Source organism: Mustela nigripes, chromosome 14 (assembly GCF_022355385.1).
Source record: "Mustela nigripes isolate SB6536 chromosome 14, MUSNIG.SB6536, whole genome shotgun sequence".
Classification (NCBI taxonomy): domain Eukaryota; kingdom Metazoa; phylum Chordata; class Mammalia; order Carnivora; family Mustelidae; genus Mustela; species Mustela nigripes.
In genome coordinates this window covers 3,950,230-4,016,043 of record NC_081570.1, presented here as the reverse complement: position 1 = coordinate 4,016,043, position 65,814 = coordinate 3,950,230, and the positions used below count along the sequence as shown (strand labels likewise).

Genomic DNA, 65,814 nt, shown 5'->3' with positions numbered 1-65,814 from the left:
GTCACTTGGGTGACCTCTGGTGCCCCAAACCCCTGGCACAGGCCTGGCACTCAGCTGTCAGTGCTGTGGGGCCATGAGGACAGAGATCTGTGGTAGCAACTGTGCTGGCCAGGCCGTCAGGCCCAAGGTCACAGATGCTAGGAGGCAGAAGAGAACCTGTGGTTAGATGGTTAGGACGGCTTCGTTGACCATCAGCAGCAGGAAGGGACATCCAGGCCGAGACCTTCCCTGCCCCCATGGCCCACTCTGGCATGAAGACCCTTCCTCTGCCTTCCTCCGTCTTTTCTCATCTAGTCTCACTGAGCGCCTGCCATGGGCCAGACCTATTCTCAGTGTGAACGATGAGTGTGGCCCAGACAGCTAAGGCCCCTGACCTCTGGAGAGGACATTCTAGCATGGAGGAGTGATAATCGAGAAGTGACCAAAGAAGTAAAACAAGTTCAGGTAGTTTTGGATGCTTAGGAGGAAATAATTCTTTAGAGGATTGAGAACGAGGGATGCAGGGGCTACTCATTCTGAGAGGAGGTACAGGCCTCACTGACGAGGCGGCATTGAAGTGGGGGGTCTGGTGCCAGCCGTTACAAGATCGGGGGTCAGAGAAGGCCAAGGTACAGGCGCTGAGCTTGGTGAGTCGCAGCCGTGGAGACAAGGCCAGCTTGGAGACCACTGCAAGGGACCTTGCAGGGGGCAGGTGGGAGTCAGGCATGGTAGGATTTTATTCTAAACCTTTGGAGAGTTTTCAGTGGGGAGTGACATGATCAGGTTTTAGTGTTCAGAAGACTTGCCTGTGGTGTGGACAGGGATGGCTTGGGCTTTGGGAGTGGAGGCGGCCCTTGAAACCGGCGGGCTGGAGTGAAACGCTTGCTGCCTACAGAGACTGCGCCTCGGTTCCCCACCGCACCAGAAGAAGGAGCTGTCTAGGGGTTGGGCGGGGGTGGGGGTGGGGGTCTGATGATATCATCCCCACCCCCACCCCCGCCCCAGCCTCACAGGTACTGAGACGGGGTCAGAAGTCTGGGTTTCAGTCCTGCCTGTGGCCTTTTACGTCCCTTTGCCCCCAGCAGTGAGTGGGGATAGTAGCGCCTGCCCCCACCTCTTGGGAATGAGTGGAAAAACTCGTTGACAAACTACAGTGGGGACCCCACCCTCACCTTACCCCACCCTACAGCGGGGACACCCATTCCCTAATCCTCCCCTCTCAGGTTTCCATGAGTGCGCCCCCCACCCCGGGGGGGTGGGGCAGGCGGTAGGGACCCAGCCTGGAGCTGCTAAGATTCGCAATCGGGGAGAAAGCCCAGTTGGGCTTCGGGGTTTTCCTGAGGCTCCTTCTCACTCAACTCCGGGGGCTCCCAAAGGACTACCCTCTCCGCCCTTTCCACCAACACGCCTGCCTATCGCCTGCTGCCTCATCCTGTCGTCCCCGGTGGCCGGGCGCCCCCCGTTCCTGGGCACCACCGCAGGGCAGTAGGAGCAGGGTGTCGCAGGCTCAGGACTCAGGACTGCGGGCGGGCGCTCTGGTGGCCCTCAGGAGGGCCTCTGAGCGCCGGAGGGGCGGTCCGCACAGCTGGAGGTCAGAGCAGAGACAGGCGTCCCTGGGACAGGACACAGAGCGGGGTCGAGGACACGGGTGGGATGTGCCCCAGGCCTGCCCCCCCTCCTTATGCCGCAGCGTTCGGGAGCTCCCCTGGGTGAGGGAGTGGGGCGGGGGGCCGGGACCTGAGGCTCAGAGGAGGGGTCTCCGGGACTGCAGGGAGGGGTCTTTGCGCCCCAGACGTTGGCGTTGGGGGTGGGGAGGAGGGCAGGGCAGGGCCCGACGCCCGCGGGGCTGGGCTGGGGTCTGGGCTTCGCAGTGGAGGCGGGGGACAGCGAGGGGTTGCGGGGAGCGCCCCGGGGGCGGGGCTGGGGGCGCCGCGGAGCCGCCCCGGCGTGGCGCAGGCGGGCGGGGACCAGGCAGGCGGGGGCCCCGGGGTCCCGGCGCGCTCGGCCCCGGGGGCGGGCGCGGCCGCACAATGGCAGGAAGCGGAGCCCCGCGCTTTGTCCGGCGGGCGGCGCAGACCGCCGCTTCCTCCGGCCGCTATGGGGACGGGCCCCGGCGTCTCCGGGCGCCGCGCGGCCTCCAGGCCGGGCCCCGAGCTGCCCTGCCGGGCGGGGGGTCACGCCCGCGACGGTGAAGGCCAGGTACGGGGCGCCGGGGCGCGGGGCGGGGGGGCGCGCGGCTGCCCGCCCCACGGGATGCTTCCCCACCCCGCGCCGAGGGGCCCGGGCGGCGGCGGGGCCGGCCAGCGCTGAGCCTTTTGTGTCTGGGGCTGCGTCCGGACACACCTGCGGGTCCCAGGCCCTGCGCTGGAGCCCCCCCCTTCCCTTCCTCTGTCCGGGCCCTGCCCACAGACCCCTGCTCCCGCCTCTGGCCCCAGCCCTAGTGTGTGTGGGGAATTCTGACTTCTGGTCAGAATTCTGACCCCATCCCCATTGGGGGGCAGCCTTGACCATGCTCCCGGAAGGGCCCCTTCTGTTATTTGTAAAGTTGGGGTCCATCTTCTGCCTTTGGAGGTCCTGAGTGATCTGGCCTGTTGGTCCAGGGGGCTCTTCTCTTTGGGTTGAGCCCTGGGAACCCCCCCCCCATGCCCCTCCCCCATGGGCAGAGGTGCTGCTGCCCTCAGAGGGCAGCCAAGGTGGAGAGTAGGCACCTTGGTCTGAGAGAAGGTCCAAGAGTCTGGCTTTGGGAAAGGACTGCCCTGCTTTAGACCCTGGTTCTTGAAGGGAGCTGTGGAGACCCCGCCGTCTGGGGATGGAGGTATGAGAAGGGGTGGGGACGAGACTCAGGAGCAAGAGGGCTGTGCCCAGCCCAGCCTGAGCTCCCAGGTAGGCTCGTGATTCTTGGGGTGGGGGTTCCTGGAAGTTTATTGTCAACAGATCTGTTGAGTTAAGTGAAGAAACACCTACCTGGTTCAGATCCGGCTCCTCCCCTCACATGTCCTGCTGTCCCTGAGTGCAGGGGCTGCTGGGAGGCTGGGAGCAGAGGCCGTCAGCCACAGGCCGGCACAGGCTCCCATCATCACCACCATCAGTAGTAGCGATGGTAACAATATTATGTTAGTAGTAATAGGAGCTGTGGTGAGACTCCCCAGCGCCCGCCGGAGTGGCTGTCAGGAGTGAATTCTCGTGTGAAAATCGGTGGTCTATATATTAGATTGGTTTAAAGATAGGCTTGTGGCAGGGAACCAGGGACTTGGGCTGGAAGGTCCCAGAGGCCCACTGCGGGACCCTTCCAACCTAGCATGGGTCCTGGCATGTCACCCCCTACTGTGCGACTAGGGCCTGGGTGACCTGAAGGTCAGCAGCCCCACTGTTCTGTTCCAAGTCTGGTACCAGCAAAATGAAGCTGTCAGGGAAATCACTAGAGGCCTGGAAGTGGGGGGTACCTGTGCCAGGCTGCCTGCAAGGCTGGGGGACGGCTGTCTAGCTGGCAGACTGGGGCTTCTGCGAAGAAGGGGCTGAAGTGGGGTTGACGCTTTCCCTAGATTCATTGTCAAGAGGAGAAGCTTGCAGCTTTTGGAGGGGGGGTTCCAGAAGCCGCACAGCCAGTGCTCACTCTGTCCGCAGCGCCCCAGGGACGCACGGTGCGGGCAGGCAGAGCTGTGGCTGAGCATAGCAGTTTTCATGCTCTTTTGGAGTAGATAAAATGAGAATAGAAACAATGGCTCTGGCTGAAGGGCACAACTCACCGGCTGCCCAAAGCCCCAGGAACACACTGGAAGACCATTTGAGGAGGATGTGGCAGTGGGGGGGCATCTGGCGCTCAGGCTGCCATCAGGAATCTGGGCCATCGTGTCCACAGCCACCTGCCCAGGGCCCAGTCAGTCCCCTGCTTGTTGTCATTTCCGTGCCCATGGTTTTGGGGGTTTGGATTTTTATGTTTCGGTCTAATGGATGATTGAGGGGCCACAGGAGCCAAACAGTGAGCCTCAAACTATGCTTGCTTCCCTCTGATCTCTATAGCCGCTGCCCCCTCTCCCCAGGCTGCCCCCGGGCCAGCCTCCCCTGCTCCTGTCTCCCTTCTCAGCTACGCATTACCGTGCTGGGTATCTAGGAGCTGGAGCTTCACGGCACTGGCTTCGGGTCCCGGCTCCACTGGCTGGGGACCTTCAACAAGTTACTTGAAAACCTCCCGAGTCTCACTTTCCTCTTCTGTAAGATAGGGGCTGTCACAGCTTCTACCTTCTGGGGCGAGGGGCCTTTAGCCCAGCCCCCAGGCACATGGTGATCAGGTTGTAAGTGTAGATCAGACTTTTCAGCCCCCTTCTTCTTTCTCTTGGACTCCTTCCTCTGCTGTCTCGAGGCCATCTGTCCTCATCCTGTCACCTTGGAAATCTCTGATCGGGTTCTCCCCAGCCCAGAGCCCTCCCACGACCCTCCATCGCCCTACTTACTGAATTAAGCAAGTATTCTCTGAGCAGCGAGGACTGGAGATAGGGCAGTGAGTGGGGCAGACTAACATCGCCGTCCTCGGGGCCGGCGAGGTGTGGAGGGAGCAGAGAGAGACAGGCAGGCTGCTCCCTGGCAGACAGTGATTTTAGAGTAAAGGTCTGTCACTTCCGTGTCCGGGGAAGAGCATTCCAGGCCGAGGGAGCAGCAGATGTGGGGCTTCCGAAGCACAGGGGCACGACGGGGGTGGCGGGTGGCGCGGAGCGAGCCTGGATGGCAGGACAGGGCACGAGGCCCCCACGGTCACCGCACAGGACTCTGGCTTTTCCTGCAGGGAGACGGGAAGCCGCCGAGGGGGCGGAGGGGCTGCTTGGGCAGCTCGTGGCGAGCAAATGATTGAGGGCAAGGGTGGAAACAGGGAGACCAGTGATGAGGTCATTGTTGTGGGTGGGGTGAGCGGTGACCCTGATGGAGACCAGGGGGCAGCAGTGGGCCAGGGGGCGTGGGCGGCTGGGAGGGAGGGCCGCCAGCATTCTGGCCCAGGCTGAGGTGACAGAGATCAGAGTGACCCCAAGGATTTTAGCCTAATGGATCTGTTTCCCCGGGGGCCGCCATAACACGGAGCACTCCCCGGGTGGGCGGAAGCTGAGCCTCACACAGAGACCCACACAATGTAGCGGCGGCGTCATCATCTGCCCGTGTGTCCTTGTCTCTCCCTCCTCATCTGGTAGGGACCCTGCTCGGAGGGTTGTTAGAGCCCAGCATGACCTCGTCTTCACTGCTCACATCTGCCGGGACCCTGTTTCCAAATAAAGCCATCCTCTGAAGTCCTGGCCGTGAGGACTTGACCCGTCTTTCTGGGGGGCTGCTGCTCAGCCCCATGCCCCCCCAAAGCAGGAAGTGGACAAGGGGGTGCTGAGAGCTGCGGGGGGACAGCAGAGCGTGGGGCTTGGGGAACCACGGAGGACGAGATGGTGGGAGAGAGACCCCCCTGTGCCAAGGGCTGCGTCCCGTGGGTGGACTTAGAAGTGCGCGGCGGCTGGGGGCCCAGAGGAGGGTGTTGGGGATGGACGGGGAAACGAGGGGAGAGGGTCTGAGAGAGAAGAGAAGATTTTCTAAGGTGGAAAAATCTTCTTTGCAACCATTGTAGTCCTGTTCGGTTTAGGTGGACATCACCAGTGGGTGTGAGGACCCTGGAGTGGCTGGGGCTCCGGTATCTCAGAGTACCCCCCACGGGCTACTTACTCATCCCAAAGAGAAAAAGGATCTTTACACAGCACAGGGGGTCCCCGGGTGACCCGGCAGCCGGCCGCATGGAGGGGGTTGCTGTCCACTCTCTCATGTCCCTGCCCAGATGCTCGGCCTGAAACCACCTGAGGTCTTCTGGAAGGATCCCCACGGAGGGGCTTTCTGCCAGACCACTGGCTTGAATGCTTCAAAAGTATCGATGTCCTGAAAGAAAACAACAGACACATGTGGAAAACTCGTCCTTGAGGGAATAAACAGACGCGGCTGAGAGTGTGTGTGAATCTTGAACAGGCTCCTGTGTGGGAAAACACATCCGTAAAGGCCGTGGTTCAGATAGATGGGCGGATGCAAACTTAGACCACGGACCGGGTCATATATCCGTGATCAGTTTCCCGACCGTGACAGTTGTACTGGGGTTTTGTAGGAGAATGGCCGTGCTCTTCCACACCTGGGGAGGGGGGAATGGGAGGGGAGCACAGCGCGACAAATGCTCACGACTGGGGAAGCTAGAGGGGCGTGTGGAGGTCACTGTGTTGTTCTTACAATTCTCTGTAAGTCTGAAATACTTAAAAATGGAAAGTCAGGGAAGACACGTTAATGAGTACTGGGAGGGAAAACGGGGAAGTGGTCAGGATGGAGACCTGTTTCATGGGGTCTCACTGAAAGGGTCTTCACTGAAAGGCGGAGAACAGGGCCTGTGAGCCAAAGGATAGGGAGCCTGAGGGTGTAGGGGAGGGAGGGCGCCGCGCAGCTCCACACCCGGCAGCTGGGCGGCTCTCCCTGGCGGGCCGCTGGATTGGAGCAGGGTGAAGCCCCCCCACAGTGTGGGGCAGGTGGGTGGACCTGGTGGGGAATAAGGAGAGTGGGAAGCAGAGTGAGCTGGAGGTGAGCTGTGGGGCCAGAGGGCAGAGGACGAGGCATGGCAGTCCTCCCCAGGGATGGGGGAGAACATAGGGTGACAGAGTAAATACGGTAAATACCCGGAGGGGTTGGGGGGGAAGCACTGCCTTAGCACCGGATGCCAGTGCCTTTCTGGACTCCAGCATCGCCCCCTTCACCCCATGCGAGGTTGCATGCAGGGGCCAGGCACCTCACAGAACTTAGGGCAGAGGGGCTGGTGGTGGGGGGCGGACGGGAAGGGCTTTGCCGGTTCTGACACAGAGCTGGCCGAAGCAGATGTCACCCCTGAGCATTTTGGGGTGCCCTTCCTTCCTGAACCCCAGGAAGAGGCCCTGGTAGCAACGGCCTCGTGGTTCCTCCCTGGAAGTTTCCCCTCCACACTTTGTTCTTCGAGGGCAGGGATCTGCTTTTCCCGGCGGATTCCTCACAGTGGACACATAGTGGGGCTGGGGGACTGTCCACAGAGTGAATTAAGGAGCACGAGGCCCCCCTTGCGGAATGGATGGCTGAGAAACGAGCAGCCTTGGGAGTGACCAGGAGCCTGGGCCTGTGGCCTGCAGTGGTCCGGGCCGCCGCGGTGCCCGCTGCCGCTGTGCCCGCTGGGGGCCCTTCCTGCCACCATCCCCCCTTCCCCAAAAGGTATGCCACCACGCTGAGTGCCAGCAGCTGCACCGCCGGGGACCCCTCAACCTCTGTGAGGCCTGTGACAGCAAGTTCCACAGCATCATGCATTATGATGGGCACGTCCGCTTTGACCTGCCCCCGCAAGGTGAGCGTGGGGAGGGGCCCCAGCCTGTCCCTTCGAGTTCCCAGAGCAGCAGCAAACTCCCTGTCTAGGGCATGGCGTCTTGGTAACTGTCAGCGCGGCAACAGGGCCGTCACAAGGACTGGAGCTGTGACCGAAAACAGTGAAACCCAAGAATGTTACGTCCCCTTTTGTGCTCCCAGTGTTTTAATAAGAGAAGTCCGGGGACAGTGCCCCATCACAAGAGCAGGCTTGTCTCTATCAGGTTGTGGGTCTGCAGGTTGTGGGTCTCCAGGAGTTCCTCCTCCAGCTTGCCCCCGGGCCGTCCTGGAAGAGTCTCCTTTCTTCTTGTCCTTAGGGCTGGGGACTGCGAGCAGAGTGGTGGAGGGTGGGGCTGGCAGGTCACAGGAACAAGAAACCCCTCCTGCTGCGTAGGGACCTGGCCCGAGCCCTGCTGGCCACCGGCTGCCTGGCCAAAAATGCCAGACCTGTCTCCCCTTATAGGAGGTCAGAGGGATGAAAAGACTCTCTGCCGAGCCCCCGGGACCTTGGGTGTCGTCACGGTGGTGGGGACAGCTGTAGATGTTAGTCCCTTCCTGCAACAATCCCAGAGGCAGGATTTCCTCATCCCTATTTTATCCTATTTTATAGAAGGGTAAACTGAGGCCACAGGTGGGTTTGTACTGAAGGCGGGGCATCGCCTGGGGTGTCATCCCTGTGTCTTTTTGAGTCTAGCAATGGAGAGATAAGAAGCAATGACAGAGCCCCTTCCCGTCCTCACAGACCTGCAGGGCGCTCGCTCCTCCGGGGAAGGGGGAGCCCAGGGCTGGTAGCGGGATGAAAACGGGGCCAGAGAGGGAGGAGGCATGACCTTTCCTCTCACTTTACTCCAAAGGCTCTGTCCTGGCCCGGAATGTGTCTACCCGGTCATGCCCCCCGCGCACCAGCCCTGCGGTGGACTTGGAGGAGGAAGAGGAAAGCTCTGTGGACGGCAAAGGGTAGGTGGGCAGAGCAGACACTCTGATCTAAGATCCAAGACCAGAGGCTTCCGAAGGCCTGACTGGAGACCCCTCCCTGCCTCCATGGACGCCCTGATTCCTGGAGGAGGCTGTCCAGCCTGGGCCCGCCTCCAGCTCCAGGGCTAGGACTCAGCGGGACTGGGTACCACTGGGTGTGGCTCCTGTGTTTGGCCACAAGAGGGCGTACAGACCCTGTGGGCCTTGGGCTGCCTGAGCACACCTGAGTTATCTGTCACCCCTGGGGTGAGCAAGGAGTGCCCGGCCAGCTAGGGCCCATTCACATCCCACCTTGGTGAGGGCCTGGCCATGCCCTCTGACCTCTGCCCCCTGTTCTGCAGTGACCGGAAGAGCACAGGCCTGAAACTCTCCAAGAAGGCAAGAAGGAGACACACAGATGTAAGGGGTCCCCAGGCTGTCAAGGGGGCTTCTGCCAGCCCCTGCCCTTCCTGGGCCCGTCCCTTTCCATCCCCAAGGCTGGGCTTGTCTGCTCTGACCTCCAGGACCGGGGATGGGGTCTGGAGTGAGTAGGTCCCCCTCCCCCACCACTGTGCCCTGCAGCCCAGTACTGCCCACCTTAGCCAGGAGCCAGATGCTACAGGAACTCCTCCCTTGGGCGAGAGGGATACAGGGGACCTCCCTGGGACCAAGGCAGGCTGGGGAGATCCTTGCATTCACTCCCATGCTGGGGTTTCCATCCTGGACCCTGGGAGGAGGTTCAGAGACAAGGGGCACCGAAGTGAAGGGACCCGTGCCCTTTCAGGACCCAAGCAAGGAGTGCTTCACCCTGAAATTTGACCTGAATGTGGACATTGAGACAGAGATCGTTCCAGCCATGAAGAAGAAGTCGCTGGGGTAGGTCTTGGTGGGGCCAAGGCAGAGGGAGTGGGGCAGGGGAGGGTAGGTATGGCTTCGCAAAGGCCTAATGGTGTATGTGTGTGTGGTGGCCTGTGAGTGAGCAGGGCTCCCACCTCTGGGCAGAGCCCCCCGTGTATCCCAACACATGTGCGCGTGGCCCAGTTCCTGGATATGGCCCGGCACGTGACAGCATCTGCCCTGGTGTGCAGACCCGCAAGTGTGAGGGCGTGGGCATGCTGGCTTGTGTGGAGACACTTGGAGGAGTGTGTGACCCTCTGTTGGCAGTTGTGTGCGTGTGTGTGTGTGTGTGTGCGTGCATGCAAACCTGTATGTCTTGGTGCCTCTGTATGATCCTGTGGGTGTCTCCCTTCATCATCGGTAAGGTGGGGTGGAGCTGGAGCTGTGCCCAGGGTAGGGGGTCCTTCTGCCTGCCCCCTAACCCGTACCCCTCCCATCCTGGGGCAGGGAGGTGCTGCTGCCGGTGTTTGAAAGGAAGGGCGTAGCCCTGGGTAAAGTGGATATCTACCTGGACCAGTCCAACACACCCCTGTCCCTCACCTTTGAGGCCTACCGGTTCGGGGGACACTACCTGCGGGTCAAAGGTGAGTGGTGACCCTGGCAGGCAGGGTGGCTGGGCCCAGGCTGGGGCCCCCTGGAGACGGCTGCTTCTTCCCAGGCTCAGATTCCCACTGGCCACGGCCCTGAGCAGGCTCATTACCATACAGGTGTCTCTGCCGGGCCCTGGCTCTAGGTGGTGGGGGGGCGGGGCCCCAGGCGAGGGCAGCCAGGTCTTGGTTTGGATCCTCAGGAGAGAGAGGTCCGTGGTCCCCTTCACCACTGGGGCTGAGGATCTCTCCTTCCCCCCCGATGCTGCCCCAGCCAAGCCAGGGGACGAGGGGAAGGTGGAGCAGGGAGTGAAGGACTCCAAGTCCCTGAGTCTGCCGGTCCTGCGGCCGGCCAGGGCCGGGACCCCCTCCTTGGAGCGTGCGGACCCCCAGAGCCGCCGGGAGAGCCTGGACATCCTGGTGAGGCACTGTCGGGACTGGGGGTGGGGAGCGGCTCAGCGGGAGGTCACCTGGGCCCCTCACCCCTCTCTTGGGTTTTAATTTCCCCCTCTGGAAGACAAGGCTGGCTCTGAGGACAGGGGACCCCAAGATAATGGGTCTTGTCTTTGAGTGTCTGCTGGTGCCCCAGAGTGTGTGTGTGTGTTGTGGATCCGCTTGGGGCTGTGCTTATACGTGCATGAAATATGCATGTGACTGTGTGTGCTTGGGGCTGCGGGGGGTGGCCCAGGTGCGTTTGTGCCTGGCTTTTCCAGCCCCAGAGCAGGTACGGATCTCAGAAGAGGTGGCCTTCCGGGGTGGGCGGTGTGCAGAAACCCTCCCACATCTCAAGCTTGCCGGAGGTCTAGGGAACCCGCTGTGGGGCGGGACTGTGGGAGCCGGGGTGGGCCTGGCCTTGATCCCCCTCCCTGGCCAGGCCCCTGGGCGCCGCCGAAAGAACATGTCAGAGTTCCTGGGGGAGACGAGCATCCCTGGCCAGGAGGCCCCCGCGTCTTCCAGCTGCTCTCTGCCCAGTGGCAGCAGTGGTGGTGGTGACAGCTGGAAGAACAGGGCTGCCAGTCGCTTCAGTGGCTTCTTCAGCTCAGGCCCCAGCACCAGCACCTTTGGCCGGGTAGGTGGTCCCAGGGGCCCGGGGCGGGGCAGCTGGCTGGCCCTGTCCCCTGCCCCCAACCATGGGTGTCCTTCCAGGAGGTGGACAAGATGGAGCAGCTGGAGGGCAAACTGCACGCGTATGGCCTCTTCGGGCTGCCCCGGCTGGCCCGGCGGCTGCGCTTCGACCACGACTCGTGGGAGGAGGAGGGGGATGAGGAGGAAGAGGAGGACGACGCCTGCCTACAGCTGGAGGACAGCTGGCGGGAGCTCATTGACGGGCATGAGGTTGGTACCACCGCAGTGACAGGACTTTCTGTGGGGCAGCCCTGCCAGGCTGCTGACATCATTAACTCACCGTGGGGAAACCGAGGCAAGGAAAGCGCAGCGCCACTTGGCTGACTCAATGGGAGAGGAGGGCCCAGGACTCGGGGGACCTCCATGTTCCCGCCGGGAAAAGGACGTGGCCTGCAAGGTTGCGTGTCTCCTCCCTGGACCTCTTGGCCGACCCGCTGCCCTTCCTGCAGAAGCTGACGCGGAGGCAGTGCCACCAGCAGGAGGCGGTGTGGGAGCTCCTGCACACGGAGGCCTCCTACATTAAGAAACTGCGGGTGATCACCAACGTGAGTGTGGGACCACACCTGGCCCAGAGCCAGCCTTCCCTCCTGCCCCAGCCCCGCAGCCTCCCACGGGGGGCCCTTGAGCAGAGTTAGGGGCTTTGCAGAAGGAACATGGGAAGGAGAGGGAGAAGGGCTGCTCCCCAGGGAGGAGGAGACGAGTCCCACAGGCCAGGCACCTGCCGGGGACTTTGGGCAAGTGTGTGGCATCGGCTGGGTGGACACTGGGCACATTGACTCAGTGATTAGTCCCGAGCACTTGCTGTGTACGAGCTGTCCAGCAGCCACGCCCTGGACCCCTGGACGTGGAGATGGAGAAAGAGAGAGAGAGTGTGTGTGTGTGTGTGTGTGTGTGTGAGTGAGTGTACTTCAGCCAGGGGAGCGCACCTATCCTGAGCTTGGGGTTCATGGAAAACGTCCTCGTTAAAACTCGGAGGCTGAGTCAGGGCAGAGAGGGAGGAAAGAGCTCCAGGTGTGACTGCAAGGCCCGGTCTCCCAGAGATGTCCCTGCAGGTGGGGGCGGGGCAGGCTCACCCCCCGCTGGGCTGTGGAGGCTGGGCCTTTTCTGATGGGGTGGACCGGCTCTGTCCCGGGCCGCTTCAGGGTTTCCTGGGAGGGGGAAGGGGTACAGGGGAGTCTGAGTCTGGGTGGGGCGTCGGGACCGGGACGCCCCCCAGCTACCTCGCTCCCTGCCCCCACAGCTGTTCCTCTGCTGCCTCCTGAACCTGCAAGAGTCGGGGCTGCTGTGCGAGGTGAGGCGAGGCCTGGGCCCCGGTGCCGATGGAAGGGGCGGGGCTGGGGCGGGGCTTGTCGTCGGGGCGGGGCCGAGCGCACCTCCCGCCCCGCTCAGGTGGAGGCCGAGCGCCTGTTCAGCAACATCCCCGAGATCGCGCGGCTGCACCGCGGACTGTGGGCCAGCGTGATGGCGCCGGTGCTGGAGAAGGCGCGGCGCACGCGGGCGCCGCTGCAGCCCGGGGACTTCCTCAGAGGCTTCAAGATGGTACGGGCCGGGCCGGACCCCGGCGGGGGCACTGCGTCAGGGCCGGAGCGCCAATCCGGTCTGTCCATCACCCCAGCCCCTCCCCCCCACCCACCAGTGGCCCCAGAGGACCCCTAGTGTTCCGGGACAAAGAACTCCGAGTCGGTCGCCGGGTTTGAACCCCACCAGGCCACCCGCCTTTCCTCCCTGGGGAGGGCGGTCACTTCCGCGGAAGTTGGGTGTGGACACTGGGGTGATAACACTTGCCACACCTTGGGGTGGTCCCGAAAGTGCCTGAAGAGGGGCTGGCGCAGGGCCCGGCCGCGGAGAGCGCGCGGTGACCGGGCCTGTTCCGCCCCGGGCCAGTTCGGCTCCCTGTTCAAGCCCTACGTCCGGTACTGCCTGGAGGAGGAGGGCTGCATGGAGTACATGCGCGGCCTGCTGCGCGACAACGACCTCTTCCGGGCCTATGTCACGGTGAGCGCAGTGGGGGGGGGGGGGGGCCCGGGGGGGGGGGGGGGCCCGGGGGGGGGCCAGGAGCACGGGGGCGGAGCTTACCTGAGCCCCGCCCGCGCCGCAGTGGGCCGAGAAGCACCCGCAGTGCCAGCGGCTGAAGCTGAGCGACATGCTGGCCAAGCCCCACCAGCGGCTCACCAAGTACCCGCTGCTGCTCAAGTCGGTGCTGAGGAGGACGGACGAGCCGCGCGCCAAGGAGGCCGTCGTCACCATGGTAACCGGGGCGGCGGGCGGGTCCCCCCTCTGCCGCTCGGGGCCCTCCCCAGACCTGACCCCCGCATCGCCCGCTGCGCAGATCGACTCCGCCGAGCGCTTCATCCACCACGTGAACGCGTGCATGCGGCAGCGGCAGGAGCGACAGCGGCTGGCGGCCGTGGTGAGCCGCATCGACGCCTACGAGGTGGTGGAGGGCGGCAACGACGAGGTGGACAAGGTGGGGGACCCCTGGCCCTGCTGGAACGGACGGAGGCCAGACTGGCAGCCCGGGGCTGTGCTGGGAATCTCGCTTGAGGATGCCGGGGCGAGAGCGGGCGTCGGACCCTGACCTGTCTACACCCCCCCCCACCCATCACCAGCTCCTGAAGGAGTTTCTGCACCTCGACCTGACAGCACCCATCCCTGGCGCCTCCCCTGAGGAGACGCGACAGCTGCTGCTGGAGGGGAGCCTGCGGATGAAGGAGGGGAAGGACAGCAAGGTGACTGGGTCCCTCCACCCGCAGGGCCCCTTCCCCACCTCCTGCTCTGTGGGTTTGGACCACCCTTTCATGGGAACCTTCTGGGCCCTAGTTAATGGTTCTTCGCTGCTGTGTCAGTTGGGGCAGCAGTTCAAGAAGGAATGGCTTTGTGGTCACTTGAGGGCTCAATGATCTCCTGTAGTGTATTCTGTACAGGTGTGGCGGCATGGGCACAGCCGGTGGGGCGCTGGGCTTGCCCCCCTGCTGGTGCCATAAGGGTTCTTGGTTGGGGGGGGTGCGTTCCAAGAGCAGGTCACGAACAGCCCAGAGCGTGGCTTCTGAGCTACTAATCCCAGGTGCATAACCCAGAGCCTGCAAATTGTGGTTTTAAAGATTTATTTATTTATTTGAGAGAGAGTAAAAGAGTGCATGCAAGCAGGGAGAGAGGGAGAGGGCGAGACACAGACTCCCCACTGAGAGCGGAGGCCGGTGGGGGACTGATCTCAGGACCCCGAGGTCATGACCTCAGCTGCAACCAAGAGTTGGATGCTTAACCAGCTGAGCCACCCAGGAACCCCCAAATTGTGGTTTTCAAAATCACAGATCATAAATTCCCTTTTTCTCTTTAATGTGAACTTTTTACTGAAATAAATTATACCTATATAGCTCCATGAAAGAATAAAATCTTGCTCTCTTCATTTTAGTTTTTTAGAAGACTTTATTTATTTATTTATTTATTTTTATTTTATTTTTATTTTTTAAAGATTTTATTTATTTATTTGTCAGAGAGAGAGCGAGCAAGAGCGAGCACAGGCAGACAGAGTGGAAGGCAGAGTCAGAGGGAGAAGCAGGCTCCCTGCGGAGCAAGGAGCCCGATGTGGGACTCGATCCCAGGACCCTGGGATCATGACCTGAGCCGAAGGCAGCTGCTTAACCAACTGAGCCACCCAGGCATCCTGAAGATTTTATTTATTTATTTGAGAAAAAGAGAGAGCATGAGTGGTGGAGGGGCAGAGGGAAAAGCAGACTCCGCACTGAGTAGGGAGCCTGATGTGGGGCTGGATCCCGGGACCCCGACATCGTGACCTGAGCCGAAGGCAGACGCTGAACTGACTAAGCTACCCAGGCACCCCTCTTTTCATTTTAATTTTATTCTCAGGGTCATGGGAGGCAGGGAGCAGGGAAGGTGTTTGACAAAATCTGAGTGCCCCCAGCGACATCACCAAAGTGCAGTAAGGAAGGGCTGGTGCAGGACCCAGCCCAAGAGAGGGTGTCCCAGCAGACAGGCTGCGGTCCCAGGACCCTGGCCCTGATCCCCGGCCTCGCCCGCTCCCCTTGCTGCCCCCACCCCTGCAGATGGACGTGTACTGCTTCCTCTTTACGGACCTTCTCTTGGTGACCAAGGCAGTGAAGAAGGCTGAGAGGACCAAGGTCATCCGCCCCCCACTGCTGGTGGACAAGATTGTGTGCCGAGAGCTACGAGACCCTGGTGAGGAGCCCGGCCTATCGCAGGCCAGGAGCTGGCGGGCAGGGGCTCTGGGTCCTCGCTGATGCTGATTTGAGCGCCTCCTCACCAGGCTCTTTTCTGCTCATCTATCTGAACGAGTTCCACAGTGCCGTGGGCGCCTACACGTTCCAGGCCAGCGGCCAGGCTCTGTGCCGTGGCTGGGTGGACGCCATTTACAACGCCCAGGTGGGGACCGGGTGGTGGGTGTACGGGTGCAGGGGGGCGCGGGCAGGGTGTCGGGGGGCGGGGGGACGGCTGTTCACAACCCCCGCCCCCACCTGCAGAACCAGCTGCAGCAGCTGCGTGCCCAGGAGCACCCAGGCAGCCAGCAGCACCTGCAGAGCCTGGAGGAGGAGGAGGATGAGCAGGAGGAGGAAGACGACGAGGAAGAGGAGGAGGAGGAAGGCGGGGAGAGTAGCACCTCTGCTGCCAGCTCCCCCACCATCCTGCGCAAAAGCAGCAACAGTCTCAACTCCCAGCACTGGTATGCGCCCCCCAGCCCCTGCCAGCAGAGCAGACCCGGCCCCAAGGCACCTGACCCTGCACAGGGCCCAGGCACGGCCCCTTCCTCCGAATGGTTCCGTGTGGGGGAGAGGGCTGTGCCACCCACCTGAGTCCAGGTGGGCTTGGCAAAGGGTTTTTAGTTGGAGTTGCCAACTCTGATGGTCTGGTGTTAGCCGGGCGGAGAGCCAAGCCAAGGGTTCTCAAACTGTGTCCGACTAGAAGGAGTCTTGTGGTGGTGCCAGGTGCCATTCCCGGGGTCCGCGTTACGGGTGTAGGAGTTGGGAGATCCGGCTGGTGGCCACACGCTTGCTCTGGAGAGGCCAGAGGCTGTAGACCTGTGGGTGCCCAAGCAGGGGCTGTACCAGGCCACCCGGGCAGCTGGCCTGAGCATCTCCTCCTGGCTCCGCAGTGCTTCCGATGGCTCCACCGAGACCCTGGCCATGGTTGTGGTGGAGCCTGGGGAGACGCCATCCTCTCCGGAGTTCGAGGGCGGCCCCTTCAGCTCCCAGTCGGACGAGACCTCCCTGAGCACCACGGCCTCCTCTGTCACGCCCACCAGCGAGCTGCTGCCCCTGGGCCCCGTGGATGGCCGCTCCTGCTCCATGGACTCCGCCTACGGCACCCTCTCCCCAACCTCCCTGCAAGACTTTGCGGCCCCCACCCCTGCGGGGGAGCCAGTGCCCCGGCCCCCAGAATTGCCACAAGCCCCCTCACCTCCACCCTCACCCCGCCTCCGCCGCCGCACACCCGTTCAGCTGCTGCCCCGTCTACCCCACCTGCTCAAGTCCAAATCTGAGGCCAGCCTCCTCCAGCTGCTGTCAGGGGCCACCACGTGCAGAGCACCCCCCTCGCCTAGCCGCAGTCTGTCAGAACTCTGCTTGGCCGTCACAGTCCCCGGCACGAGGACTCAGGGTTTCCCTCGGGAAGCTGGGTCCAGCGGGGCTCGCCGGGGGACACAAAACCCTGGCCATAGCTCTGAGCCATCAGAGCTGGAGGGCAGAACCAGCTGCCTGGTGGGGGAGCCTGAAAGACCCGCCAGGAGAAGCAAAGAACTGCCCAGGGTCCAGCCCGAGCCCCCCCCAGGGATCTCTGCCCAGCACCGGAAGCTGACGCTCGCCCAGCTCTACCGAATCAGGACCACCCTGCTGCTTAACTCGACGCTTACTGCCTCGTGAGTGGCCTGGGGTCGAAGGCTGGTGGCCCCGTGTGCTGGCAGTGGGGGGCACTGAGCCTCAGGAATGGGTAGGGGCACTCTTAAAGCTGGGAGCAGGTGGCATTAGGGGATGGGGACGGGAGCCTGCTCCAGAGCCTACACGATGGTATCTGCAGAGGGCAATGGGGAAGGGGCCTAAGAGTTCCAGTGGGGCAGGAGGGCGGCCAGGGCCCCTCCGAGGGGCATCAACCAGAGAAGGACTATCTTTCCCTTCCCCTCTCTTGCAGGGAGGTCTGAGCAGAGGGAGGCCCCCAAGGGAGCCCCTGACCGAGCGACGGCAGACAGCGTGCCTCCTGGGGCATCCCGCCCCCAGCTCTGGCTGCTGCCTGTGCCCGCAGCAGCCAGACTGCCAGGCAGGACCCCCGATTTGCACTTTGCCGGACTGGATGGAAGTGGAGGAGCGTTGAGCTGAGTGCCAGGCCCAGGCTGCAGTACTTCCTCAGGACCCCCAACAAGGCCACCTTCACTAACCTGTCCACCCCCCCCCCCACCAAGTCCTCCCCAACCCCACAGAGTCCCTTGCTCGCTGCTCCTGGATCACCCACTCCAGTCTTCTGGGCTGGGCTCCGGGGTGGCCCTTCCCCTCCAGCCTCATCTGGCCCCAACTGGGATGTTTGTTCCCCTGGTCTGGCCTTCCTCCCTCCCAGTCCCACAGGCCACCCCAGGCTTGGGTTCGGCGCTGTGTAAGTTTCCATATTTATTGAGCTTTTGATTCTTTTATAAAGACTTGTATGTACTACTGGAAGGAGTCCTTTGGTTTTGGAACCCACCCCTTTCCTGACTCAGGTGCGCTGGAGCCCTGGCGCAGGTACCTGTCACTCCTGTCCCCCTCCACGTGTGGTAGGGCACCACTGGAGGAGACCGTGGACGAGCATTAGTGCATTAACACAGCAGCAAAGAAATCAGCCCCACCCCTGCCTCAACCACAAGGTCCACCCTAGAGCCCCCATGAAGTGCTCCCTCCCAGGAGGTGCCCTGGAGGGCCCCACCCTGGTGGTCCCCGTAAGTTTATGGCAGGGTGGGCGATGTGTCTAAGGCTTCATGAAGAATGCCCCCTAGGATCCCCCCTCCAGGGGCGGGTCCCTGAACCCACAGCCCGGCAGGATCTGGGGAGGCTGGATCTCCGTCCTGCGTCCTGCGTAGTTCTGGCCCAGCCCCTCGTGGCTGAGGGAGGGGTGAGGCCGAAGAAGGGAAGTCACTGTACCTGGAAGTGGTAGTGTCGGGGTTGAGGCTAGAACCCAGGCTTGGGGACCACGATGCAGCCCTGACCTGTGTACACCTTGCTGCCCCCAGGCCGCCTCAGGTGAGCGCAGGTGCCCAGGGGCAGGCCGCGTGGGCTGGGGGCCCCGCCCTGACCCCCACCCCCGAGGCGGGCTTCTCTGGGCGGCTTGGGGCAGAGCAGGCAGGCAGAACGGGCAGAGCGGGGAAGCCCCCGGGCTGGCGCATGCCTGTCGCCTGCTGCCGGAGGGCCCAGCAAGGTGCCAAGAGCCATGGAGTTGCGGCTGGGGGGCTACATGGCAGCGGTGGCTGCGGTGAGTGGGGGAGCATGGCGGGGGCGGGGTGGACAGCCTGGAGCCTGACCTCAGGCTCGGTCCCTGCGCTGTGAATGAAGGGGCCCAACTTCCTTGGGAAGTGTGGCAGCCCCACCCCCCACCTTTCAACTTACTTAGAGACTCAGCTAGTTAGAGGCTCAGCCGGGCGGGGCCCTTCCGCTGAGAGGAAACCCGCGCCCCGGGGCCAGAGGGGTCTAGGGGCCCTAGGTGGGGAAAGATCTGGGTCCCCCACCTTAAAGAGAGCATCAGGGGATGGGGCGGCCCGCCGATGCCGGCGCCCTAGCGGAGGCAGTACGCGCCAGAGGAGCTGGCTGGGGACGTCTGCTCTGCTTCCCCCAAGTCTGGTCCTCGCAGGGTGGGAAGGGGAGCTCGTGACCCCACAGCCAGGGGCACCTCTTCTACTCAAGAACCCGAGAAGTGGGCTGCTCTGAGGGCAAGCGGGGGTGCCCCCCCGAAGTAGACCAGTTGGAGCAGGGAGGGGCCGGTGTGGCGAGCCCCGCTGGAGCCAGCAGCGCCCGTCCTCCAGGTCCTACTCCTTGTGCTGCCGGGCGCCCGGGGCCAGCACAGCACTCCCGGTCCTCCGTGTGACTGTGCCTACAATGTCCAGAAGAGGAGCGGTCGGTTCTGTTGCAAGGGCTGTCCAGCAGGTGAGCCGCTGAAGGGGTGGGAGGGCTTGGGGGAAACTGAGGGCAGGCAGGGTCAGGGAGACGGGAGGTGGGGGGAGTAGGGAGCCAGAGAGAGGAAGGAAGAGAGGGAAACGTGGGAACCCCTGTGACTGTCTGACCCAGGTTTGATGTCCACAGGGCACTACCTGAAGGCCCCTTGCCCAAAGCCTTGCGGAACCGCCACCTGCCTTCCGTGCCCCCGGGGCACCTTCCTGGCCAGGGAGAACCACCATGAGACCCGCTGTACCCGCTGCCGGGCCTGTGATGAGGAGGGTGAGGGGCCTAGTGCTCAGTGGGGGGCTCGAGCAGTCCATGGCCAGGTATTTCTGAAGGAGGGGCTGGCTTGGGCTTAACCTCTGGGTGTGACAGGCCTGTGTCCGCCCGTGCCGGGCCTCCACCCTGATCCTGCCCTGAGATGCCTTTGCCCCTTTCTCCCTGATGCCCCTCCTCTCGCTGCGTGTGCCTCAGCCTGGGACCTGTGGCCATCTCCATGCTTCTCTCCCTTTGGGGGTGGCGCTGTCTCTGGTCTGTCCCTGTCCCCGTCTCCATTTTCCAGGGGATCTGCCCCCAGGCCCCGGGGGAGGGGGCTCTGGCCCTGATGGCCTCCATTTCCCCCATCTCCTGAACACTCCGGCCAGTCTCCCAGGTGGCTGTGACGAACTGCTCAACGGTGGCGGACACCCACTGTGGCTGTGAGCCAGGCCGGTTCCCAGAGTGCTTGGTCAAGCCCTGCAAGGTCGGCTCGCCCTTCCGCTGCCACCCATGCTCAGACTGCAGGGCCCTGCACCGCCACACACGGGTGCCCTGTGAGTACCCCCATTCCGGGCTACCTCCCCCGCCCCCCAACTCCCTCTCTCCCTTCCTGACCCACAAGCTGTCTCCTGGACTGCAGGTTCTGCCAGCGATTCGGACTGCGGGACCTGCCTGCCTGGCTTCTATGAAGAGGGCAACAGCTGCGCGCCCTGCCCCACGTAACTTCCTGGCTGCCCCGGGGCAGGGAAAGGGAGACTGGGAGCCAAGTGCCGATCTCAGGGAAGGGGAGGGAGCTTGGTCCTTGGATGCTAGAGGGAAATCTGCGTTCCCCTTAGGACGGATAAACAGGGGGCGTATCTTCACCCTTCGTCAGGCTTTCCTGTGGTCTTTCCAGCTGCGCATTAAAGAAGTATAGGCTTTGTCAGTTTATAGAGAGAGCCACGTTGATACGCTTTCAAAACTTGGGCTGAGATTCAAGATCTGCCGCTTGTCCTCTGGGAGATCTTGGGCAAGTTACTTCGCCTCTCTGATCTATGGCTTCCCCGTGTGCAGGTTCTCCCCAGGGCTGAGAGTAAGGGGTAAAGCACTTTGTCCGAGCATCTCCTGAGCCCCGGCTGTATTAAGCACCTGCCATCTTCCAGAGATGCTCTAGGTGTTGGGGACACGACAGGGAACAAAGGAGGCAAATCCGGTGCTCACGGGGCTGACATTCTTGTGACCCTCAATCTAGTGTACAAGAAGCTTCTTAAGCAGTGGCTGTCGTTGTTCCTGGGGACACTACTTTGGGAACATTCCTGGTAGTGTGGCTCCCAGGGAAGAGGCCTAGGGAGGAAAGGGCCGCTGGGATGGAGAAGCAGCCCCCCTTGGGTGTGTTCTCCCTCACTCCCACCCCCTCCCCTCTCCTTGCAGGAGCACCCTCGGGAGCTGTCCTGAGCCCTGCGTGACTGTTTGTGGCTGGAGGCAGAGTACGTGGGTGCTGGGAATTGGAGCAGGACGGCTGGGATGGGCCCGGGGAGACTGGGGGAGACTGGGGGAGGCCGCGACCCCACCGCTCACCAGCTCTTCTCGCAGTGTTCTGGGTCCAGGTGCTCCTGGCTGGCCTGGTGGTCCCGCTCCTGCTTGGTGCTATGCTGACCTACACCTACCACCGCTGCCAGCCTTGCAAGCCCGGAGTTGCCAGTAAGTCCGGGGCGCGTGCGTGCACACGTTTCTAGGGGCATGTGGTCAGCATGGGTCGCCCCGAGCCCACTCAGCCCTGATGCGGAGAGCTGGGGCGGGGGTGTACCGGGGAACACAAGAGGACTTGGGCCAGCACCCAGGTCTAGGAGTCTTGCCTGGTTGCTGATGAGATTCTCTTTGTCCCTCGGCAGATGAAGCTGGGACAGAGGCCCTGACTCCCCTACAGGTAAGCACAGAAGGAGTATTCTGGGAAGAGGGCGAGCCGGCACCCAGGCCGCAACGTTCTGGAGCTGAGAGGTTGGGCCTTATGATAGCCCGTGATCCCCAGGGTCTGGCATGGGGCCTGGCACAGAGTAGACCTAATGAACGCCTGTGAGTTCACTGAGTTCTGAGCGACTGAGAGCAGCATAGCACCTGTTCCTAAGTGGCTCTCAAAGGGCTGGGCTCCAGACAGGTTCTGTGGGATGAGTGCCCCAGGCCCCGCCTCAGACTGGGCTGGGGGAACAAGAGCAGGCCAGCAAGGGCAGGGTATTCCAGGCCGAGGAAATAGTCGTTCTGGGCCACAGCGCAAGGTTATGGCCAACTGCGGGAGGCAGCCTTGGGGAATGTTTGCTGACCCAGCCAGGGACTGGCCGCTCTGGGCAGGGACCGCAGACAAGGGGCCTTATTTAGTCAAGTTGGGTTGACCTGGGGCTTCTCTTGGCTTCCAGGCCACCCACCTCTCACCCAGGGACAGCACCCACGCCCTCCTAATGCCACTCGGCAGTAGTGAGAAGGTCCACACCGTCCAGCTGGTTGGCAACGGCTGGAGCCCTGGCTCCCCCCAGACCCAGGAGGCGCCCTGCCCGCAGGTGGCATGGTCCTGGAACACGCTGACCAGCGGAGCTCCTGGTAAGGGACCTCGCTGGCCTGAGGCCTAGACCCCACCCTCCCGAGACGCGGACTCCGTTCCTGGGGCACCACCTGGCCCCTTCCCATCCCGAGCCGATCAGGGGGTCGTCCCTGGCCCGCCCTAACCGCGGTTCCCGCCCTTGCCCTCCCCTGCCGCCATCCCTGCCCCACCTCCGGCGCGGGTTCGCCCTCCCCACTGGCCCTCTCCGCCCCGCCCTCAGACCCTCCGCTGCCGCCCCCGCCGCCGCCCCCGACGCTCTCGCCAGCGCCCCCTGCAGGCTCGGCGGCCGCCACGCTCCAGCCCGGCCCGCAGCTCTACGACGTGATGGACGCGGTGCCCGTGCGGCGCTGGAAGGAGTTCGTGCGCACCCTGGGGCTGCGCGAGGCGGAGATCGAGGCCGTGGAGGTGGAGGTCGGCCGCTTCCGCGACCAGCAGTACGAGATGCTCAAGCGCTGGCGCCAGCAGCAGCCCGCGGGCTTGGGCGCCGTCTACGCGGCGCTGGAGCGCATGGGGCTGGACGGCTGCGCCGAGGAGCTGCGCAGCCGCCTGCAGCGCGGCCCCTGACCCAGGGCGTGCCCCCCCAACCCCGCCGCCCCGGAGCTCGGCGGCCCTAACAGAGCCCTAAGTACGGTTACTTATGCGTGTAGACATCTTATGTCACTTACGGAGCCCGACCCCGCCCGCGCCCGGCTCCTGCCCGCGGCCCAGACGCGTGGACGGGCGCGGCCGGCGGCGGCTCGCACTGTCCGCGCCCGAGCGCGGGAGGCCCCGCTATTAAATCTGTGAACACATCTACTGCGTGGCGTTTCCGCGGGGCTGGGGCGCTACGTGGCCCTGGCCTGGCTTCCTGGGGGCGTCGAAAGGGAGCCGGAAGTCTCGTCACCCCGGGGTCGGGGACCCACGTAGGAGGCCGGTGCGGCCCTCGGCTCCCAGGCCGCACCCCGCCCCCTCGGCCGTGCCCCAGTTACCCCGAAAGGCAGAGGAAGTCGCGGCGACGGCGCGAGAAAGTGAACGGCAGCCCCGGCGGCTGAGAGAGCTTTAATAGGGGAGCGGGGCGGCAGGCAGCTGGGGGGGGGGACACGAGTGCGGGGCCCCCGCCCCCCACCCCCACCCGCGCCGCGGGAGGGCCCGGGAGCGCGGGGCGTGGGTGCGCAGACTTCACGGCGGGGGCGGGCGGGCAGGGGCCGGGCCCGAGCGGCAGCTCCGTCCCGACGGCAGGTTGCTGTTACCGCTTCTGGTAAACAAGTGACTGAGAGGAAGGCCTCGCGCGGATGGGAAATGCGGCCCCGGGCGGGCAGGGCGCGGATCTGGGTCAGGACTGGAGGAAAACCCCTTCCCCGAGCGCGGGGCCTGCCTCCGCCCAGGATGCGCCAGCCACGCGGGTTCCGGGCTACGGGGGAGGGGGCTGCGGCCGGTCGCGCGCGCCCCGCGGGGAAACAAAGTCGCCACCCACGGGGCCGGGGAGATCTCTGCGCGACCTTCCACGCGCATGCAAATGTATGTAAATAGGCATGCAAATAAGCAGCATCTTTTTGCGTCAGCAGCTTGCTTGGGCACTTTTTCTGGGCGGCTGCGGCGGCGGGCGCGCTCCAGCGTCGCCCCGAGCTGGGGGTGCGGAGGCCGGAGAGGGGGCAGGGAGGGGTTCCAGCGCGGGAGGGGGAAAGCAGCGCGGCTCCCAGCCCTTCCGCCCGGGGCCGGGCAGGCAGGGGCTGAGGCTGGGGCCCCTCGAGCTCACGCGGCTGCGAGCAGGAGGGCGGCATCTAGTACTTATTGATGTCCCCCTTCTTCAGGATGATCTGTCGCTGCCAGGGCGCCAGCTTGGTCTCGTCGTAGCCCAGCGTCCGCAGCTTCTCCGACTGCTCTTTCTCTCGCTGCATCCTCTCCTGCTTCTGTCGCTCCTCTTCTTTCCTAGGCGTGGTGTGGGGGCAGAAGGGCGGGCAGGGGTGAAGGGGGGCCAGGCACCGTGAGGGGCTCACGGAGGGTGGGGGCTGAGTTGCTAAGGACAGAGGGGCTAGTTGTTGGTGGCCAGGGCAATGAGTTCCAGGAGCAGAAGGGCTAGGGGATGGGGATTGCGTGGGGAGGCACAGGGCAGGGTTGGTGGGCACAGGGGGGCTTGGTTGAGGGCAGACTGGAGTCACCCGGGCACACCCACGAGCTGGGGGGTTAGTGAGAGGCTATGGCTGAATTACTGCTGGCTGGGGTATTACTGGCAACAGTGGTGCTGGGTCAGGGGTGTGGCGGAGGGTAAGGGGGAATGAGTTCTGGGGTACTGGGGTTGGGCCGCTGGACAGCAGAAGGACCACATTACTGAGAGGCAGTGGTGGGTACTTAGGGACAGTTATTATAAAACGGGCTAGGGGCACCTGAGTGACTCAGTCATTAAGCATCTGCCTTTGGCCCAGGTCATGATCCCAGGGTCCTGGGATAGAGCCCCACATCTGGCTCCCTGCTCAACAGGAAGCCTGCTTCTCCCTCTCCCACTCCCCCTGCTTGTATTTCCTCTCTCACTGTATCTCTTTGTCAAATAAATAAATAAAATCTTTTTAAAAATAAAATAAGGGCTAGGTACACACTGTTCACAAGATAGCCACTAAATAGATGCGGCCATTGACCGTATGAAATGTCAGAATGAGACACACTGTAGGGGTAAAATGCACATGGCATCTCAAAGACTTTGTGAGGGGTGCCTGGGTGGCTCAGGGGGTTAAAGCCTCTGTCTTCGGCTCAGGTCATGATCCCAGGGTCCTGGGATCGAGCCCCAAGTTGGGCTCTCTGCTCGGCGGGGAGCCTGCTTCCCTTCCTCTCCACCTGCCTCTCTGCCTACTTGTGATTTCTGTCTGTCAAATAAATAAAATCTTTTTTAAAAAAAAGTGTAAAAGATCTCATTAATAACTTTTACACTGAGTATGTATTGAAATAGTATTTTTTATATGGGGTTAAATAAAATATATATGTTAAGTTCACCTATATCTTTTTATTTTTTCAAGGTGGCTACTAGAGATTTTGACATTACAGAGTGGCTCACATTATACTTCCATCAGCACTGGGCTAGATTACTGGGGTGGAAACTATGTTCTGAGGGACAGAGATCAAGGTTATTGACAGTGAGACTGTGTTAACTGAAGGCCGGGTTAATGGGAGACAGGGCCTGGGTAATTGGGAACTAGGCCGGTAGGGCATAAGATGTAGACTTTGGGGCAGGGGCTCAGTTACTGGGGGAGAGGAGTCTGGTAGCATCACTAGGAGCAGAAAGGTGGCGCTACAGACCAGAGTGAAAAGGGGGTGTGCTCAAGATGAGGCTGGACAAGGGGGCAAAAGCATGGTGCCCAGACTGGGGATGGGTGGCAGGCTGGGCCCAGTCCCACACTCACCGCTTCTGTTCCCTAGAAGGAAAAAGAGACAGCATCATTTGGTGCCACCATGTCAGGGACGTGATCAGGACATCCTACCAAGCCCTGATGCTTCCGGTTCCCCAGCTCACCTCTCCTCTTCTAGCTTCTTCCGCAGGAGGTCTCGCCTCCAGGCAGGCATGCTGGCCAGCCGGGCCTCCTCCTCTTCCTCCTGAAACACAAGCACAGAGCTTTAGGACCAGCATGGGCGAGGAGGTAGGGGATCAGAGGGGGGTGCGCGCCCAACCCGGGGGCATGTGCACCAGTCAGGGACAGTGGGCTAGAGGTGCCCTCCTACAGGGCACATTGATGAAGGTGCCTGGCCACAATCCCCTTAAAGGGAATCTCCTAGGCTCTGCCTCCTTGTAACTCAGGTCCCGGATCCTAAAGGTGGCACCAGAGAGGTCAGAGCTAAGGTGTGGGAGAGGAGCAGAGAATGAGCTTCCTCCCCACTGGGGCAGGCTGACAGCTGACCCCAGGCCCCTGACCCGACTCTCTGGGCAGACCCCAAGTTGGGCCCCCACAGATCCAGCCAGCTCAGAGAGGCTCAGGCTGGCCTCCAGCGTGAAAAACCTTCTGCCCCACATGTATCCTATTCCCAAGTGAGCAGACACTACTCCATAACTGTGTGGTTGTAGTGACCTGGCAGGAGTGGGGGCGGGCATCCAACACAGGCGGCTCACAGCAAAGAGTTTTATTACTTGGGTGTTTACACAGGAGAACATGTCACACGGAACACTACACACGTCGCTCCATGACCTCAAAGAAGTAGCTGTGAATTCAGTGGAAAACCAGAGAGAGGAGAGCCCCACTGCCCCAAGGGGGACCCACGGTCCCTCAGGGGGCGGCTTCTTCCACCTGGCTCCAACACAGAGCCAGGCAAGACTGTAGGGCCAGAGGGGAACACCGGGTTTGCCCTGTGCCCCGCCCTGCCCGTTCTGGCCACCGCCCCACATCTGGCCATGCTGGGGTTTCAAAGGCTGCGGCAGCCTGGTCCTCCTGGGCACTCTGGGTTCTCCAAAGCCATCATGCTGGCTTCTGGGTTCTTCCTGCGGACTTTTGGCCTCCAGAGGGCATCAGACAGGCATCCAGGCCCTGGTTAAGGTGCTTGAGGGGAAATTCCAAATTCTGCTCAGATATCAAAGAGCTCTGCCTCCTTCTCTTTCCAGAAGGAGAAGCTGCGATCGATGTAGCGGCAGATGTCCTCGTTGCTGAACTCGCCCATCTCAGACACCAGCTCCAGGGGATCTTCCGCGGGGGCTTCGGAACCAGGAGGGTCCCATGTGGGGGGCGGTGCAGCCGGCGGGGGTGGGGTGGGGGGCTGCGGCGCAGGAGCTGGGGCTTCCGACTGCCCCTCTGGCCAGTCCACCGTCTGAGCCGAAGCCATCTTTTCCACCGGCTCCCTCTCCTCCTCCTCTTTTTTTTCCTCTTCTTGCTCCTTCTGGGCCTCCTCATCTTCCTGGGCTGGCTCGGCCTCTGGGCTGTCTCCAAAGAACTGGCGCCTGAGGTCCTCAAAGCCGTCGCTCCAGCTGCGCCGACCAGCCTCCACCTCCTCGAGCACCACGCGGTGGAAGAGGCGGATGAGCTCCCACGGGTGGCTGCCCAGCCGGTCAAACATCTCGTAGCACAGCAGGTGGCGGAACTTGCGCTCCTCACGGCTCAGGCCCATCTCGAGCAGCTGGAAGTAGCCGAGCATGAAGAGGTCGAGCGTGAGGCTGTCGTAGCGCCGGGGCGCGCCGCCGTCGAGGGGCGGCAGGAAGTGCTCAGGCCAGTACAGGCCGTGCGCCAGGCCCGAGCCCGGCGGGCGGGCGGGCACCTGCCGCAGCAGGCTCCGCCAGTGGCCCAGCAGCTTGCCCACCACCTGCCGCTGCTTGAGCAGGCGCAGCAGCCGTCCGTCGGGGCCGTCGGCGGCCGGTGGCTGGGGGGCGTCGGCGGCGTCCGGGGCCGGGCGCGCGCCGGCGGCCACCACGCGGGGCAGCAGTCTGCGTAGGCGCGCCTGGGCGTGACGCCCGGGGCCGCGGAAGGTCCACTTGCGCCAGTGCTCCAGGAAGAGGTAGACGATGCGCTCCTTGCGCATATCTATGTAGTCCTGGACGCCGCGCAGCTCGGGGGCCAGCGGCGGCCGGCGCGCGGGCGGCTCGGGCTCGGGCTCGGGCATCGCTGCCTGGTGGCCGGGAGCGTCCGGCGGGCCCAGGGCGCCCAGGGAGTCCCCGGCGGCCGGCAAGCCGTTGGCGGCGGGGGGGTCCGGCTCCCCGGCGCTGGCCGCCACGTAGTCCTCCTCGAGGATGGGCTCTCGGCCGGAGGCGCCGGCGGGGAGCGAGGGCTTGTGGCGCGAGTCGCGCGCGGGCGCCGAGCCCTGGGCGCGCAGCTCGTAGACGGCGCGGAGGTGCTGCACCGAGACGCCGCACTCCAAGATCTCGCGCGCCACGGCCTCGCGGCACCAGCTCAGCGAGTGCGAGCGGCCCAGGCAGAGCGGGCCCGGCCGCCAGGGTGCGTCGGGCAGCGGGGCCAGCGGCTGGCCAGTGTCGGCGGCCAGCAGCTCGGCCAAGTGCGCGGGCCGGCCGCCCAGCGCGGCCAGCAGCGTGGCCATGCTCTTGAGCAGCGTGGAGATCTTGCTGCACCAGGCGGGCAGGCTGGCGGCGCGGCCGTGCATGCGGCGCGGGTCGACGGTGAAGCGCGGCGCCGAAAGGGCGGCCGAGATGGGCAGCAGCTGCTCCAGCTCCAGCTCCAGCTGCTCCAGGCGCGCCTCCAGCTTCTGCGCCTTGTGCAGCACCTGCAGGTTCTCGATTTGCTGCTCGATGCGGAGGATGTCGGCTTCGGTCATGAGCTCGCCGAAGGGCCCGAGGATGGCGTTGTGCGCGCTGGAGTACCTCCAGCCCTCGCGGGGGTAGCAGCACGAGCTGGCGGCGGTCAGCTAAGGCGGGGAAGACAAGAGAGGGGAGGGAGGCGCGTCTCCCTCTGGCCCGGTTCCCGCAGCGGCCGCCGGGGGCGCCATTTGCATGTCCCGGGTGGTGTAATGGCTCCGCGGGGCTGTGCTGGCGGGGATGGGCCGAGCCCGGCCGGCCGGCAGGTCACTACACTGGGACGAGGCTTCGGCCCAGGCCGCTACTCCGGGCGCCGGGCAGTGTCCTCTTTGGTCGCTGGCGGGGTCGTCGGGCGCTGCTGCAGAGACAGGGCGCGGACGGCGTCTCCACACTCGGCTGGGTTGCTCATTACACCACCGAAGGAACATGCAAAAGGCGTTGAAGCCGCGACGCCCGGTGGCCCTCCCCCACCCCGCCTCAGGTCTGCGACCCGGCGAGGCCTCACCCAAACGGAGGACCCCTTCTCAGCGCCCTCTGTAGCCCAAGCCCTCCCTGTGCGCTCCGCCGGCGTGTTTGCAGAGCCCGCGGCCAGGCTGTGGCTTCAGCCCCTAGTCCCCGCAACAGGAATAATAATAAATTGATGGGGTCAGGCGCGCCAGGAGCTTCCAACAGTTTTGTTCATTCCTCACTTGAGTGAGGGCTTCTCCAGCCCTGGGGGCGGGGAGGGGGGGTGCTGTCTTCCTGGTGGTTCATCCTGACTCACTACAATCCCTTCCCCACAGACAAATAGGATGAGGCCACTTCCCCCAGGTAACCCCTCTCCCAGGTTGCCGACTGCTGCAGGAGAAAGTCCATTTTCTTCAAGGCCAGGCCTTGGTGATCTGATCCGCACTGGCCTCTCCAGTTCCAGCCCTCTCCTAGACAGGCTCAGAGCCTGCTTGCTTTTTGGCCCGCTCTGTTCCCAGTCAACCTCGTGCTCATCTCCCAAGTCCACCATGGACATCACTTCCTTCTTCCCTAACGCTGCCTCCAGCCCAAAGAGGATGGTGGGTTTAGGGCCGTCTCAGTCCTCTGCATGCCCCGTCACAGTGCGCTGCAACAGCCCAGCCACTGGCCTCCCTGCCCACTCAGGCTCTCACGTGACTTTGTTTTTTATTCTTGGGGGCACTTACGGCTCTATTAAGGTGCTGTGTTTGCTTGCTGGTTGACCCCCTGGCACCCCTGCTGCCCTCGCGGCCACCTCGAAAAGGCCCTGATATGTTCGTCGTGAACCCCTAGAGGCTTCCACAGTGTGTGTCATATACACAGCACTCAGGAAACGTGTGTTGAGCAGGTCGATGGCAAACCATCCTACCAACCAGTCATGATCAATCATCTGACAGAGAAGAAAATATCCTGGGCTAGATGAGGCTCAGAACTGGTGCCTAGAAAGTGGCAGTGCAGGGAAAGGGCCCAGGCCAGGCTGACGGCAACCAAAAGTCCCTGCGGGCTCCTCTGAGTGTGGTCCCTGGACCAGGATGCACAACTTCTCCCAGGAGCTTCCCAGAAAAACAGAAGCTCAGCCCCGCCCAGAGTTCCTGAGCCAGAATCAGAGTTTTTAGGAGATTCCAGGCAGCCTGAAGCACATTAGAGTCTGATGAACTTTGCCATCTCACTAGAAGGGCTGCTGGAGGTGGGGGTAGGGGTGGAAACTGGGGACAGCCCCAGGTCAGGGAGGTCGTCCAACCCTGCTTTTCCCCCCCAAAGGTAGTGGGAGCCGCCCGGGGTGGAAGGGACCCGCCTGCCGTGGGCGGATGTGGGGGATGGGCGGAGGCCCAGGGGCAGACCCTCGGGACTTCAGGCAGCCCCGCCCCGCCCACCTTCCGTCTCTGCTCCTCCTCCTCCTGCATCTTCAGCTGCAGTTTCCGCACCATCACCTGCCGCTTCCACTCCGGGATGGGCCGGCCCTGCTCGTCGTGCGTGGGGATGAGCGCCTCCACGTCGAGCTGCACGCCGGGCGCCGGGGTGGCGGGCGGTGCCGGCGCCACGCTGCCGTTGAGCAGAGGCTGGGGCCCCGCGGCGGGCGGGGTGGGGCTGCGGGCCCGTAAAGGCGCCGGCGACGCGGGAGGCAGCGGCGAGTCGGACTGCAGGGAGAAGCGGCGACACTGAGGGCCTGGCGGGCAGGGACGAGGGGAGCCGGGACGGGAGGGCCGGGCACGCCGTCTACCTGGGAGATCGGCTGCCCGCTGCCCGAGAACACCGTGGTCAGTCCCTTGCTCTGCGGCGTTGGCTTCAGACTCTTGCCCGCCTTGATCTCAGCCAGTAGCTCGGAGTTGTCACCCGTCGGGGACATCATGTTGAAAGACTTGGTGCCTACACGAAGGCAGGAGAGGAGGTGCTGGCTGGGGCTGGGGCTTGCATCGCTAAGGCCCCACATCTGCCCCTCTGCTGCCCCCTTCCCTAATCAGGAAGGGCGGGGCCCCTGGGAGGCTCCCGCAGACCCCCAGAGGGAGGTTCCTGCTCCCAGCTCAGGGGGCCCCACCATCCTCCCGGCCCTACTCACAGGGCATGGGGGCCCCGCCTGGAGGCCCCCGGGAGTACATGCTGGCTCTTGGACTGCCCCGGGGACTCCAGTGAATGTCTCCGCCCAGGACACTGACTGACCAGCTTCAAGACACTACCTGGGGGCAAAGCCACCCGACCTTTGTCCTGGGTTCCCTGGCTCGGCCCTGCTGGGGTGGAGTCTCCCTCCAGCCCTCTCTGAATCAGCGAAGCTCAGTGACCCTTGGACTGAATCACCCAGGGCCTCCATGGCCATATAGACTCGGAACTCTGAATGTCGGAACCCAACCGGTCCCTCCCCCCCACCATTACCCATAGACAGACACACACGGACACGCTGGTTGCAAGCCCGTAGCGCACTTATGGCAAAGTGCTGCTCAGCTCGGGGAGACCTAGTAGAGAGGAGCTCTTACTAAGGATATGGGGTGAAAACACCCAGGAAAAAGAGCCAGGTGAAAAACATGCAAATATCCAGCGCACGGAGTTTGCATTTTCTGACAAGGCCAGCGGAGGTGACTGGGGTTTGGGAAGGGCTGTCTTTAGAGACCGAGGAGGGGTGAGGGCTGGGTGAGGGCAACAAAGCAAGCCAGCAGGGGACTCTTTGGTTCCCCCAGGGCGGGGGATCCCTGACCGAGTAGCAGGAGGGGTAAAAGGAAAAGGTGCCAGGTGGGCACTGGCAACAGGCCCATTTATTTAGGCAAAACTGAAAGCCCCGGACAGAACTCGTGGGTGTGCACGCGGGTGAGGTGCAGGTAGGAGAGTGGTTGTAGTGCAGAAGACCCCCGGCCTGCTGGCCCCTGGCCCTGCCCTGTCCTTCGGCCTTGATTTCCCTGAGCATGCCTCGTTCCCCGCCCCACACCTCAGCCAGGAGCCACACATGCAACACAGCTACTCACTCTTCCTGAGCCTCAGGATTCTCACTTCTAGGGACCGAGAGGAGAGGAGAGAAGTGACAGCGAAGTTAGGAGAGGGAAGGGGAAGGGGCCGGGTGAGGCTAGGACAGTGGGGGCGGGGGGGGGCGGGGGGGCGAAGACAGCAAGAGAGGGGAGGGCAGAAACATGGGAGGGAGATGCACAGAGGAGGGGAGAGGACAGAAGGAATTTTCCAGCTCATCTGACTTGGCTCAGGCTGCTCTGGGGCTCCACGAGGGTGGTCCACCCAGTTCTGGCTCTTACTGGTCCCTGGGGATTGGGTAGAGCTGCCACTGGCCCTGACCCCCCGCCCCCCAGCCAGGGCCTCAATCTTGGCATTGGGTTGGGATAGGGCACCCAGCCCAGGTTCTTCCGTGAGAAGCGTTGTCTCGAGAAGCCCAGAGTCTGTTTTGCTTCTGTTCCTAGCCTCAGCCTTGCTCCAGATGGAACAAGCTCACCCCAGAGCTGGGGGTCCATTCTGGAGGCCCTGGTGGGGGTGACCATGCTACCATGGGCTCTGGGCTGCAGGGGCTGAGGCTCCACAGGTGCCCTAGGGAGCCCAAGCTCCTCTTACTCTGCACTCCGTCATACCCTTGCACTTTTAGTTAAGGAGATGAAACTTTGGTTGGTGTCACTAAACATGGTCCCTGCAGTGCGTGGCTGGGCAAACCCCTCCCCTCAGGCTCAGGTGGGAGCGTAGGTCCCCCGGGCACCACCTCCTGGGCCTTACACGAGCCTTGGCAGGCAGGAGTCTGGCCCATGTTACAGAAGAGAAGCTCAGGAATCCTGGTCACCAGCCTACACCTTACAAAGGATGTGGGGCTGCCAAGTGGGGGAGTGGTCATCAGGAGGGAAAGGGCAGGGCGTGATGGGTCACTGGCCTTGTCCCCAGAGCAGGTCCTAGCTGGCTTGGGGCCTCTGGGGGGGTCTGACTGGGAAGTGTCCCTGAAGCATCTGGGGAGAGCTCCGCCATAGCTAGCTCGGAAGAGCAAGACAAAGGCAAGCAGAAGAGGGATGAGGATAGATGTGGGGCAGGAAGAGGCTTGGCCCTCAGCCCGGCCTCCCTGAAACTAGCTCTTCTCCCAGTTTCCCATTAACACCTGCTCCTTGGAAACACCAGCCACCAGAGCTGGAGGCCTTCGCTGCTAGATGGGACGTGGGCCCAGAGAGGGAAGGGGACTTGGCTGGGCTCACACTAATGCCGCTCAGAGCCTTCCCTCGGGGTCCTCCTTGGGCCAGGGGCTGCGGCAGGCAGAACCAGCAGGAAGGGAGTAAGCGCTAGGGCAGTGGCAGCCGGGACCGGACCGTGGCAGCCGGACCGGACGGGAGCGACGTCTAGGCTTCCCTCCCCTTCAGGGCTAGCGCCGCCCCCCACCCCTCAACCCGCCCCTACTCACTGCCAGTGGACGAGGAGGAGCGACGCTGCCCGCAACCAGGGCCAGCGCCCTCGAAGGGCAGAGGTGGAGCCGGCGGCAGCGAGCTCAGGGCGTCCGGCAGGGGCGGCGGCGGCGGCGGCGGCGGGGGTGGCGGGGGCAGCTCCCTGGACGCCTTGGGGTCCGCGGCGCAGCCGTTGTGCACGTGGTTCCCGGGGAGCAGCGCCGCCTGCGGGGGAGCGGAGGGGCTCGCGAGTGAGGAGCGGGAGGCCGGGCCGGGGCCCGGGCGGCCGGCGGGCGCGGGCGGGCAGGCACGCACCTCCTCGCTGTGCGCCATGCCCGGGCCCGCGGCCGGCGGCTCCCCGGGGCAGCGGCCCAGCTGCCGGTAGTAGTCCCCCGTGCTGGGCTGCTTGCTGAAGGCGCGGGGCTTGCGGCCGGAGTCCTGCCTCCTCAGCCCGTTGTGGCCGTCGCGGGAGCCCAGCTGCGGGAAGACAGCGGTGCGGGGGCTTCAGGCTCGGGTCCCCGCGGCCTCCCACGCCCCGCCCCCCCAGCTCTTCCCATTCCCGAGGCTCCCGGCCAGCGGCCGTCCAAGGGTGCCGCCAGCCGGCTCCCCAGACCCGCCTGTTCTCAGAGCGGAGATGGGGCGAGGGTCCCGGGGAAGGGCAGGCTCGGTCGGCCCTAGAGGGAGGGGTTCTGGGCGCGGGCCAAGGGCCACCAGGGCCCCCACGGAGGCTAGAAGGGGCGGGACCAGGGGCGGGTTGACCCAGCCCAGTCGCCAGGGGGAGCCGGAGAAGGGGCAGCTCGCCGTTTAGCCAGCGCTAAGGCCTCAGCCTCACCCGACTCCCGGCCACCCGACCGTCCCGCGCGTCCCCACGGCTCTGCCGAACGCTCTTTCGGGGACCCCGGCGAGGGAGCCCGCCTCAGATCCCTTGTCCTGTTAGGCTCCTGCTTGCCCAGGGCTCTCAGCCGCCCGGCCCCGGGGCTGCTCCTACCTGCGCCTGTGCCGGTGGCCCCCGCTGTGCACCTGGCGGCGGGGGCGGCATGGACCCGACACCTGCGCTACCTGATCCTTCCTCTCGGGTTACAGCCCAGCCCTTGCCCGCCCGCGCCTAAGAGCGCCTATGAGCGCCGCCGGCCTGACATCACCCAGGGCCCGCCAATCCCGGGCCTACCCACTCCCAGAAATAGGGGACGCCCCGGGGGCTCCAGCTGCATCGCAGCAACCCGCCCCTGCTTCTTACGGGTCCCGCGAGCCAGATGTGGCCCCGCCCCCTGTGCCTTTCTCCCTCCGCGAGGTGCTGGGCGACCCGGCCTCCATCTCCTCTCCCAACCGATCCCTTCCAAACCCCGTGGGCAGAACGCAGGCCTGACCACGAGCAGCGGAGCCCCCCACGTTTGGTACCCCTGGGTCCTGGGTCACGCCCCCGCCCTTCCCCTCCCGCATCTGGAAACCATCGACATCCGCGTAAGCGACACCGACACCCGCGCCTAAGCCTCGGGTTTCAGGGGCGGCAGGCGGGCTCAGATGACCGCGCGGTGGCCCGCCCCGTCGCAGCTGGCCCCCCACTAAGCCCAGCCCAGGGAAAAGGACATGAGCCGGCAGGGCCAAAGGCCGAGTCACCGTGCGGGGGGGTGTCCCCTGTTCCCCCCCCCCCCCCCCCCGTGCGTCCCCGTCGTGGCCCGGACCTCCACACCCCACCCAAACCGGCTCTTGTTGCAGGAAACCCGACACCACAGGATTTGTTTTCTGGGCCAGTCCGCCCCCCTCGGCGCCCCCTGCAGCCCAAGGCCCGGATGCCACGACCCCGCTCTGGACGCGGTCAGGCAACGGCCAGGCCCAGGGGGCGGAGGCGGGGGGCGAGGAGCAGCGGACACACAAAGGGCTCTTTGTGGAGCTGCTGGTCGCCTGCAGCCCCGCACGCACACACCGGGTAGGAACACGGGACCTCGAAATCCTGTTGCTCAAGGGAGTGGAGGGGGCGCAGGCTGGGCCACCTGTCCTGTGGCTTTGGGCAGGGCTCACAAAGCCGCCAGCAGGGACAGTCGGCTGGCCCTGAGGCCCCTGCAGTCCTCTCCTGGGCTCTCTCCACCTCACAGAGATGAAAGGGGACCCGACTGGGAACTTAGTCCAGGATGGCAGTGAGGGCAGGGTGGAGTCTCTGTGGAGGCTGTCCTTCCCCTCCCCAACCCAGTGGCCTTGTGACCTGGGTCACCTGTGGGCAAATTGGTTCCTCGTCTTGCCTCTGGAATGGCTTGCCTTGGGCTTGAGTGAGAACTGCAGGTCAGGGCTCCCACGGGACCCGCAGGGTCCTCTACCCCATATTCAGCCACCTGGAGTCTCAGTTGTCCCCCACCTCCCAGACTAGCCAGGACCCCAGGACTCCCTATGGGGCTCCCAGGCCGGGACTCTCAGTTACCCAGACCAGCCCTCTGGCTCCAGAGCCTCAGCCAGGGCCCCAGAGGCCCTAACATCCAGGACAGCTCACATTCAGTGTGCCCGCACTGGACATGCCCCCATGGCCCCCATCCCAGGACTGGCCTTCCCACCAACCTGGGCACTCCAAGCCCCAAACTAGGGAGCCAACTGCAGTTTCACCCTCCCTCAGCCCCCTGTGAGGGCGGAGTCCTGCTAGTGCTCTCTGTCCCTGCCTCTGGGGCCCTTCACAGCCATGCCACTGGTGTCTCTCCCCACTCTCCGCCAGACACCCCCTTGGGAGCCATTCTCCACCTGAGCATGGGGCTATGGGCATGGGTAGGGCTGTGAGGAGGCAGTCTGTCCATAGTCTCTGCCAATTCTCTGCGCTCTGCACTCCAGTTCCCTGAGAGGCCCAACTGTCTGATGATACGTTCCTTCACCCAGTCCCAGCTCCTGAGAGGGTAGTGGCTCTGTCTTACTCATCTGCCTGTCCCCAGGACCCAGCCCTAGTGCCCCATGGGGCTGGCCAGGAGCTTTGACTCTTGAATCTGCCACACTGGCCCAAGGCCCCCCGACCCTGTGCTGGTCCCCTGGCCTCGGGGGCGGCCTATCCGCCCAGTCCCTGGGCTAGGAGGCAGGCAGGTGGGGGAAGGTTCACTACCTCCTTCTTGAGGGCCTCTGTCTCCACGTGGCGGAGTTTGCTCTTGGTCTGCAGGTAGATGTCAGCAGCCTGTGGTCCCGCGGGGGGCTGGGGAGCTGGGTAGCCTGGTGGGGGTGGGGGCAGTTGGGTGTTCGGGGGCGGGGGCGGCGGAGGGAAGCTGGGCGGTGGTGGCAGCGGTGTGGTTCTCTCCGTCTTGCCCCTGGGCCGGCCCAGCTGTGGGCTCAGCTTGTCTATGTACTTTTGTATGTCTGCAGCTCTTGAGCTGGGAAGCCCTGGGGAGGGAGGGAAGACTGGGTGTGGGAGATTGCAGGGAGGCTGTCCCCCAGGACTGAGACCCTCTTCCACCCAGAAGCGACTCACCAAGGGACCAGGTGGGCTTAGGGACGCAGCCCGGTACGGCTCCGCTGTGGGCCCAGGCAGGGCACGGCCCATCTTGCCCTCCCCTCCCCTCCCCTGCTCTGGCGATGCATGTGTTGGGGCAAGACCATGCACTCAAGTTTGGAGGGGAGGCCCTAGAGGGCTTTTGATGCCAGAGCAGGCCAGGGGGGCTCAGCCACCTGGAGGCTGAAGGGACAGCTCCTGGGGTCAGACCCGGCAGGGTGGGGTGACGGCAGCATGGATGGCCACGGCCCAGATTACCAGGCACCCCACCAGCTCTGCAGGCTGCCACCCGGTGGCTTGGGGCAGCTCTCACCGGCAGGTGGCCACCCAGGCTCAGGGTGTGGTCCCTGTTTGTGAGTCCACGCAGTTTCCTCGTCGTACAAAGGGGTTTGCAACGGGCTGTGGACGTGGGGTGTGTCTGCGTGTGTTTGCATGGGTGCGCACGTCTGGAGTATGGAGATGGAGGCCATGTGTCTGGGCCATAGCACAGGTGTGCACATGCATCTGCATGGGGCTGTTACATGTGCGCATGTGTTCCCATCTGTATATTGTGCATACACACGTACAAGTGTGCACACTTGAGTGTGACCAGGTGTGCATAAAGTCTGGGGAACACTGTGCATGTGAGTGAGGATAATGAAGCTTTTGTGGGGTGTATGGGGGTTCCGTCTGGGGAACAGTCCTTGTGGAGATACAGGTGTGTTTGTGATGGGCACACACAAGCACAGCTGTCCCCTCACCACAAGCAGGAGCCCCCCCCTCCCAGAGACCTGGGCAGCCTCCAGCGCTGGAGGCAGAGTGGGCCGAGGCCGGCCCTCAGTGCCCAGAGGCCAGTCCCAGTCCTCGCTCCCTCCTCCCTCGTCCCAAGCCGGCCCACTCACGGCGTGGCGGGCGCTGGTCCTTGATGCTGGAGTGGCTAGAGGAGCAGGAGTCGTAGTTGGAGAGGGTGCTGGTGGGCGAGCTGAGGTCAGGGTTCAGCGGCTGGACGGACATGGTGGTATTGGGCGAAGACATGCCAGAGTCGGGCTGCTTGGCCTCCAGCTCAGCAGACGGATCCCGGGACAGGACACGGTGCTCCACACTCTGAATGGGAAGGGAGCCAGGAAGGACAGCCTGACCTGGAGACCAGGGCGCTCCAGGCCAGGGTCCTGCTGGGGCTAGTCCTTGTGGTGCGACCTGGGCCCGGCCGCTTCCCTTTCTGGGCTTCCTCCCCTTTCTGAGAATGTCTCTTGGGTTCTTCCCAGGGGAAGATTCAGGCCCAAGCCTGGCCCCCTGGCAGCAGGACCACAGGTTTCTGGGAAACGCCCACCCCAGCCATTCCTTGCTCAGGGGGGTTGAGAGACTGTCAGAAGAGGGGGCCTTGGCCTGGACCCCAAGGGGAAGACTACCATGGCACCAGCCTTCTCCTTCCTCATTAGAGGAACTGGGCTCCAGTGTATCTGTGGGAAGGGCTCAGGTGTCACAGCTGCCAGGGGGCAGGGGAGGCATGCAGGGCCCCCACAATTTGCAGGAAAGACTAATTTCCCATTACCTGGCCAGCAGCCCTTGTCTTTCCTTGTTCTACTGGGGCAAATCCCAACACCAGCCCAGCCTGGATCCCCCGGTGGAGCTGTTGAAAGCCGGGGGGTGTCTGGGGCAGCCCAGCTGAGTCTGGTGGGCAGCCCAGGCTCAGACTGGAAGCCTGCTGTCCCCACCACTGCCTGTGTCCCTGACCACAGGCTTGACCCTCCCTGCATGGGAGCGGGATGGGGGAGGGGTCCTGCTTACGTTGCCCATGCTGGCCTTGCTGCCGGCAAGCCTGCTCGCTGGCTCCGTTGGCTGCCTCCTGCCCAAGTATGCTCCTCCCTGCCTGGGGCCCCCTCCCTGCCCGAGAAGTGTCACAGGCCCCCCGGGAATGGGAGGCAAGCCTAGCACCAGGTAACAGCTCGGCAGCCATGCTCATTGGCCCTGTAATTAGGGGCTCTGTGGGAGTGTTTGCCTTTTCTGGGCCAACATCCTGCACAGTTTGGATCCTCCACTGCTGTAGCTGGGCCTGTCTGCGTGAGGGGACCAAGGGCTCCCATCCCCCACCCAGGTCAGAGGGGCGGGGCAGGCCCTGCTGTCCATTCCAGGAGCCAAGGGAAAGCACAGGGGCTGGGCTGGACGGGGTGGGGGTGGGCAGCTGAAAAGCCTCTCTTTGTGACTGACAGCTGACAGCAGTGGGCACTGGGGGTACCCAGCCCTGACCCCATGGATAGCAGAGGTTAGGGGCACAGGCTCTGCGGCCTGGAATGTCGGCTTCAAATTTCACTTCTCCCACTTACTAGCTACATGACCTTGGGCAAGTCACTTATCCTTGCTGTACCTAAAGAGAGAGAGCCTGTGGGGGTGTGGGATGGGGGTGGGGCAGAAGGAGAGGGAGAATTTCAAGAAGCTCCACACCCAGTGCAGAGCCCCATGAGGGGCTCGATCTCATGACCCTGAGATCATGACCTGAGCCGAAATCAAGAGTCAGATGCTTCACTAACTGAGCTGCTCAGGCGCCCCTGAGTTTCCCTGAGTTTCTTTATCTGTAAATGGGGATAACAGTACTTTTTTTGTTTTTTTTAAGATTTAATTTATTTATTTGGCAGACAGAAATCACAAGTAGGCAGAGAGGCACACAGAGAGAGGAGGAAGCAGGCTCCCCACGGAGCAGAGAGCCCGACGTGGGGCTCGATCCCAGGATCCTGGGATCATGACCTGAGCAGAAGGCAGAGGCTTTAACCCACAGAGCCACCCAGGCGCCCTGATATCAGTACTTTTTGCCTTGTGAGGGTATAAACAAAGATTTTCAAAGTTAGTGAAGTGCCAGGGTATGGTAGCCAGTAAATGTGAACTAGTAGTATTAATTTCCAGCAGAGACTGAGATCAGACCATAGAGCACTGGGCAGGGTGCCTGCCAGAGTCAGAATTCAGGCAGTCATGTTTCTCTCGGCTGGAGCTGCTGTTAAGAGGGGCTGGAAGAGGGACGCCTGGGTGGCTCAGTGGGTTAAGCAGCTGCCTTCGGCTCAGGTCATGATCCCAGCGTCCTGGGATCGAGTCCCACATCGGGCTCCTTGCTCAGCAGGGAGCCTGCTTCTCCCTCTGCCTCTGTCTGCCATTCTGTCTGCCTGTGCTCGCTCTCTCCCTCTCTCTCTGATAAATAAATAAAATCTTTAAAAAAAAAAAAAAAGAGGGGCTGGAAGAGGGGGTGCCTGCCTGGGTGGCTCAGTGGGTTAAAGCCTCTGCCTTCGGCTCAGGTCATGATCCCGGGATCCTGGGATCCAGTCCCGCATCGGGCTCTCTGCTCAGCGGGGAGCCTGCTTTCCCCCTCTCTCTGCCTGCCTCTCTGCCTACTTGTGATCTCTGTCAAATAAATAAATAAAATCTTAAAAAGGGGGGGGGCTGCAGAGGCTGGGGCTTTGTGCCCCCCCATCCCACTCTCAGACTGCTCCCTCAGTGGGAAGGAAGGACCTGTGGTGCAGAAATGCCCTTCACAGCATCCACCCGTGTTGGTATATACCCTACTGACAGGACACTCATTATCTGCTGGACTGTTAGTCTCTCTGGGTGGCCTTTTGGGGGGGGGAAATTCTTCCTTGGGTCCAGCTGCCGTCTCTGACCCCTGGGCCTTGCTGTGCTCTGAGGCACCCAGAACCAGGGTGCCCCCCTCCCCGCGCCTGCAGAAGGGGCAGACACAGTGCTGCGGGCAAGAGGCCATCGCACCTTCTCCCCGACCCTTCCCATTTCCCAGGCCTCTTCTGGCCACGCTGCCCCCTGGGGCTGGTCCTTCGGAAGGCCCCTGTGAGACCTGCCCTCTGTCTTCCCTCCTGCCCCAAAGCGGGCATTACATCAGAAAAGGCAGGGCCCTGGACTCGGAGCCAACCACACCTGAGCTCAAGTCCCAGGAGGCGACTTCACGCTGTGCAGCCATGATAAAATAATTTTTAAAAAGTCACACAAGTTTCCAGTTATGAGGTAGCCATGAAGTGAGGGAACATACAACGTAGCTGTGTGACCTTGGATGAACCGGGGGCATTACCACCACCTACCTCAGAGGCAGTGGACAGTTAAATGAGCTACTAGTGTGGGTTGTGGGCAGGTGAATGAACTCGACTATTCCCATCGGCAGGTGTGTCTTGTGATTTCTCGGCGCCATCCTCCCTACCAGGATGATGCTGGTCTCCTCCCCCTGACCCTTTCTCCTACGCCGCCTCGCCCCTCCATGGTCAGTGGTTGTGGGCGGAGAGAGGGTGATGGTCTGTGACCTCGGACAGGGCTTCATGTCTCCGAAACTCAGCTTCCTCCGTGTTAAAGGGGTAAGAACACCTGCCCCTGGGGGGAGGCGGGGATGGGGAGGGGGACGAGCTAACCAGGGGCTCGGGGTCATACCAGGTTCTCCACGGTGCGCAGGTAGCGGGTGCAACGGCTATGGCCATTGTAGTCCGAGAGCTCGGCGGCCGTATATCCGTCGCGGTCGCGGACGTCCAGCGCCGCGCCGTTCACTACCAGGATCTGGCAGCACTGCGAGGCGCCACGTACTGAGGACCCCCGCCCCCTCGCCGAGACCCGCCACCCCTCGCGCCGCGGCAGGGCTGTGCGGCGGGCTCGGCGCCAGCAGAGGGCGCTCGCCCAGCCCCCACACCGCCCCCACCTTCAGCTCCCCGCCCCCACCTCCAGCTCCCCGTTTTCCGCGGCGTCGTGCAGCGGGGTCCCGCCCCACAGGTCGGTGGAGATCTCGCCGCCGTGCAGCAGGAGCCAGCTGAGCACTTTGGCGTGGCCGCGGCTCGCCGCGAAGTGCATGGCCGTGGCGCCGTCCTTGTCCCGCTCCGACAGGCTCACGTCGGTGCAGCTCACCTGGGCGCGAGGGGGCGCGGGAAAGAGGGGCGGGGGCTGGGCGCCAGGCCCCGCCAGGCCCCGCCCACCGTCCGCGCGGGCCGCTTCGCGAGCAAACCCCGCCCCTTCCCGGGCCCCGCCCCGCCCTGACCGCGAGCTCACCAGCCACACGATGACGGGGCTGTGGCCCATCTGCGCCGCTGCATGCAGCGGGGTCATGCCGTCCTGGGCCCTCGCGTGCGGGTCCGCGCCGCACTCTTGCACCAGGTACTGCGTCACCTCCAGGTGGCCCTCCTGGCACGCCAGGTACAGGGGCGTGGCACCGGTCTTGGTTTGGGCAGTCACTCCCCTGCGGAGACAGCACCCACCGTGGGCTCCCAGCGCCCACCTCCCTCCAAACCCTTCTTATGCTCCTGGCGCTCTTTAGGGGAGCTCTGGAGGGCTGGGAGAGTGGGTTGGAGAAGTCTAGTCACCGGGTTCCGCTGTCCCTGACTGCCTCTGGACACTTGGTCCTATGCCAGTCTTCTCCAGGGTGTCCCCTTTGACGCGGTCACCCCCCTCCTTCTAGTCCCTGTCCCCAGTAAATAACCCCCCTTTTCACCCAGGCCTACAAGGATATGGAGATCTGGCCTCTTTACCTTTTCAGCCACATTAACCCATTATCACTGTGAATCCCCAAACTTTCTGTCTTACTTGTATGCCTTTGATCGGGTCCCCCTCTATCTGGAATGCCCTTCCTTCCTCTTCCCTAAGACTCAGTCCAGATCCCCTCCTCCACGAGGCGTGCCCTGATTTCCCCAGGCAGAGCAGGCCTTTCCTACCTCCATGTCGCATATGGCCCTGGGCTCACTCCAAAGACTGCCTGTCACACTTGATTGAACTTAAGCGATTTTGGCTTCTGCCTCCCCCAGGAGACTGAATCCCCAGGGGGCAGAGTAGTAGGGCTGCCAGATAGAATACAAGATAACCAGTTAATTCTGAAACTCAGAGAAACAAGAAATCATTTTCTAGTATAAGTATATCCCAAACAAGGCATGGACTATACTTATACTAAAATATGATTTGCGGTTTATCCAAATTAAAATTCAATTGGATATCTTGTTGTCAATTCGACAGCTCTACAGGCGGCCACCATTCACGGAGCATCCTGGTGTGCCGTGATATTGATGGACAGGTTCTCATTGGATGTCCTTACTTAGGTCTTACTGTCTTTCCCATTTTTGCAGATGGGCAGTCGGGGCTCAGGGGCTGTGACCTCCTAAAGGTAAAACAACTGGTAAATGGCACTTGAGTGTATGTTTGTGATGCAGGGCCCAGTGCATGCAATAGGCACACAGGAACGACCATCCCTGTCTTCACTCTTGGGGCTTTCCTAAGGTCCAGCTTGCAGCTGGCTCTGTCCCTCATCCCTGTTCCTCGGCTGCTGAGGAGGAGTCCTATCTGGGGAGCTGGGAATCAGACCCATGAGGTGGAGTGCTGCTGGGAAGCAGGGAAGTTGCACCCGCCACTGAAGGAGCCCCAGGTTTTCTGACTTCGTAATAGGGTGGACAGCCCAGGGCGCAGTTACTATAGTTAGACACTAGGTGGGGCCACAATCTAGTCCCAGACGCGGGAGCAGCCGCCTCGCTCACAGGGAAGCTCTGGGCTGGGGCTGAGTCCCAGGAAGCAGGACCAGCCCTCGGTGCCCCGGAAACGCACCTCTTCACCTGACTAAATGTTGTCCCGTCCGTCTGCCCCACGATCTACCCACTGGTGACATCAGTCTCACACTCTCCACTAACGGCCATGCAGGTCCTCCCTCCCGCATCCAAGTGCCAGCCCAGCTGTCCATTAATACGGGCCCCGGGCCACCCAGTCCTCCACTAGCTGCCCACGTGCCTACCGTCTTGTCACTCCCGACATGGCTTGGTCCTGTCCCCTCACACACTCCTCAGTCCCTCCTCCCTGCCCTCTTCCCTGACCCCGCCCCTCTGGTCACCTGCAGCCCTCACTGGGCACCTCCCTGCTTTCTCCTTACTCCTACACGGGCACCATCACCCCAGACACAGAGCTGCCGTTTTTCTGGGCCTGATGCCCAGTGTGACAATTCACTCATTTGGGGTGGAACAGGGACCATGCCTGGCTGCCCTCCGTTTCCCTGCCTGAGTCCGGGCAGTGGCGCTCACGAGCTGACACGGCACCTGGCGACAGAGACTCGCCCACACGCCTCTTCCCAGGAACACTCTGGCTTGCAGCCACCAGCCTCCACGCCCCAGTGCCATTGTCCCCCCCCCCACACACACACACATTCACATACTGATGTGACAGTAACAGCCTGCTTAATGTTTCATGACCAACACTCAGCGGCCTGAATTATTCACCCCGTAACCAAGACACAGGGAGTGCTGGGATCTGGGGATCAGAGGTTGAGGGGTCCACCAGCCAGGACCCCTGCTATCTCTCTGGGGAAGCCTAAGGCAATGTATAAAACTTGGGGTACCAGATCTGCCAGGACCTCAGCCCCTCCTAGCACCCCCTGCTTGGTAGGTGTCCATATTCCGGAGGGGTCTGGTCAGTCTGGGAAGGTCTTAGAAGGTCTGAGAAGCTGGCGCAGAGCAGGACCTGAGCAGGAGGGGGCAGTCATGGCCACAACCTCCCTCCTGCCAGGCCAGTGGCTGCCACCCTCAGCTGGAGTCTCTGGGACAGAGGAAGCCCCAAATGCTCCAGCTTACCACCGTTCCTACTAGTATTTCCGTCTCTGCATCCTTGGAGCCACAGCCCCCAGCCCGGGAGGCCCCAGCACCATAGGGCAGTCAGATACGCAGATGGGCAAGAGTGAGCAAGCGGGTGCTGGCCTTGTTACCCTGTTGTACTCTGGCCTGGAGGCAAGAAGGGCAGGGGCCCCCAATGCTCACTGGGGGGGGATTATAAAACTATGGATGAGCACATGGAACAAAATCAATTAATTTAGATGGGGAGAGAGATAAATTTATAGCAGTAGTCACAATGATCGATGACAGGGTCAGCAGGTGCCGTTCATGGGACGATCGATCTGTTCCAGGCCCTGTGATGAGCAGACGGACATGCTGTCTCATCTAGTCTGTTCAGGGACCTGACAGGGTAGGTGCTGTGCACAGAAGGCTCAGCTCGCCGGAGGAGAGAGAGGCAGAGAAGGACCGGGGGCCGTGAGCCCCACCCCGCTGCGTCAGTCCTGCCTTTTGTCTCTGTCTCAAAGTCACCCACGGAGCAGGAGCAGGAAGCATCCCTGAGACGTGCTTAGAGAGCCCTCAGCACCTAGCACAAGCCGGGAGCCACTGTTATATTTTGGGATCCTCTTCCCTGTACCTCGGTGGGGGCACTGCGGGCCTGGGGTGGCCAGACCCAACCAACCACAGGTCAGGTGAGGCATTGCTTCTGCAGTGGAGCGTCCCCCAGAGGAGAGAGGCGGGGTCCGGGGGTCCTTCTGGCCTCAGCATCCCACTAGCCCATCGAGCTGTAGCCCAAGTGACGCTAAGGGTGACCATTCCAGTCCCAGCCCCTGTCTGTGGCCCTGGCCACCACCCATACCCTGGCTCTTCGCTCACTGGGCAGGGCCCTAGTGGGTGTTTAACCTCCTGAGCCTCAGTTTCCATATATGGCAATCGGGCATCATAATTGTCCAGCATCTCCTTGGCTCTTATAAGAGAACAGAAGAGGAAGTTCTGGAAGGTCGCGCGCGCTCCCTAACAGGTGTCTCTTCCCACTCTTCTTGGCCAAGTCTCCTAAGCCTTCTTTTGCTGAGCCCTGGCCTCCACCTGCCCTCCAAAGGTGGAGATGCCCCGAATCTTCTTTCTGAACACACTCTCTCTCCCTGCTGGTGAGGTCATCTACTTTCTGGGGTCAAAGGTCACCTGTACCTGACACTCTCCCTCTCTCTGGCTTAGACCTGGAGTCCACATCTTGTCCCCATGTCTACCCACTGTCCGTGTGTGCACTGCCCAGGCCTCTGCAACTTCATGTGCCTGGAGTGGATACCTCGCTTTTCTCCCTCAAACCTTCCCCAGCTGCGAACTCCATTCTGGTAAAGGACACCATGCTCCCTTCCCCTAAGGGTAGCCCGAGCCCAAACCCTAGGAATCTTTGGAGACCCTCAAAGACATCTTTATGGTCTGCAGTTCTCTAGCAACAATCACATAAATCATATTTTTCTTCCCCTCTGGGAAATAGGTGACACGAATGAACTTCAAAGAGTAAGCAGGTCGCCGCGTGATGACTTGAAACAAGCCCGGAATGCTTGCTGGAGATCTCCGTCCTTTGCCTCCAGGAGCTAGGAGTTACCAGCCCACGGAACCAGACTCGGATCAAAGAGCAGCATTTCCAGCGGCCCTCCCCTTCCGCAATAATTTTGGCCCCAAGGAAGGTCACAAGTATTAGGTCTCGCCGTTGTAGGGTAAGGCGACCCTGGAAAAGTCATGGGTACTGTGGTGGCTCTATCTCTCTTGTCCTCTCACTGCGCCTCCTGGCTTATTTGAAAAGATCCCAAATTAGGCCTGGCCCAGGGAAGAAATGCAGTCCTTACTTGAGGAAGGTTCTAGAATAGTCACCTTCATACGCAACCCACCTCCAAGCCTGGAATATTTCCGGAAGCTTACCCTTCCCTGCAACTCTCCCAGGCTTCCAGGCCTTCCTTCTGGTCCTCAGTGAACCCAAGCTTGATTCCACCTCAGCCTCCGCCTCTGGGGGGTCCTTCTACCTGCCACGCTGCCAAGCCAGATTTTTGCAGAACTGGCCCCGCTTTTTATCCAGGTCTCAGATGAGCTCGCACCTGCCCTAGGAGGCCTTCTTGACTCTCTCAATTTAAAGAAAACCTCACTGGTTTCTACCAAGGTAGCTTGTTTTGCATTATGGCACTTGTGACTGGAGTTGTCTGGTTCATTCCAGGGACACATGTCACTAGGCTGCCACAAGCCAGGACAGGACAGAGCCGTGAAAGGAGCAGACCCCTGCTGTCCCAGAGCTCGGTTCCACTGGAGCACCAGCTGGCAAACCAACACACAGGCACATTAGCAAGAACGTCTCTGAACACCGCTCAAGCTCTCCATCTGTCCCCTTGTTTGCTCTGGGAGCCTCCCTGAGAGCCGGCTCCAAGAAGCTGGGAGGGCTCACTACCTCCCAAGCACCGGAGGCCTGCCCAGTTGCTAGTTGTTGAGCGAGAAGCTATGGGGACGAGAGACATGGGCAGTGAGGTTAGGAACTCTGTGCCGTCTGCTTGCTCTTGACCTCGGCTAGTCCATTTGCCGGATGGGCCGGGGAGACCCAGTGGGGAGCTCCATCTGAGGTCACCCGCAGTGAGCTGCCTGCAGGGCTAGGCAAGTCCCAGGGCTCCCAGACTCCTGATTCACTCAACCAACACTCACGGCGTGTCAGGCACTGGGCGGCTGATGACGTCTGCCCTCACTAGTTGGGGAGACACCGTATGAGGATACCCCAGGGTGCACGGAGCGTAAGGACAGGTGGTGATAAGGACGGGAGGGAAGATAAGGCAAGGAACCAGGTGGAATCTGAAGGAGGCTCTGCGCAGAACTTGCTGAGAAGGGGAAGGGCGCCAAAGCCTGGAGGGGAGGAGAGAGCCCCCGAGACTCGGGGGGGTTCTAGGCAGCAGGAAGAGCCTGTGGGAGGTTGGAAGGCTCCAGCCCTTGGGAGGAGCTGCAAGAAGGCTCTGGAGGTGGAAGGGGGTGGGGTAGGGGAATGGGGGAGCCTCACAGGTGGGAGAGCCGTGAAGGTGAGGCGTGGGGGCAGGGCAGAGGCGGGAGGGCCCCTGGGTCCTTAGAAGAAAACGGCCTCTCCTGTGGGTGAGCAGGCAGCTGTGGGCAGTCCAGCAGTCTGACCTGCATTCTCAAAGGTGGGCACAGCTGGATGGGATGAAGGCCAGGGCCGGGGAGGTCTGAGAGAATAGGAATTAGAGCAGGAGTGGGAGACAGGCCTGGAGAGGAGGTACGGTTTGATCAAGGCCACCCAGGGGACGGGGGGACCTCAGCTGCTCAGTGAGCCTCTCTGAGACGCTGTTTCTCCCTTGGTCAGCACCGCGCCATAGGGATATCTGTCTGGCTCACGGATGTATACTTGGCCCTTAGAATATTGCCTGGCGCAGAGCGGACGCTCCATAAGCGCTAGCTGAATGAATCAGTCTGTGACCTGGGCCGTGTACAGAGCTGCCACCTGGGGTGGTTATAAGGTGCGGATGGCCAGGTGGTGCTAGGCACTCAGTAAGCCCTCAGCAGGTTGGGGCTCACCTGAGTTCATCCTGACCCCTGGCTAGGGCGTTTTCCAATCTCTGTCCCTGGCGGGCCTGGCCTCAGGCAGAGGAGACCTTGCAGGGAGGTGCAGTTGGCACAAACCTTCGGGCAGACTGATTCTCCTGCTTGCTTTGAACGGCAGAGCACAGGGGCCCCAGAGAAAGGAAGAGCCCAGAGCTCCTCAGCCATTCTCCGAGTCTGGGGGTCTGTGCTGAGCCTGGGGCTCCCCTCCAGCAGCACAGAGCCCAGGGGAGCACATGGTAGTGGCCAAGCAAGCCGGACTCCGAGGCTCCCTGCTCCTGGCCCCTTCTCTGTCGGCCCTGACTGGAGGCCTGGATACCCGGCTCCCCTCTGCCAACCACGAATGCGACTGGCCAGGGGGGCCGGCCCCTCAATTCCATCTCCCAAGACCCAGGGCCTGAAACAGCATCAGCCCAGTTCCCACCAGCCTCCACGCCGCCTTCGGGACCCCCTTCTACAGGGAGGCTCATCACGGGGCAAGAGCGCCGGAGGTCCCTGTGGCGACACTCCCACCTCTGGAAGGACTTGCCTGGGGGACTGGGATAAACTGGGAGAGGGGCAGGTGGGCGCAGCGCGTTCCTGCAGCCAGGCCTTTTCTCACAGACCCCTGCAGGTGGTCCTGCCCTCCTGCCCCTCTGCAGCTCGTCAGGGCCTCGGCCCACAGCCTCCCGGGGAGGGATCGAGTTTCTCACCCGTAGGTCCCTTCCTCCCTCCACGGCGGTTGCGGTCGGTGGAGCTGAGCCCTTGTGAATAATTCACTGCGGTTCACAGCAGCTCTGGGAGGCTCACGAGAGTGAAAGCTTGGAGCCTCGGCATTCCACAGCCAGGCTGCCTGGGTCCCCGCACTGAGCCCTGTGGCCTGGGGCCGCCTGAGCCACTGCCCTCTCCTTGTGCAGCCTGGGGGAGCAGGAGTCTCCATCCCCGAGATAGGGGGCTATGGGGACACTGGCCTCCAGCTCCCAGCAGGCCCCACCCCAGTTCCCATCTGCGCTTTCCTGCCTGAGCCCAGCCTGGCAACCTCAGAAAAGCACCTTCTTATCAGCCAGGTCACTCGCTGCAGCGGGAACAGGCCCAAGTCTTCTGACCAAGTCTGTGAGATTCATAGAGGCCTCGGAGGGGCTGACGGCTCATCAGCCCAGGCCATCTGGCCTCAGGGTTGGCACCAGGGCCCAATCACGGTCAGCACCTGGCATGGCCTGGGCGGGGTCAGGGTTCCCAAGGCCCTGAGGCCGAGAAGGGGCACTAACAGTGGGAACCCAGCCCTTGGAGGGTTCTAGCTCATCCTAGGCCCCAGGCTTTTCCGTGAGGAGGGGCTCAGGGGCAACCTGGGTCTTCGCCCCTCCCCCTCCAGGCCCAGGTCCTCATCAGCACTTCCAGAGGTGGGCTGGGGGTCCTCTCTCAGTTTACAAAATTTGGGCTAAGTTGGCATCGCCATTAGCCTGGCTTGTTGGAGGCCTGTTATGTGTGTGGGGGCTTATGGGTGCAGAAAAGGGACCACAGCCCATTCCTCTCCTTGCAGGATCTCAGTGTCCTCCATGTGAAGTGAGGGGGTGGGGCAGGGGCCCTGGCGTTGTCACAGGGGGTCTGCAGGCCTGTCTCAGGGGCCACTACCTGGCCTCAGCCTGGAGAGTCGGAGCTGGGAGCCTGGGACCGAGCCCGCCAGGGTGCTGTTGCTGGTGCCAGCTCGGGAGTCTGCCTCATGGGGGGCCTCCAACTCTAAATCCCCGCTTTGACGTGACCCACGCCCAAGCTCGTCGAGAGCAAGGAACCACCAAGTGGCCTCTGGCAGGGTGGCCGGGAGAACCTGTGGTCCAGGACGCAGGTCTGTGGGCTCCCACCAACCACACCGGGGAACTCCCTTCAGCAAATGGACTGTAGGCTGGCCGGGGTCTCTCAGGGCTGCCCTATACCACCCCGCTGACCTGGGCCCCACAGGCTGCCATCCTGCCCCAAGGGCCGCGGTGCCAGGTGGGTCTCTTGCCTGCTCCCTGGGAGTCCGCGCCCTGCAGGCTCCCGCAGCGCGGAGCCAGTGGTGAGGGCTGACCCCTCGTGTTGTGGCTGCTCTCCTCCCGAGGCTCGGTGTTCCGTCACCACTTAATGTCCCGGGCACCCATTTGGATTGATGGAAAAGTCACTGCTCAGGGCCCCCATTTGTCAGGTCCCTGAGGCCACTACTGTCCTCCTCCTTCAGACACTCCCCAGGACCCCTGCTTCTTCTCAGGTGCACCGAAGACCTGGCTCCCTCCCTCCCCCCAGAACCCCCAGGACTTCCCTGCTCTGCATCAAGCCCCATTCTCCACAACCCTCCGCTACCCTGGGTAGCTCCCAGCCCACTGCTCAGCTGCTTTCTCAGAACTGCCATTCAGGCTGGGGACCCTGGGAGCTTTGGGGGCCGCACCTCCCTTGCTAGTGGGAGTGGGCAGACGGGCCCCGGGAAATGAGCAGCTGCTGTCAGGGGGCTGTGGGGCTAGGAGGCGGCCTGGGGGTCTACACGGGCAGCCCTCTCCCTTCAGTCCTCCTCCTCCTTCCTGACTAGGGGCTCTAGGACAGTCTCCCATATCTTCATTCCTACCCCCATTTTAAAGATTTTTATTTATCTGTTTATTTGAGAGAGCGGGAGAGCGAGAGTGAGCAAGAACACGAGCCGGGGGAGGGGGAGGGGCAGAGGGAGAAGCAGGCTCCCCACTGAGCAGGGAGCCCAATGTGGGGTTCGAACCCAGGACTCCAGGATCATGACCTGAGCCGAAGGCAGACGCTCAACTGACTGAGCCACCAGCCATTTAGTCACCCACCCCCCTTCCAACAGTCCTTCGAATGGGCACAGGCCAGAGCTCAAGACAGCCACCTGCTGTAGGCTCGTAAGCTTCCTGGAGAGCCGCAGGTGATCTGGGCCCGCGTGCCAGCGTCCCAGGTGCGGCCGCGAGCTCTGCATGGGAGCGTCTGCTGGCAAAGCTCTGGGGCAAGCGGCTGTGGGCAGCCTTCCAGGAAGGGGACAACTTCAGGAAACATCTCTGCCCTGGCCCTCTAGCCGCTGGGACGGCCCAGAAGCAGCGAGTCCTCCAGGATGCCAGAGGAGGGTAGGGCCCCGGCCCGTACTACCCAGAAGACAGGTGAGGAGGGGCGGCCTTACCCGGGATGGTGCCTGACGAGAAGCCTCAGGGAGGGGAAGTCTCCTTTGGCGGCAGCGTAGTGGACAGGCAGGGCGCCTGTTTCCGTGGCCACGGTGGGATCCCCACCGCCATGATGCAGCAGCCAGTCCACCAACTCGGGGTGGCCAAAGCGGGCAGCCAAGTGCAGGACTGTGGCACCAGAATTGTCTTTGTCCTGTGGGAGAAGCGCCCGTTAGTCCTTGCCTTCCCCAGCCACGGAGGCCCTTCTGTCCTTGGGCCCCTAACTGGCCCTCTTTGAACCACACCTGTGCCACCTGTGCTGGGCTCCCTGAGGTCTGCTGGCCATGACTGTGAACAGCTCGCATATAGGAGGCTTTTAGGACACAGCACTCCTGGGCTCCCCACAGGAGCAACGGTTGCCCAGATGCTCAGGGAACGCCCGAGGGAGAGAGCAAGTGCGGCTGGGGCTGGGCCGCTCTGGCCGTCCCAGGCTGGCTTCAGGACTTTGGGGGGCACCCCCAGCATCTAACCCTTGGCCCCTTCCTCCCCTGCTCCCCCTCCCCAGGTGTCACATGAAAAGAGGCCTCCAGGTTGGTGGACCTCCAATAACCCAACATCGGTGCGGGGAACGGCCCCTGCCCAGGCACGCGGCAGACTCCCGGCTCCTGGCCCAGGAAACGGGCTGTGTTCTAGCTCTGTGGAGGAGGAAGCTTCCGGGTACTGGTCACAGGGTCTGGACAGTCAGGTGTGGGGTAGAGGCGGCCCTGGGAGGGGTTTGGGCTAGACCCACCTCCCGGGCACCCCAGAGAGGGCTGGCCGATGGTCTGGGCCCAGAAGTACCACATGTGTCATCCATGACCTTCCAGGTGTGTGTGTGTGTGTGTGTCTGTTGCAGGAGGGGCTGGCAGGTGCCGCTCATGTTACCTGGGCAAGGAGGGGCATCCCAGAGAACCCACAAATCGGGACTCAAAGGTTGGCGGGTGTAGGTGAGCGGGCACCAGTGCAGGAACAGCACGAACTCCCAGCGCCGAGCAGGCGGGATAATGGAGAGGTGGGCAGAGGGGGGGGGCAGGGCACAGATGGGGCAGCCGTGGGGGGGCGTGGTTTCCTAGGATCAGGGAAGGAAGCCCCTCTCCCCACAGAGAGAGGCACTGTGGGGACAGGTGTGGCCAAGGTGGCTGCAGGTAGTGAATCTCAGAGGTTCCTGAAAAACAGGAGAGAGGACAGAGGGGCCAGGGGCCGGGGGCCATGACTAGTAAGTCATCTGTCAGACCTCGGGGGTGGCTGCGGGGCTAGGAAGCGGGTAGCCAGAAGGTGAGGCAGAGTGAGCGGCTCACAGGCACTTGAGGACCACACTGGGACCCTTTCGTGTGCTGGGATGCCCAGTCTGTCTCCCTGAGCCCAGATCTCCAGGGAGGGGGAGGGGCAACAAGGAGAGGACTTGGGCCTATGGGCTCTGGCCTGTCCCCAAGGCTCCAACAGCTCTGCAGGCCCTCACGTGCTGTGGTCCACACCATAAAGCTGCTTATCTCTGGGCTGAGCGGGGCTGGGGATCGAGGTCATCCTCCCCACACACACACTTCCGTCCCCAGGACCCAAGCTTGCTGGGAGGGAGACTTGATAAGCTGGGCACAAGGCCACTTGTTCCCCCCTCTCCTCTGCAGGGGCTAGGGAGGCTTCCGGCCAAGCCTGGACATTGAGACAGGGAGGCACGCCACCTCCCGAATGAGTGGGCAGGGGCCATGTGCCAGGAAGTCTTGATAACAGAGTGGGCCAGGAGATAAGGGGTCCGGCCATCTCCCAGGAAGCGTCGGAAGGGGGACCTTGCCATCCTGAGGGCGACGTGGGGGAATAGGGTCTGGTCATCCTTAACGTACAACCAGCCGCCTCAGAGTCACCCCGGTTTCTTCTCCTTCGTTCAGTTAGCCCAGTGTTTTTTCCCAAGTGGAAAACCAGTTCTGGTTCCTTCCTCCAGTGGCTTTTCCCCGCAACTAGGATATCATCCAAATTCCTAACCCCAGCCTACAGTGGCTTCTCTGCCCTCCCCCCACGCCACAGCTGCCTTCTTCTTTGCTGATCCTGCCACAGGACAAGTAAGTGCGCCTCAGGGCTCTGCACTTCTTGTTCCTTGTGCTTAGAACTCTCTGATCAGCACACCTGACCATGTCCTTCTCATCATCTAAGACTCCCCTCAGAGGTCACTCTCTCCTTGCCACCTCACCCAAGCAGCTAGCTCCCCGAAACCCCCCACCACAAGGCCCAGCAAGACCTGATGGTACCCGCGGTGGCTGTCCATTGCCCCCACAGACTGGCAGCTCTGGGAGATCGGGGCACTCCTGAATTCCAGGCCTAGTGCCTGTTGGATGCTCTGTTGCCCGAGGGAGCAAGCCGGAGAGCTACACATCAGGGCCTGAGCTGCCCCCGCCTCTAGTTCAGGAGGGACCAGGTTTAGATCAGCCTGGGGGACCCCAAGTGAGAGCAGGTGGGGTCCCAGGGCAGGAAGACTCAGGCTGGGCTGGAGAAGCAACTCACAGCTGGAAGGCAGGAAGGTGTGGATGTCCCAGGGTCAGCTAAGGTTCCAGGGAGGCCCCATGTACCACGCCCATCACCCCTGCCCCATGTCCTGGCCCTGGGGACACCTGGGTCTGGGCCTGGGGTGGACTGTAGGACTTTGCCCACCCCTCTTCCAGACCTGATCCCAGAAGACCTGGGCTTCTGATTCTGTGCCCTGCCCGTTCTCCAGGACTCCCTTGGATCTGTGCTTTTCTCCCCCCCACTCCCATCCTGGCTTAAATACTGGCGCAGGTAAGCCCAATTCCCTTTGGCTCCCCACTACCCAGTGCTCTTCTAGGCAGTGGCCAAAGCTTGGCCAGGATGTCTTCCACCGTCACCGTTGACCTGGGGAGCCCACTCCATCCCAAGCCCTCCGGAAGGAGCTCAAAAGCAAGCTCAGTAGGGAGGTGCCCACTCTCACCCACCCTTGAGCCATGGGGGCTCTAGGCTAGAGCTGTCCCCTGGGGAGGAAGCCTCAGGGCGCCCAGCGAGGGGAGCAGACCCACCTGCACTCCACAGCCGCCCTGCGAGAGCAGCCACTGCAGGCAGGCGAGGTGGCCAGTGGCGGCGGCGTCGTGGGCGGGCGTGGCGCCGTTGCGCGCGCGGGCCGTGGCGGGCAGGGCGGCCTCCTCCACCAGGAAGCGCAGACAGTGCAGCTTGCCCGCGCGGGCGGCGTGGTGCACCGGCAGCGCGTCCAGCGGGTCCCGCAGCGAGGGCTTGAGCAGGCCGGCGGCGTGCAGGGACTTCAGCACGTCCAGGTCGCCCTGCCGCGCCGCCTGCAGCGCCCGCTCCAGGGCCATGGTGCCGTCCGCGGCGCCGCGACCCGCTCAGCGCGTTCCCCCGGGCGCCATGCACCCGTCCTGGGGCAGCAGGAGAGCCGTCGGGGCCCTGCGGCCTGGGGAGGCGGAGCGCCTGCCCGCCCGGTCTCCGGCCCGCACGGCCGCGCCGGATCCGCTCCGCCTCCGCGGCGCTCTGGGCCTCGGGGCCCCCGCGGGCGCCGGGCTTAAGTCTGGGCCCCGCCCCCCGCACCGCCTCAGCCCCGCCCCCGCCGCGCCGAGGGCCGGACTCCAGGCTGCAAGTGGCCAGGGCGCCCGCCCGGGAATCCGCTCCTGGCTTTAGCTCACCTATAAATAGAGACCGCCCGGGGAGGCCGCACGGTTCGAATCTGAGATCCAGGCGCTGGGGGAATTAATTCATCAGCCCAGTGTCCACGACGTGCTGTTCCAGGCCCTGGGGGCACAAGCCAGCAAACAATTACCGCCATTTCAGAGAGTAAAGAGTGTCACCAGAACGGGACTATGGGGTTGGACTGCGTTGGTGGTCAGGGAAAAGGTCCATGTGAGGAGGTGCGGTGGGCTGGGTTCTGAAAGGTAGGAAGGGGCATTCCAGGCAGGCCAGACTGCAAAGGCAAAGATCCTGGGGGGCAGGAACAGGCCACGCAAATCCCTGAGGGGCTCTGGGTCTGTGCCAAAGTGGGGCGACAGGTGCTGGGCCCTCAGTCTTCTGGGGTTCCTTCAGGCCCCAGGAATTGTCCTCAGAGCCTCCTGGTGGCAGGAGAAAGAGGAGGAAAAGGCAGGAATGCCTGGGACGCTTGAGGCTCAGGTTTCTGGATCCAGGGGCTGTGGGGCTCAGAGAGCACCCAGAGCCTCTGTCTGGGGTGGGGGGAGTCAACGGTGAGCTTGAGGGCCTGGGGCTGGCTAATGGGGGAGAAGGGAAAGTGGGAATGCAAAGGCTGGGGGCAGTGGGGAGATGCACCCGAGCAGTCATCCAGGGAGCAGGACCAGGACCCTCCTCTGAGGGCTCAGGAAGGTTCCAGGACAGCAGAGGGTCGGGAGAACACACAGTCGCCAAACCAGCCTACCTGCATAGCCGGAAGCCTTTCATGGGAGCTGGAGGGAGGCACAGTCCCTGGACAGGAGGGAGAGCTGCCAGAAGGCGGGGGCTGCGTAGCTGTGGGAGCACAATCAGCACGGCTCATGAAGTTGACGCAGCCCGTGTCCTTCTTTTGCTGTCCCTCCCTTCTCCCATCTCCCCACTGGAGCCCTGGGAGGGTCCGGCCATGGGCCGTTTCACCCAGCACCTAGCTAGGCCCCACTCAGGGAGGCCCTGAGCTACAGAAATGTTACAGAATGAACCCCTTTCCAGGAACAGTGGGGGTCCTAGTGTGGGCCTCAAGGGGCTGCCACCTGGTGGCTAATGGGGGAGGGCTCCTAGGTGCCTCTGTAAACCAGAGCTGGTTGCCGATGTGGCATCAAACCCAGAGGAGACGCCCTAGCCTCTTCTACCATGGATAGGTTACTTGTGAGCAGCTGTTCTTGCTGACTGTCTTCTCAGACTCCTCTGAGAACACTGCCTACACTCAGGCTGAGACCCAGGCCTTCTGGGCTCCCCTGGGTCTACCAGGTCCTGCCAGGAAGCCTCTAGAGAGCCCAGGCCAACAAGAACACATTTATGGAAGCTCTACTGCTTCCCAGACACTAGGCTAAGCTTCACCTGCATATGTGTATATATATATATATATATACATATATATAATATATATGTGTTCTCCTGACCCTCTGCTGTCCTGGAATATATATATTCCTGGAATATATATATTATATAATATATTATATATATATATATATATATTTTTGAACCTAAACACAGAGGCATTTATTGCCACAAAGAGCCAATCTTACACTCAACTGTTTGTTTGCTTTTATGATTTTATTTATTTATTTATTTGACAGATAGAGATCACAAGTAGGCAGAGAGGCAGGCAGACAGTCCGGTGGTGGAGAGGAGGCTCCCTACTGATCGATCCAGGGCTCGATCCCAGGACCCTGAGATCATGACCTGAGCTGAAGGTAAAGGCTTAACCCTCTAAGCCACCCAGGTGCCCCTCGACAGGGTTTTAACATCAAGGCATGAGATCAGAGATGCCCTGGCCTTCACAGGTCTTTGGCTCCTCCAGTGCAGGGCTCAGTTCTACCATTAGCAGCTTGACCACTGTTCCCTCGTCCCAGCAGCGACCATTCAAGTCTGTCCCTATTACCCAGCAGCTGGAAGGGACAGTGTATGACAGACTCTAGGATGTCACCTGCCAGAGCCCTACCTTCTCTAAACTTCTCTAAGCTTCAGGGAAACAGGAAACATTCCCAACAGTCAAAGTGCATTTTCTGCAAAAGCTGAAGGGAGGTATGTGACATTCCTTTGCTCAACAAGCAAAACAGAATCAACCGGTTTGGTGAATTGATGCTACCGCAGGATCTTGGAAGAAGCAGGGAGCGCCCTGGAGAGTGGTGGGCAGGGAGAAAGCCCCAGGCACAGAAGTCCAGGTCAGAACCTCTGCTCAGAAGCTGGGGAGGCAGAGGGGCCAAGCCACTTGGAGAGGCCCTCCCTCCCCAGTTGTCTCGGGATTGTCTCTGGTCCCCAATGCCAGACCCCAGAGAGGACTCAGTCCTCGGTCACAGGTGGTGGGACACGCTGCGGCTGGAAGGTCTCATTCTGGGAGATGCTGTTAAAAGCAAGGTCACCCTGTGAGCCGCTGACCTGGCCTGTAGTTTTGATCCTAGGAGACTTCTGTGGGGAGAACCAGTCTGGAAGAGATGGCAAAGCCAATCAAATGCTTGGATTTGAGGCTGCGGGTCCGGGACAGGGTCTGAGGCTGCCTTCTTAGCCGCAGGCTCTGCTTTGGACAGATGATGAGATGGAGGTGTATTTCCGTGGGTTGTTATTTGTAGCCTGCCCACCCAGGCTGCCTCAGTTTCTGTGACTCACCCTTTATGCAACAAATGGAATGAGTGATACAAATGGCCAGGGCAAGACACAACAATTTTGTCTTCACCTGCATATTAATCTCCACAGCGACACTATGAGAGACATACAATCATTACCCCCATTTTGCAGCTGGGGAAACTGAGGCACCAGGAGATTTGTTTGTTTCTATTTTTTAATGCATCTTGCCTAAGGAGACAAAAATGCTTAGAGCACCTCCACTGTGTTCCCTGGGTGTCAGCTCCGTCCCCCAGGAGGCCTCCTCCCTCCTCTCATCCTTCCCCTGGACTCAGGCCATTCACACCCCATTCAGACCTCTCCCCCCCCCACTCAAGGGCAGAGACCAGGGGTGGAGTGTGTTCTCACTGTACCCTTCCCTAAAGCCTGCCCCCCCCCCACTCTGCCCACTCAGCTCAGCTGCCTTACCTGTTTCCTTGGTTATAAAGGACGGCTTCCTCCAGGTAACCAACAAAACCTCCAGAATCCTTTGGTGGCAAGGAGAGGTGGGACCATGTGGTCAAAGCCCTTCACAGCAATGGGAAAATGGAGAAGAAACTTCGAATTTGGAGTAACTGGCATTGAAAAGGGAGTTTGCTGCCCCAATCTCACTCTCCAGTGGTCCACAGGCACAGAGGGGGATGTTCTAGGAGGAGTCTTCCTCCCCAGACCATTTCCCCAGGAGCTCGCATCACGGTCTCTCAACAAAGATGCAGACAATGGTGTAGGGTGGTCTCGCGGGCACAGAGTTGAGTCTGCCACTCTGTGTGCTGAGGGGGAACATGTGAGGCATTAGTGATCCACTAAGTAATCCACAGAGTCCTTTTCTGAGCCCTTAAAGAGCAATTTGTTGCCTTGGAGGAGGCTGGCCTGTGGGTACTCTGGGCTCAATGATGCCAACGGGGACAGGGGCTCGGGCATTCCCAGGTCTTGCTGGGCCAAATGTGTTGAATGTTTTACTCTGATAATTAGGGCTGTTAGGGGGGACAATGGAGGTGAGGGCTAAAAAGTGCATGACATACAGTACGTGCTCCATAAATGGTGGCCAGTTTCTCCTTTAAGTGCCACAGACAGGGATGGGTGGCCTGAGCTCCCAATCACCTCGACTGCTCCGGGCCTCTTCCTGATAGTCATACTGGTCGTCTCAGGCGCTGCTGGGGGGCATGGGGTAGGGGCACTTGGAGCGAGCGGCGGGTGTGTTGCTCGGAGGCAGGGTTTGGGCGGCACGAGTGGGGGACCCGTCCAGCACCCTGGACAGCGCCTGTCGGCTCCGAGCCAGGTACCTCCTCCCGCCCAGTCTCCGTGGGTCCCGCCCACCATCCGCCCTTGGGTCGGCCCCGCAGTCCCCAGTGCCCGCCGCCGGGCTGTCCGTTGCCCCGCCAGCCGGTTGGGGGAGGGCAGCCCCGAGCATATGGGCGGGGGACGCCCAGCCAGTTTGGTACAGCAACGGCCACGCGGCGCGGAGGCGGGCCCGGCGGACCGCTAGGGCGGAGGCGGGCAGCGAGGAACGGGCGCCGGGAGCGCCCCGCCCCGCTCGTCACGTGCGCTCCGGCGGTCCGGCGGTAGGAACCCGCGGCTGGAGCCCGCGTTAATGAAAATGAGCCCAGGGCTCCTGGACTGCCTCGTCTTCTCTGGGCCTCAGTTTACCCATCCAAAACTGAGCACGGGACACGATTCCTAACTTGCTGAGCCGCTGGAAGGTTCTCCCGAGTGCCTAGAGCCAGGGCAGGCAGGTCGGCGACCAGCCAGTTCCCAGTGGCTAGGTCCGAGCGAGTCGACTCTTCCCTCCGGGCCTCGTGTCCTCTTCCAGCTCGGCCCCTCAGTCCGCAGAGCAGCTCGCGGGGGGAGTCCCTTCCTTTGGCTAGAAACCTAGGTGGGAGCTCACTGAGGCCCGGGCCTCGGCCGCTCGGCCGCCGCTTCGTCCCCCGCCCGGGCGTAGGAGGAGGAGGTGAGCTCGACGGGCGGCACCTCAGGCTGAGCGAGCTCAGGGCAGCCAAGGCTTCGATGGCGCCAACACACACCCGTGCAGGTGCTGGGGTGCGCCCTCGGCCCGCGACCCCGCTGCAGATGGGATGCGAAGGCCAGGGGCGGCACCGCCGGGGTTCCGCTGTCCCCCTCCCGCCCCTACCCCGCCAGGGAACAAAGGCGGGAGGTGGGACCGGCAGGCTGCCAGACTCGGTGAGGAGGGATGGGGCGGGGCGGGGCGGGCGACACCGCCTCCTTAAAGCCGGGCGGCTGGCGTGGTGCGCACCCCTCCCGCGCCCGCTCCTGCAAAGCGCCGGACATCCCCTCCGGCCCTGGTCTGCGCTCGGTATCCGCGCGAGCACAGGTCTCCCGCACGCGGGCCCCGCAGCCGCGCCTGTTCCCATCCGAGCATGGGGCTGCCACGGAGAGACGGGGACCCGGCGGAGCTGCGCAAGGTAGGAGCTGGGGGAGTGAGGGCTGAAAGGCCGGGCGGGGACCGGGCCTATGACCCGCGTAACCTCGGCCTCGGGTCCGTCCGCAGAGCCTGAAGCCGCTGCTGGAGAAGCGCCGCCGCGCGCGCATCAACGCAAGCCTCAGGCAGCTCAAGGGGCTCATCCTGCCGCTGCTGGGCAGGGAGGTGGGTGCCGGGGCGCTCGGGGGCCGGGGTGGGAGCTCCGGGGTGCAGCGCGAGGAGGACGGGTGGCTTGAGGGGCCCTCGCCCAAGGAGTCGGCGAGCAGGCTCCGTGTGGCGCAGGGGGCCGAGCCGGAGCGGGGCTGGCGCCGGAGATCTGTCTCGTTTGTCCGTGTCTCTGCTCTCCCTCGTGGCCGGGCGCAGAGCTCCCGCTACTCGAAGCTGGAGAAGGCGGACATCCTGGAAATGACCGTGCGCTTCCTGCAGGAGCTGCCGGCGTCCTCCTGCACGGCCGCGGCGCCCAGTGAGTGACCCGTCCCGCCCCAGCCCTGCCTGCCCCACGCCTGCCGTCCCGCACCCCACCGCGCGCCTCACGCCTCTCTCCGTCCGCAGCGACCCCGGACAGCTACGGCGAGGGCTACCGCGCCTGCCTGGCTCGTCTGGCCCGCCTGCTGCCGGCCTGGCGCGTGCTGGAGCCCGCCGTGAGCGCCCGCCTCCTGGAGCACCTGCGGCGGAGGGCGGCCGGCACCACCCCCGACGGTGGGCGCGCTGGGGTCTCCTGCGGCCCGCCCGCGCCTTCCCCGCCGCCCGCGCCTGCGCCCGCGCCGCCCGCGCCTCCCCGCGGCCCTGGCCTCGGCCTCTGGAGGCCCTGGTAGCCCGCCAGCCAGTCCACGGACCCTGCTGACTGCAAGAGACCGGGAGCGCCGAGCAGACCCGGGAAACTCGCGGTGCCGGCTGCTGTTTCCGGCGCGGGCCACCAGCTCAGCACCTACCACCAGGCTGGACCCGGCTGTTTGTGATCTGTGCAGACGTCTGAAGGCCATGCGGGCTCAGCTGGAGGAAATAAGGAGGGCAGCGCAAACTGTGTGCCTGGGCTGGAGAAGGGGGCAGGTGGGGTGGGAGAGCCCCCCTGCCCCCTCCGCTGCTGGAAGTGGCTGTACAACTAGGCCAGCTACGAGCAGGCAGCTGAGGCTCCGAGCCCAGCACTGGCACCGGCCAAAGGGCTGGGCCCGGTGCAGCCCTCTGTTCTGACTCGCAGCTTGCTGCCTCCTTAAGGCTGGGCTTAGGCACCTCCAGACACACACAAGAGGGCCTCTCCCGGCTGGGCAGCCATCACCTCCACTCCTGGGCTCTCTTGTTTATAGGAACAGGGTGCAGCCCTGGGAAGGACTTATTTCCCCCCTATTCAGTTCCCACCTGTGTACCACACACCTTGTCTAGGGGGCCTTGGGGTGTGAGGAAGGGGTAGGCTAAGAAAGAGGGTGCCCTGTGGCCTCAAGGAAGCTTGAGTCCGTGCCAGTGTCTGGCGAGCAGGCCTATTCCGTTTACTTGCAGATAACAGCCAGTAAGGGGACAGGAAACCCCTTCCCCCATTTTCTCTTGCAAACTGTTCCCTGCTCCTCGTCAGGACAGGTCACGGGAAGCCACTTGTTTCTCAGACTTCTTGTCCCTCTGGCTGGAAGCAAGGGGAGTCTGAGGAGACTCAGGGAGGAGCCTGTGGCCCCCAGTCATGGGTGCCCAGGAGAAGGCAGGGGCACCTGCGGCCTGTGGTCACTCTGCAGGTTTACAGGGATTCACTGAACACGCGAAGGAGGTTGGGACTCCCCGCCGTCCCCAGTCCGACATCCTGAGCGAGGGACCTGGGCGCTAGGGACAAGAAGAGCTGCCAGGGTGGGGATGTTCACTAGATCCAGCGATGGCACAAAAACCCATGGGGACCTGGGCACTGATTTGGGGGGCCAGATGTGGGAAGCTGTGGGCGTTATAAAAGGAGTCAATGTTAAGACAACAGGGGAGCCCCCAGCAAGGTGTGCTGTCCTGCGTCCTCACAGCCCCAGCTGGCTGCACTGCAAGGGCAGTGCAGTCCTCAGTCCTCAGGGCGAGGACTGAGCCTACCTCTGTGTCCCCAGGGACCTCAGCACATGATGGCTGCTCAGTAAATATCGTGAGCTAACGAGCAGGTGATGTCACCGGACCACAGCTGTATTGAACACTTTGGCCTCAACTGCTACCCCCAGTCCCAAATGTCACTTTGAAAATCTGATCCTAAAAAAAAACCAAAACAAAACAAAACAAAACAAAACAAAAAAAGAAAGAAAGAAAGAAAATCTGATCCACCAAAGCCTGTGTGTCCCGAGGACAAATGTGGGCGAGTGTGTGGAGAGCAGAGAGCAGTGTCTGCTTGCTTCCACTGTTCTTGAGAATGTAAGCTTGCTCTCCTGAGCTGCTGGGAGCGGGTGGAGGAGGGACAGGTAACCCACGTGCACCACATGATGGCAAGTGTCCTCGCTGGGTCAAGGACTCCGGGTTGGGCACACACTGAGCAGGCTCCTTTTTCCTAATAAATAAGAGCTTTCCATACAGGTTTGAACTGTGTAAAAACTGGTCCGCCAGAGGCCTCTTTCCTCCTTTGGGTCATATTTGCTCATATTGGGGTCATTCCTGCTTCTGAGCCCCTGACTCCAGTCAAGCCATCATGCCAGGAGTCAGGGAGGACAGGAGCGTGCACGAGCCAGTGACTCACGGGATCAGGCATTCCAGAGAACCTGAACCGGGCGGCCCCCCAGGCCCTGGCAGGGAGCTGAGGCATGCCCAGGTGGGCGAGGTTCTGGGCCACTTTCCCAGCAGGGATGAGCAAGAGCTGCCCAGAAGGTCTGTGCTGAGCTCCTGAACCTGGGAGAACACTGGCTTCCTCCTTGGGATGCCTGCAGGCTACCCAGGTGTTCCTGCAGGCCTTTTCTGTGGGGGAGGGGCGGCCTCGCTCAGGCTGATGTGCCCGCTGGCCAGCTCTTATGATGCCTCCTCTGCCATGGTCCCATGACTGAGTCTAACTGTTGAACTCTGTCTGGTTATCACGCTTGGCTGGAGAAAAGGCTCCTGCGTCTCACCAACCGGTGGGTGAAATGATCCTTTGACGAGAGCACGGAGCTGTCTGGGAAGCTCAGGCTGGGGCCAAACCCACATGTGTCCCCCACCCCCGGTGCCAGGTAATTTGGAAAGGGCAAATCTCGTTTCCATGAGTGAGGATGAAGCGCAGGTTGCCCAGGAGGACTCTTTAAACAAACATTTGCAAATTGCTGTGCCCTGCCTGGGATGCCCAGACTCTGCCAATGAGTCTCCCACTGGTTTCTCTGTAATACGGTCAGAAGGAGCATAGCCTGAGGGCAATGTCTGGGGGAAAAAAACCTGCGGCTCTGCAGAACCACCCCATCCCCATCATGCTTTGGGATGACCACGCTGGGAAGAGGGGGGATGGAGGGAGGTGCTTGTGGGCAGCTCCCTCCTGCTAGAACCCTCAGCTTGCAGCTGTATCTACTTTTTAAAAATACACCAGCGGAGCGCCTGGGAGGCTCAGTGGGTTAAAGCCTCTGTCTTCCGCCAGTCATGATCCCAGGTCCTGGGATTGAGCCCCACATCAGGCTCTCGGCTCAGCAGGGAACCTGCTTCCCCCTGCACCCCCCACCCGGCCTGCCTCTCTGCCTACTTGTGATCTCTGTCAAATGAATAAATAAATAAAATCTTAAAAAAAAACAAAAAACAAACAAACAAAAAAAACCACCAGGTTGCTGTAGATATCCCAGAGAAGAACAAACCTAGCCAAAGGTGTTTTTCCCTCTTGGTTTTACTTCCTGACTGGCTGCTTACCAGTGTGGCGGTGTCTTGAGGGTACTGACTGTGTACCTGCATGTGCACAAGTGTCTGTGTGTGTGTGTGTCTGTCCCTGCACAGCCAAGTGACCGCCCTGTAGGGAGCTGCCTGGGCATGTGATGAGGAGGAGAAGGCTGCCACCCACTGAGGGTTCCCAGGGAGCAACTAGTTTCACTCTGGCTTTTAAGAGGGCCTGGCAAAGCCCCAGGCACTTAAGGCAGCAATAAAGAAACTTTGAATGGTTTCAGGGGCGTGAGAAAGGCGCTTAATGGGCACGCCCAGTATGCCCACGGGCACGCGTGGTGTCTTGTCACTGAGATCCATTGCAGTGCAGGGAGGAGCCGGGTCCGGTGGCTGGTGACAGGAGCCTGCTTTGGGAGGCGAGGTTCCCCACCCTGCGGGCGAAGGAAGGAGATCCCACACCGAATATGAGCCCACAGCTGGTTCTGTTGCACAGGCTGGGTCCAGAGCTCCCCGCCATGGTGCTTGGTAGATTATAAACCAGAGGGAGAATGGGGCCAACATCTTAAAGAACGAAGAACCTTTCGAGACCTCAGAAATCAGAGGGAGATCCAGGTTTTGTAGGGATATATTCTAATATAAAATTACGAATACAGACTTGGTGTGAAAATAAATACTCAGAATGAAAAAATAAGTCACATCAAGCCAGTGGTGCCTCCAGACTGATGTCCGTGGTTCCAGTTTTTCTCTAAGCAATTCATCTGACATACTTCCTGGTGACAGCCCTGGCCTTTCCTCGGTTCCAGAACGTTCTACCACACCATGCCCTGGCTTGGGAGCAGATCTGAGCTTGAGCTTTGTCAGCCCCCTGGCAAATTCAGAATGGACTCTCAACACTCCAATTTAAGAGTCCAGAATGCTCAAATGACAATAATAAGGTAAATGACTTACAAGATATATATTTACATGAACGTTTACAGCATTTGTGACACTTTTTTCCCTTTACCTCTTTCTGGGAAGCTTGTGAAAAGCAGATTTCCAGGTCCCGCCTCCAGGACTTCTGATGGCCGGTGTCTGAGTCAGTAGCCTCACACCATGCACTTGAGGTCAGGTTAGTCTGCTCCAGCAAAGACACTACCTCTGAGGATGGTGGGTGCCAAGGACTGGGAGAAGGGAAGGGGGAGTTCGTGCTCAGCGGAAACAGAGATCCACTTTTGCAAGATAAAGAGTCCTGGGGGTGGATGGTGTTGGTGGTTCCATTAAGAAGGTCAATGTAGGGGCGCTTGGGTGGCTCAGTGGGTTAAGCCTCTGCCTTCGGCTCAGGTCATGATCTCGGGGTCCTGGGATCGAGCCCTGCATCGGGCTCTCTGCTCGGCGGGGAGCCTGCTTCCCCCCCCCTCTCTCTTCCCACCTCTCTGCCTATTTGTCTATTTACGATCTCTGTCTGTCAAATAAATAAAATCTTAAAAAAAAAACAAACAAAAAACAAGGTCAATGTACTTAATGGCACTGAACTGCACACTGAGAAATCCTTAAGATGATAAATACTATGTGTATTTTACCCCCAAAGAAGAAGGAGGAAGGGGGCGCCGGGGTGGCTCAGTGGGTTAAGCCTCTGCCTTCAGCTCAGGTCATGATCCCAGGGTCCTGAGATCGAGCCCCGCATCGGGCTCTCTGCTCAGCGGGGAGCCTTCTTCCCCGTCCCCCACCCCCGCCAACCTCTCTGCCTACTTGTGATCTCTCTCTGTCAAATAAATAAATAAAATCTTAAAAAAGAAAAAAAGAAGACGGAAGAGGAGGAAGAGGAGAGGGGGAGGCGGGGGGGGGGGGGGGGGGGGGGGAGGAGGAGGAGAAGGAGGAGGAGGAGGAAAACACGGAGAGAATAAATGAACGAAAAGAGACCATATCTGCAGTTGGGGCGACTCCTCAATTCAGTCTGCAATAGGTTGTTTCAGAAGATCCATCCGGTTTTCCCGGGAAGTAGACTGGCCGATTGAATTAAGCTATGGTAGGCGGGGCGCCTGGGTGGCTCCGTCCGTAGAGCATGTGACTCTTGATCTCCGGGTTTTGAGTTTGAGCCCCACGTTGGGCAGAGAGATAAATTAAGCTATGGTGCATCGTCTCGGTCTTTTAAGACTGTCACAAATTTTTGCCACTCTGGGGATCTAGACTTTTGATTTACTATCCTGGTTGGGGGCAGAGTTCTGCATTTTTTCCGACCATTAAAAAAAATTGAAGTATAATTTACATACGGTATTATGTGGGTTTCAGGTGCGCAGTGTGTGATTGAACAATTCTATATACCCCTCAGGGCCCATCTTGAGAAGTCTTAATCCCCTTTATCTGTTCCACGGTCCCCACCCACGCCCTCTCTGACAACCACCAGTTTGTTCTCTGTATTTAGGGGTCTATGTTTTTGGGTCTCTTTTTTCTTTGTTTATTCATCCATTGTGCTTCCTAGATTCCACATTTGCATGAAATCATACAATGTTTCTCTTTCCCTGACTTCTTTTGCTTAGCATTATACCTTCTAGGCCCACCCATGTTGTCACAGATAGCGAGATCTCATTCTTTTCTATGGCTGAGTAACATTCTATTTATCTCTCAATATATATCTCTCAAATATATTATATATATTTGTTTTCTTTGGAATTACTGGATCATATGGTAGTTCTGTTTGCCACAGGGCTGCACCAATTTGCCTTCC

At 61.8% G+C, this 65,814-nt stretch overlaps 4 protein-coding genes across 11 annotated transcripts in view; 3 read left to right on the top strand and 1 right to left on the bottom strand.

The window, feature by feature from the left end:
• The window catches only part of PLEKHG5 (pleckstrin homology and RhoGEF domain containing G5), a 25,821-nt gene extending 8,266 nt beyond the window's left edge, over positions 1-17,555 (top strand). For 2 of the 5 annotated variants that reach the window (XM_059374271.1, XM_059374272.1), the window contains 20 exons: positions 7,213-7,342; positions 8,214-8,316; positions 8,676-8,733; positions 9,098-9,189; positions 9,658-9,794; positions 10,072-10,217; positions 10,672-10,866; positions 10,944-11,132; positions 11,372-11,467; positions 12,163-12,213; positions 12,312-12,461; positions 12,807-12,917; positions 13,021-13,170; positions 13,252-13,389; positions 13,532-13,651; positions 14,987-15,119; positions 15,208-15,323; positions 15,422-15,621; positions 16,051-16,812; positions 17,082-17,540. In XM_059374271.1, coding sequence (XP_059230254.1) covers positions 7,213-7,342; positions 8,214-8,316; positions 8,676-8,733; positions 9,098-9,189; positions 9,658-9,794; positions 10,072-10,217; positions 10,672-10,866; positions 10,944-11,132; positions 11,372-11,467; positions 12,163-12,213; positions 12,312-12,461; positions 12,807-12,917; positions 13,021-13,170; positions 13,252-13,389; positions 13,532-13,651; positions 14,987-15,119; positions 15,208-15,323; positions 15,422-15,621; positions 16,051-16,812; positions 17,082-17,091 — 3,087 coding nt within the window. In that variant the 3' untranslated portion in view covers positions 17,092-17,540. Of the gene's footprint in view, positions 1-1,997; positions 2,179-7,212; positions 7,343-8,213; positions 8,317-8,675; positions 8,734-9,097; positions 9,190-9,657; positions 9,795-10,071; positions 10,218-10,671; positions 10,867-10,943; positions 11,133-11,371; positions 11,468-12,162; positions 12,214-12,311; positions 12,462-12,806; positions 12,918-13,020; positions 13,171-13,251; positions 13,390-13,531; positions 13,652-14,986; positions 15,120-15,207; positions 15,324-15,421; positions 15,622-16,050; positions 16,817-17,081 lie in introns of those variants that run through there. The other 3 variants (XM_059374270.1, XM_059374273.1, XM_059374269.1) reach the window with 3 other exon arrangements.
• A 681-nt stretch (positions 17,556-18,236) lies between these two features.
• Positions 18,237-22,586, top strand: TNFRSF25 (TNF receptor superfamily member 25). 2 transcript variants are annotated; one of them, XM_059374279.1, is made up of 10 exons: positions 18,237-18,386; positions 18,934-19,054; positions 19,211-19,345; positions 19,711-19,878; positions 19,965-20,043; positions 20,735-20,790; positions 20,897-21,004; positions 21,196-21,230; positions 21,715-21,895; positions 22,174-22,586. In XM_059374279.1, the coding sequence occupies exons 1-10, from the start codon at positions 18,345-18,347 to the stop codon at positions 22,458-22,460; spliced, it is 1,212 nt and encodes a 403-aa protein (XP_059230262.1). In that variant the 5' UTR covers positions 18,237-18,344; the 3' UTR covers positions 22,461-22,586. The 2 variants fall into 2 exon arrangements, with proteins under 2 accessions (XP_059230262.1, XP_059230261.1); XM_059374278.1 differs by having other exon boundaries at positions 18,243-18,386; positions 22,117-22,586.
• A 1,067-nt stretch (positions 22,587-23,653) lies between these two features.
• Positions 23,654-53,968, bottom strand: ESPN (espin). 3 transcript variants are annotated; one of them, XM_059374275.1, is made up of 15 exons: positions 53,653-53,961; positions 50,614-50,807; positions 41,371-41,557; positions 41,047-41,229; positions 40,765-40,896; positions 37,254-37,455; positions 35,992-36,263; positions 33,234-33,395; positions 32,939-33,143; positions 31,527-31,553; positions 30,296-30,441; positions 29,949-30,212; positions 25,378-25,457; positions 25,268-25,279; positions 23,654-23,804 (listed from the first exon to the last, which is right to left on the bottom strand). In XM_059374275.1, exons 1-15 carry the CDS (start codon positions 53,944-53,946, stop codon positions 23,657-23,659), a joined length of 2,508 nt encoding a protein of 835 aa, XP_059230258.1. In that variant the 5' UTR covers positions 53,947-53,961; the 3' UTR covers positions 23,654-23,656. The 3 variants fall into 3 exon arrangements, with proteins under 3 accessions (XP_059230258.1, XP_059230259.1, XP_059230257.1); XM_059374276.1 differs by lacking the exon at positions 31,527-31,553; XM_059374274.1 differs by lacking the exon at positions 31,527-31,553 and having other exon boundaries at positions 32,939-33,395; positions 53,653-53,968.
• Positions 53,969-59,277: 5,309 nt separating this feature from the next.
• HES2 (hes family bHLH transcription factor 2) lies at positions 59,278-60,154 on the top strand. The gene is made up of 4 exons (XM_059377349.1): positions 59,278-59,322; positions 59,409-59,504; positions 59,703-59,802; positions 59,892-60,154. The coding sequence occupies exons 1-4, from the start codon at positions 59,278-59,280 to the stop codon at positions 60,152-60,154; spliced, it is 504 nt and encodes a 167-aa protein (XP_059233332.1).
• The last annotated feature ends 5,660 nt before the right edge of the window (positions 60,155-65,814 follow it).

Excerpts from the sequence above, each read along its gene's own strand:
- TNFRSF25 (XM_059374278.1), top strand. The coding sequence starts at position 18,345 with ATGGAGTTGCGGCTGGGGGGCTACATGGCAGCGGTGGCTGCG. Across the intron at positions 18,387-18,933 it reads ACATGGCAGCGGTGGCTGCG|GTCCTACTCCTTGTGCTGCC; the intron begins GTGAGTGGGGGA and ends CCCGTCCTCCAG. Across the intron at positions 21,231-21,714 it reads AGGCCCTGACTCCCCTACAG|GCCACCCACCTCTCACCCAG; the intron begins GTAAGCACAGAA and ends CTTGGCTTCCAG.
- ESPN (XM_059374274.1), bottom strand. The coding sequence starts at position 53,946 with ATGGCCCTGGAGCGGGCGCTGCAGGCGGCGCGGCAGGGCGACCTGGAC. Across the intron at positions 40,897-41,046 it reads CGGAAAACGGGGAGCTGGAG|TGCTGCCAGATCCTGGTAGT; the intron begins GTGGGGGCGGGG and ends GGCGCCTCGCAG. Across the intron at positions 30,213-30,295 it reads GCGGGCAGCCGATCTCCCAG|TCCGACTCGCCGCTGCCTCC; the intron begins GTAGACGGCGTG and ends TTCTCCCTGCAG.
- HES2 (XM_059377349.1), top strand. The coding sequence starts at position 59,278 with ATGGGGCTGCCACGGAGAGACGGGGACCCGGCGGAGCTGCGCAAG. Across the intron at positions 59,505-59,702 it reads TGCCGCTGCTGGGCAGGGAG|AGCTCCCGCTACTCGAAGCT; the intron begins GTGGGTGCCGGG and ends GGCCGGGCGCAG. Across the intron at positions 59,803-59,891 it reads CTGCACGGCCGCGGCGCCCA|CGACCCCGGACAGCTACGGC; the intron begins GTGAGTGACCCG and ends CTCCGTCCGCAG.